General features: G+C 50.8%; 1 protein-coding gene across 1 annotated transcript; it reads right to left on the bottom strand.

Moving 5' to 3' along the window:
- Positions 1-10,931: 10,931 nt before the first annotated feature.
- Positions 10,932-63,842, bottom strand: LOC144826963 (E3 ubiquitin-protein ligase TRIM39-like). The gene is made up of 6 exons (XM_078685426.1): positions 63,355-63,842; positions 50,499-50,594; positions 40,330-40,560; positions 36,272-36,294; positions 22,432-22,550; positions 10,932-11,556 (listed from the first exon to the last, which is right to left on the bottom strand). Exons 1-6 carry the CDS (start codon positions 63,766-63,768, stop codon positions 11,039-11,041), a joined length of 1,401 nt encoding a protein of 466 aa, XP_078541552.1. The 5' UTR covers positions 63,769-63,842; the 3' UTR covers positions 10,932-11,038.
- Between the last annotated feature and the right edge of the window lie 7,596 nt (positions 63,843-71,438).

The raw sequence follows: 71,438 nt of genomic DNA, 5'->3' as shown, positions 1-71,438 counted from the left end.
CCTAATTTAGTACATTCATTAGTTGCGTCAGTGATGTGTGATCCAATAGAGGGAAGGAAGATAGTTGGTGGCCAGAGGGTGGGGGTACCTGGAGTTGAACTGTAGCGTTTTGGTTGATAATGTCCCTGACTTTTTGCAAGAAATAAGACTGGAAGGTATTACAGTCTAGGGAGGCATCTGTAGTTTTCGCTTCAGCTTTTTGACTAAGTTCCTTCAGTATTTGAAAGTCTCTTTCTGCTTATTTGGAGCTGTGGTGATTCTCGCCTCATAATACTCAGCCTTCCTGCCAATGATAGATTTTTTGTATAGGGTGAGTCGGGATTTATATATTACCAGCTGCTCTGGTTCATAGGCTTTCCGCCATTGCCTCTCGCATGGCGGAGGCTTTGCTTTTGTACCATCAGGGTCTCGTTAAACCAGGGCGCTACCTTACCTTTGTTTCTCGCTCAGATTCTTCTCTCAGTGGCTACTTTATCTATAGCTAGGCGTAGGGTGTTAGTCAGGGCAAGATAATAGCTACTCCCCCTCCCCGGGCAGTTCCTTGTCTGTTTTGCCAGAGAGCATCGAAGTTCCCTGGAAGTGCGGTGATAATATCTGGGATGGAGGTATCCCCTAACCAGTTTTCAGTGAGAGCTAAAATGTCCAACTCTTCATCCTGGAGGAGTGAGAACATTTCTAGGTGGTGTTTCTGTAAGGATCGGATGTTTAGGACTGCCACTTTCAGGCCGGGTGGGTTACTGAGCATGGTGCTGATATTGGGGGGTGGGTCCGGAGTTTTGGTGTGGATACCCCTCAACATGTTCTCAGCTCTCAAGTTGTCTACCACTCTTTCACTAAGGGCGTGACTGCCTGAAGCAAGAGTGTACAAGTCTGCCTCGGAATAGGTCCGGATTTGACATGGGGTTCTGGCACCAGGCCCCGATCGGCCGCAGACGGGCTTACCTTTGGTGCCCCCGCTGTGCTTTGAGGCAGGCATCCTCTTTTTATGGAAGAGGCATCCAGCTAGAGCGCTGACCTCCGCCGCGTCCTTGCTTGAAATGTGCTAAAGGTACTTCCTGTAAGCGTTCCCTCCACACAAACGGAAGATTCTGCGGTGGACCAGGGAACACGCAAGTCAGGCTATAACACAGTTAAGATGGTGCAATTGCAATTGTGGCAGTGATTAAAAAGGACTTCAGTCCAAGAGGTGAACAATGTCTTAAATCAAAGTATGTGATTTAAAAAGCACAACAGCTGAAATACAATAGCTCAGAAGCCCTTCACCAGGCGCTTCCGTAGTTTGCAGTGCTAACCACACTGGATGTCTGGAATTAAATGCCTCTAGCACGTCCGCTGCTCGTTGAGGCAGGCATCGTCTTTTTGTTGTGGACACATGAAGGAAGAAATTGATAGAATCTTTGTTGTTGTTAAGGAAGATCCTATTCCGTTCTACTGTGAAGTGGCCTCTGTCCTTTTGATAAGATCCTGGCATATCGCAGCAGATGTTACTGTGGTAAATGGAGCCCATCATATGGTCACTGAGAAATGCTGAAATTGTTTTATTGACATATCTCCTAGATGGTAAACATCCTTTACAACGAAACTTTTTCCCCGCAGTACCTTTACAACGCAGGAATTACAATGCAAGTTGTTACAACGACTTGAGCTGGAGGGCGCTGTAGGATAGGGAATAGTTTAATTTACTATCACAAACCTTCCCTACTATCCACGGGGACTGGAGTTGGAATAGTAAATTAAACTATTCCACTATCCAGCGCCCCCCAACGCAAGTCGTCTTAACGACTTGCGTTGTAAAACATGCGTTGTAAAGGCATGCATGGAAAAAGCATGCGTTGTAACGACATACATCCCTCCTAGATATCTCAAGCTTGCAACAAATTTTAGATGATCACTATCACTCCTACCTTTGACATACGTTGAAATATATATAAGTAGTGTGAGGAAAGAGAACCGCCAATGGTGCCAATGTCCTCTTTATTTGGATTTCAGGTCTAAGCCCTGTGATCGTGCCCAGATCCTTGCCACCGGGTGCACAATCATGAGGTCTGGGTGCTTGGATGCCACTTCATACCTCTATGGCCAGGCCAAGTGATGCCCACTTGAGGAAATACAAGATATTTTTCAATGTCCAATTCTTAGTATGCTCTACTGCACAAAATAAAAAGCTTTTTCTTACAATCCACACTCTCACCATGGTGCTGAAATGGAGGAACTGAATGGAGGAGGAGTCAGAATCAGAATGAGAAATTTCAAGAGCGAGCGCGGAGAGTGAAGAGAAATAGGAAAAAAACAGCAAAGCATGTGGTTGGCTGAAGCTTTACTTCTATACAGTAGGTTAGGTAGTCATTTGTAATCTTTATTCGGTTCTTAAAAAGACACCATAAAAGCACAAGTACAAAGTACACACAAATGTTTTTTATTTTTTTTTAAAACGTCAATTAATTTTTCATAGAGAAATATGAATGTTAAAATTATCTGACACTCTAAAAAGACCAGGGGATTATAAATATAAATGTTCAAGGGGACAAATGATGTTAGGGGCCAGTTTCTCTAGTATTCCTCAGTCTTATTGCCATTCGGATAAAGTTTGTGGTGCAAAAAAGGGTGTAAGCATCCTCCGCTTCCTGTAAGAACCTCAAGGCCAATCTTGCATGTTTAAACTTTAGGTCTTTCAAAATCCCCACCAGGAACTTGCGTCTTGGCATAGTATAAAAAGGGCACAGTAAAACAAAGTGAAGGGTATCCTGCGGAGACAATGTTAGGTAGTCAATAACTGCTATCTGAATTGTTTACTCTCACTGGTAGAAAAAAACTGCTTTTTGTTCTGTTGATTGTAATAGGTTAGTATATGTTCCCTGTACATAGTGCCTTCCAATGACACTGTTTAATGGACTTCCGGAGAAGCCTAAACTTTAGGAACTTTTCACCTGGAGCTTGGTTGTAAGGACTTTCCAACTGGTTGCCATGGAAATTGGGCTTGTAAAGAGGTCTATGGGGAAAGGGTGCAACACAGAGTGCAGACTTATATTGGAATTAAAACAAGCATACCAATGGCATTGATTTTTTAAGTGGATGGGAGAGAATAGATAACAATTACATATCTCTCCCTTTCCCTAAGTGTTGTACTGACTGTAACCGTGGTTGCCGGATTCGGTGCTCCATCGTCAAGTTACAAGGGGGTGATGAGTGCCGCGATGGCTCCACGTATCCTGAAATGTGAGCTTCACCTATTGAAGCTTGCAGGTGGGAAGTTCCTGGTAGTTCCGCGATATCAGCACAGTGTGACAGGGAGGTTAAAAGTTTTTTTTAAATGCTGCTTTATGATTGACTGAAATACATATAACCCATGAATATCCTTTCTCTCTTGAGATTATCTCTGGGTGGTGATTAGGTGAAAATTCTTTCCTTTCTGGTTTCCAGAAGTGTGTTAATTAGAGTCTGGTACAAATCACTTAATTCAATTATATTTAATCCACAGCTTCATTTTTCAGGTATTTGAAATGAGCATATATATTTAACACTTTTGTTATTGTGTGTATAGTTTTGTACTCTGTGAAATGCGTTGTATTGTATGTGGACTGAATTATTTTATGCAATGGATAATTACAGGAAAAAAACAATTGATCAGTGTAGTTATGCATTTTCTGTGAATTTATAACTAGTTTTACATTTAGGATATTATGTAACATTTTTAAAGGTATTGATTGCAATTCTGTTGACCTATACATGCGCTTATGGCCTAGGATGACGTCCACACCACAATGGGGAAGTACTGAGCCCAGGTAAGTGGTGTCTCCTAACTGCTATGGTTTACAATTGCGCAGTAGCAGCCGGCATGGCTCGTGGGTGGGAAGGGCTGTCACGGGGGTGGGAGGTTCATAATTAATATAAAATAAAAAATTCTGTCAGGAACAGGAAGCAGGCGGCGAGACTTAGTCCCGATAGCTAATCCCAATGCTGCATGCAGTGTTGTGGTTTTTCTGGAGCCCCGTGACACTGCGTTCAGCCTGGGACCGCCCCTGTTCTCCACGCTGGCTGCAATGCAGCCTGCATGGAGAAGGGCAAAGTGCGCATGACTTGTTTGGGTGCCCTGAGAGGGCGGACCAAACAGTCTTTGTGCACTCAGGAGTGGGCAAACCACTCCTCCCCTGCCCTGCTCAGAGAGCAGAGCGGCCCTGCCCACCCATCCCGCAAAGAAAACAAAAAATTACAATAACTAAAAGTTATTACCATTTTTTGTTTTGGCATCTCACACTTCGAGAGAGCTGTGGAGCGCCGCTCCTCCGCCCCGTTATTATGTTATAAGATGTACAGTAAATAAAATAAAGCCTGCTCTTCTTTCCTTAATGCCTACAAGTTGCCATGGACTCTTTCTCCTCCTGTTAGGTGTCTTGTGAAAGATGTTATTCTAAGCTCAAACACATCTTGTACTGGCTGCATAATGCTCTCTCTCAGGCATGCTTGGAAGCGTTAATGCTCATGGCAGTTGAAAAAGATGCATTGATGTGACTAAGCAAGCCAGACTAAAACAACAGAGAAACTCCTCCTCCAAATCATAGTTCAATACACATCTCAACAATGAGAGGCGCGCACTTAGATCGACTGAACGCATTTGGAGGCAAAACCCTTCCCCCTTTAATCTCTCTATCCTCGGATCTGCTCGGTCCAACTATAAAAAACACATCCTCTTTGCGAAGACTTCCTTCACCGCTCACAACTCGACCCGGCCAAAAACAGACTCTTCAGCATTGTTAAAAACCAAACATCCTCTGCACACCCAAGGTGATTGCCACCACTGAGAGATGCAAAGAAATTGCCAACTACTTCTTAGAATTATCCGTAATTGATCAATCCTTTGCCCTAACCCGCCTCCCTCTTAATCTATTTCATTCCCTGGACATTCTCCCCAACTCTCCTTCACTCTCCACGCTTCCTCATGACTCCTCATCGCTCCCTCCTATCGTCCCTATTCTTGAACCCGTCCCCATCATACTTGAGCAAAAAAATAATGCTTCCTGGCACGACTTCCAACCAGTAACTGAACTTGATGTCCTTATCGTCATTTCCAGACTTAAACCATCATCTCACACCAAAGACCCTCTCCCTTCCAACCTTGTCCAAGATCTAAAACATATCATTGCCCCCTATTGGACCTCTATCATCAACTCCTCCTTTAACTCGAGTCGTGTCCCTGCTTCCCTCCAAGGGGGACAGATCACTCCCATCCTCAAAAATCCTGCTGGTAACCATAATGACCTAAATAACCATCGTCCTATCTCTAACCTTCCTCTTCTCTCAAAAGCCCTTGAAAATGCACCCTGCTCCAACTAGATAGACACATTGATTAATTTAATCTTTTAGACTCTTTCCAATCAGGCTTCAGAAAGGGCTGTAGTACAGAAACGGCAATGCTAAACATAATTGATGACATCTATCACGCACTCGACAAAGGCAAATTCTCCCTTCTCATGCTCCTTGATCTCTCTGCTCCTTTCGACACTGTCAACCACTCTACTCAACACTCCAAAAGATCGTTTTGGCCTCAACGGTGCAGTCCTCAAATGGTTCACCTCTTACTTCCAACACAGAACCCAGCAAATTAAAATCCGTGACTGCCTTTCCAAATCTTTGCCCGTCTCCCTAACAAGCGGGAATCAATTACCACCTATAGGCCGATGACACCCAACCTTACTATAAGATTCAATCCCGCTCGGATGTTCTTCACCTCAATGATGCCTTGACTAAGATTTAATCCTGGTTTAAGACCGAAATCATTCTTTTCTCCCCTAAGAATAACTCGCTCCCCATTCTTTCATGGACCTCTGACCTTACTGCCCTCAACTGCTCTCTCACTATATCAAACTCAGTTAAATCCCTCTGTTTTAACATTGACCAGAACCTTACCCTTATCCCCCACATAAAAAAAATGTGTCCAAAAGTGCTCTCTTCACACTCCAACACCTCAAGAAAATAAAACTCTTCATTCCTGCAGACGACTTTAAATTAGTTGTTCAATCGCTGGTCTTGTCAAAAATTGACTATGGTAACGCCATCCTCTTTGGAACTCCTAAAGCCCACCTACCCCCAATCAAATCTGTTCTGAACCTAGCTGCTAGGCTCATTGCCGACCTCAAAAGGTTTGATCACATCTCCCCTACACTTAAAGCCCTCAATTGGCTTCCCGTTGAAGGTAGAGCATCCTACAAGACAGCTTGCATTACGCACAAAGCCCTGTATCAACACTCCCCGCCGTACCTCTCAGATAAAACTCCACAAAGCTGGCTGCTCTAGATCATTGAGGAGTTCCAACACCCTCGCTCTTGTCCCTCCTCTGTTAAACAAGAAAAACACACAATCCCGCTCCTTTTCCGGGAACGCACCTAACATCTGGAACTCCCTCCCTAAAGATCTTTGTTTCAACCCCTCTTACATCAGCTTCAAAAAAGACCTTGCACTTCTCCTGCTCAACAAATACTGGGGTCCTTAATCCCTTCCCTGAGCACTCATAACACCGACCTCCTACTGTGAGCCCCTTCTTCTCCATCCTTTCGCTCCCACGCTAGACTAATCGCCCTGGACTTGTTGTAGCCCATTGCAATACATGTAACTTGATCGTGTAGAACTGGAGTTGTTTTTAATGTCCGGATGGGTTTTGAGGACTACCTCATTGTAATTCTGTTACATTACTATTTATTATCCATGTATAGCGGTATGATATTACCTTTAACCTACCTCCTCCCTAGCCTCTCCCCATTCCTGTACCCGACATTCCTCTTTTCCATCCTTTCCCTCCCTCATTAGCCTAATTCTCTCAGAATTTGCTGTAGCCCATAGCAACTTTTATAATTTGATTGTGTAATATTTATGCTGCCTTCCTACTGTTTGTTTTGGTTTTGTGTATACTACCTCAATGTAATATTTTGCCTTATTTGTGATTAATACCTGTGTAAAGCGCTTTGATACCCTCGGGTCCAGCCAGCGCTATATAAAACCGTTTAAAATAAATAAGCAATGACACAATCACTGATCATTTTGCTGGCAAAAGCAAATTGCTGCAAGGGGTGTTCATACTTTAAAATGTGAACTCCAGCTGCCACATTTCTGAAGATAATGTTTTTTTCTATTTGACGCTTGAATGTAAGAGTCAGAACATGAAAAACATTTGACTTTTGCACATTGTTGTGAACATTTTGGGGCATATTTACAACTATGTTGCACAATGCACTGAAGTATCCAATGTTGTTTCCCTGTGTTGGCACTCTTTGAGTCTGCCTCGCATTGCATCATAGTGCAAGGTCGTGGGTGTTATGTCTAGCATAGGAATGTTAATCCATTATATAATCCTAATCTAAGACTAACTTTAAAACTTTTTCTACACTGGATTTCTATTGTACAATATGGCACACATGTGCATTCTTGGAAAAGCTAAAATAAATAAAAACATTCTCCTTTTATAATGCTGTCTCAAGGAGGCGTCAGTTTTTGGCACAGAGCCCGGTCTACCTTCGTCAGTAGATATGGCTTTGCGTCACAACTCGTAGGTGGCTGTTTAGGAACGGCCATGTCCCACCAATGAAACGTCCCCTCGACACAAAGCAATGCAAAGCATCTTGAAGTACTGTGTGCATTTCTTTTTGACAGGTTTCCAGCATAAACAAGATTTGCATTGGAAAATAAAAAGATCATCATGAATTTGTTTATGAAGGTGTACATCACTTTTTGTGACGTGCATGGGTACAGCGTCTTGATAAATTGACCTCAATGTTCTTTAAATGTAACACTTGTTTGAGGTTAAGAAAGTTTTAAATAATGATGTTTACAGTATTTCATATCAGGGAAAATGATGCAAGCGATATTAACTGTTTAAAATGTGAAAATGCCCACATTCATCATGTCCACTGTTTCCCTATTAAAAGACGCCTTATTTTAGCACTGATACAAAACTCAGACTATGGAAATCATTTGCTTTTTGCACATTATCTGTTTTCCTCTAAACCTTTGCACAGATGTTTGATGCTAAGTGAATTTTAAATCATTTGTTTACAGCATTTTTTATTAAGAATAAACTTGTTATATTTGAATTCATCTTTCGGGCTTGACATGTTTTTTTGTGTGCTCTGTAGAAATTATGTGGATATGACTGGGTATCCTGGGGTACTGTAACGTCATCTTTTCACTTGCTTTGAAAGTTAATACTTTGAATATATAATATAAAATATTTTGTAACATACACCATTTTTGCCACTTTTCACAAATGTTCTTGGGGGGGGGGGGGGGGAGCAGAACATCCCCATTCCCCTTGCAGTAATCAGAGTCACGTGCTGCTCCGAAAGGGGACTGCTCTGTCTTACTTTTAGGTTCTCTGATTCTCTACTCTCTGGTCTGTCTTACTTTTAGGTTCTCTGATTTTGTCTTAAGTTTGTCTTAAGACAAACTTAAGACAGACTTAAGACAGACTTAAGACAAAATCCTAACTTCTGTGAATACCAAAAATAGTAAGTTTAGGATTTTGTCTTAAGTTAGTTCTGTGAATCGGGCCCTCCGATTCTCTACTCTCTTTTCTGTCTTTTTTGTGTACTCTGGAAGAATGGATGTGATATGACTGGGTTTTCTGGTGTGCTGTAAGGTTATCACTTACTATGCTTTAAGCATTAATATATTTGACTATATAAACAAAAATGTGTAGTAAATTGCACCATTTCTTCAGGTTTTCACACAATTTCTCCCACTCAAGGCCCCCTTGTAGGTGTCAGGCTCACTTGCTGCTCATGCTCGCCAGAGTTGCTTTAAATTCCCAGTCTGGTCCTGGCTGCAGCTCATACACCAGCCTCACCTCTCTGCTCCTAGGTGGCTATAGCCAATACACCAGCCTCTGCTCTGCTCCTGTGAGGAGGGGCTGCAGCTCCTACACCAGCTTAAGCTCTGCTTATGGGGTGGGGCTCCATGTAGTTCCTGGGGAGGGGGGGGTTAGCTGTAGCTCATACATCAGCGTCAGCTCTGCTCCTGCGTGGCTGCAGCTTCTAATCCAGCTTTAGCTCTGCTACTGGGGGCTGCAGCACCTACAGCAGCCTCATCTCACCTTCTCAAGGGGGAGGGGCTGCAGCTCCTACACCAGCATCAGCTCTGCTCATGGGGGGATTCCTGCAGCTCGTGGGGGACAGTCACTGCAGCTCCTTCTCCTGGGGGGCTGCAGCTCCTACACCAGCCTCAGATCTGCTACTGGGGGGCCCTGAAGTTCCTACACCAGCTCTGCTGCTGAGGAGTAGGGTCTGCAGCTCCTACACCAGCCTCAGCTCTGCTCACGAGGGCCCTGCAGGTCCAGGGGGGTGGGGGGGCAGTCACTGCTGTCCTTGTCCTGGGGCTGTAGCATCTACACCAGCCTCAGCTCGGCTGCAGGGGAGCCCTGAAGCTCCTACACCAGCTTCAGCTCTGCTGCTCAGGGGGAGGGTCTGCAACTCATACACCAGCCTCAGCGTTGACCGGGGGGGGGGGAAGGGGTTTGCACCTCCTACACCAGCCTCAGCTCTGCTCCTGGGTGGAGGTGCTGCAGCTCCTACACCAACCTCAGCTCTGCTCCTGGGTGGAGGGGCTGCACCTCCTACACCAGCCTCAGCTCTGCTCCTGGGTGGAGGGGCTGCACCTCCTACACCAGCCTCAGCTCTGCTCCTGGGTGGAGAGGCTGCAGCTTCTACACCAACCTCAGCTCTGCTCCTGGGTGGAGGGGCTGCACCTCCTACACCAGCCTCAGCTCTGCTCCTGGGTGGAGGGGCTGCAGCTCCTACACCAGCCTCAGCTCTGCTCCTGGGTGGAGGGGCTGCAGCTCCTACACCAGCCTCAGCTCTGCTCCTGGGTGGAAGGGCTGCAGCTCCTACACCAGCCTCAGCTCTGCTCCTGGGTGGAGGGGCTGCAGCTTCTACACCAGCCTCAGCTCTGCTCCTGGGTGGAGGGGCTGCAGCTCCTACACCAGCCTCAGCTCTGCTCCTGGGTGGAGGGGCTGCACCTCCTACACCAGCCTCAGCTCTGCTCCTGGGTGGAGGGGCTGCACCTCCTACACCAGCCTCAGCTCTGCTCCTGGGTGGAGGGGCTGCACCTCCTACACCAGCCTCAGCTCTGCTCCTGGGTGGAGGGGCTGCAGCTCCTACACCAGCCTCAGCTCTGCTCCTGGGTGGAGGGGCTGCACCTCCTACACCAGCCTCAGCTCTGCTCCTGGGTGGAGGGGCTGCAGCTCCTACAACAGCCTCAGCTCTGCTCCTGGGTGGAGAGGCTGCAGCTCCTACACCAACCTCAGCTCTGCTCCTGGGTGGAGGGGCTGCACCTCCTACACCAGCCTCAGCTCTGCTCCTGGGTGGAGGGGCTGCAGCTCCTACACCAGCCTCAGCTCTGCTCCTGGGTGGAGGGGCTGCACCTCCTACACCAGCCTCAGCTCTGCTCCTGGGTGGAGGGGCTGCACCTCCTACACCAGCCTCAGCTCTGCTCCTGGGTGGAGGGGCTGCAGCTCCTACACCAGCCTCAGCTCTGCTCCTGGGTGGAGGGGCTGCAGCTCCTACACCAACCTCAGCTCTGCTCCTGGGTGGAGGGGCTGCAGCTCCTACACCAGCCTCAGCTCTGCTCCTGGGTGGAGGGGCTGCACCTCCTACAACAGCCTCAGCTCTGCTCCTGGGTGGAGGGGCTGCAGCTCCTACAACAGCCTCAGCTCTGCTCCTGGGTGGAGGGGCTGCAGCTCCTACAACAGCCTCAGCTCTGCTCCTGGGTGGAGAGGCTGCAGCTCCTACACCAGCCTCAGCTCTGCTCCTGGGTGGAGGGGCTGCAGCTCCTACACCAGCCTCAGCTCTGCTCCTGGGTGGAGGGGCTGCAGCTCCTACAACAGCCTCAGCTCTGCTCCTGGGTGGAGGGGCTGCAGCTCCTACAATAGCCTCAGCTCTGCTCCTGGGTGGAGAGGCTGCAGCTCCTACACCAGCCTCAGCTCTGCTCCTGGGTGGAGGGGCTGCAGCTCCTACACCAGCCTCAGCTCTGCTCCTGGGTGGAGGGGCTGCAGCTCCTACACCAGCCTCAGCTCCCCTCCCCAGTGGAGATAGAATAACGGGAAAAGCCTGTGTTTGAAGGAGGTCCGTGGGAAACTGTAGAGAAGCTCCATGGAGTCTGCATTGTACAAGGAGAGCCGTCCCCCTTCGTAGTCCAGATACACCCCCACCTTCAGGGGCTTCTCACGAGGGGACAGAGGGATCTCAGTGGAGGTGAGAGCCCAGTACTGATCTTTGCCCCCCTGAATAGCCCAGACTCCCCCATCAGGTGACCATGTGATCCGCCCCTTCCGGTCCACAGACTCTGCTGCGACCCCCAAAATCCATCCTCCCTTCTCCTCCCGTAGCAGCTGCACCTCCCAGTAATGCCTGCCAGAGGTGAACCCCTCGCTCCCCAGCACACAGGTGTAGGAGGAGGTGAATCTCTTAGGGGTGAACTTCAGGGGCTGTTCTGTGCTTGTTCGTGTCACACATTTCCCCTTCTCAGATAGGTGGAGCTTCGGATGTGCTGTGTCTGGATCCAGAGTAACCATCACTGAAGAGAAGAGAGTCGTAATTAGTAATTTAATGGACACAAATAAACCATATATGTCATTTTTATTTTATTTTCCGGTAATTGGCAAAACTATCTTAAAAGGGTGCACTGCGCAGTATACTGCACTATACAGCACCTATCTCAAAGTAACACACCATACTTTACACTTCATAGCGCCTATCTAAAAGGAGTACACTGTGCTGTACAAAATACTACCCTGTGCAATATTCATCTGGAAGGTAAGAAGCACAGTACTGCACTATATAGCACTGACAAGGAAGGGGATTATCATATTGTACAATAAACTGCAGTATACAGCACCTGCCTGGAAAAAGCAAAGTTTAGTGCACTCTACACAGCACCAAACAGCACCTACCTGGAAGGAGCGCAGTTTAGCGCACTGCATTATACAGTATACTATACTACATGTACACAGTACACTGCTAGATGATTAGTTGCAGTAGAGAGCACACTGCACTACACAGTACACTACACAAACTGCACTACACAGTACACTATACTACACTATCCACAGTGGTACACTACACAGTACACTGTACTAGAAGACTTGTTGCATGGGAGATCACCCTGCACCACACAATGCACGATATTACACTATCCACAGTGGTGCACTATACTAGATAGGGGAATTGCCGCTCCATCTCCATTCACAACCACATCTTTAGAAAACAGCTGAAGACTTTTCTGTTCCTGCACAACTTCAAGTTTTCCTAGTCTCTGTTAGACGGAGACCTGGAGGGTCGGCCGAGCACAGTGATCGCACAGACAGGTAACTTCCCCCCCACAAATGGACACCACACAAAGCTTATGGTAACACCTTTTATAGGCACTTCGGGTAGTAGAGAGGTACGATACAGGGCGATCAGGACACGATGATCCTCTCAATTCTAGTCTCTAGTAAGGGAAGGGGGTAGCGGGACAGTCTTGGTACCCACGGGTACGGGTGTGTAACGGTGATGGCTCACAATCCTCGAGCTCGGTGTTCGGAGGGGTCAGACCGCGGCAGCGCCGGCAGGTCCCGAAGAGGTCGTAGGTGGCACGGGCCGCGGCAGCGCCAGCAGGTCCCGACGAGGATGAAGGTTACAACGGGCCGCGGCAGCGCCAGCAGGTCCCACGAGAATGCAGGTTGCAACGGGCCGCGGCAGCGCCAGCAGGTCCCACGAGGATGAAGGTTACAACGGGCCGCGGCAGCGCCAGCAGGTCCCACGAGAATGCAGGTTGCAGAGGGCCGCGGCAGCGCCAGCAGGTCCCACGAGGATGAAGGTTGCAGAGGGCCGCGGCAGCGCCAGCAGGCAGGACAATAGTTCACAAGGCAGGGCTGTGGCAGCGCCAACAGTCCGTCAAGGATGAGTTCGTCGCGGTGTCTCTCGACTCCAGGATACAACTGCCTTCCTGTCCTGGGGCTGCCTCAGTTATAGATCTGGCGCCCTTTGATGTCCGGACCCTCGCTCTTGGAGGTCGGGAGGTCTGGGATGAGGGAGTCCAGACACCCAGCAGGGGGGTGGAGCCAGCGCCCGAGGAGGCTGGGGGTGCTCGGCACCTGGCGGGGGAGAGCCATCGACACTTCGTACTCCCATTGACCTGCCAAGTGGGCCGTTCACCTCCTGGGTGGAGGGTGGTGCCGGGATGTCGGGGCCTGGCCAGGCCCAGGGTTGGGGTCGGGCTGAGGCCGCGCGGCCGCGTGGTGCCGTGTCCAAGATGGCGGCTGGGCCGGGCAATGGTGCTGACGGTGGCCCGGGCCCTGTCCTGCGGGGAGGGAGCGAGCCCTTCATGTGGCCTGTCCAACATGCGTCCCCCCCAGCTGAAGGCGGGGAGAGTCACCCATCTTCTTGGGGACTTTCCTCGTCGAGGCGGAAAAAGCGGGACAGGCCATCCGCGTTGGCGTGGTCTTGGCCGGGTCGGTGTTCCACAGTGAAGTCCATCCCCTGCAGGGAGATGGACCAACGTAGTAGTTTCGGGTTTTCCCCCCGCATCTGCATGAGCCATTGCAGGGGTCGATGATCGGTCTGGACCCGGAAGTGGGCGCCGAAGAGATAAGGCCGGAGCTTTTTGAGGGCCCACACCACGGCGAAGGCCTCCCTCTCGATGGTGCTCCAGCGTCGTTCTCGGGCCAGGAGCCGTCTGCTGATGAAAGCCACTGGCTGGTCAAGTCCTTCGGGGTTCAGCTGGGAAAGGACTGCCCCAACGCCATGGTCGGAGGCATCTGTTTGGACGATAAATTCCCGACTGTAGTCGGGGGCCTGGAGCACCGGGGCGGAGCACATGGCGGCCTTCAGCTTCTCGAAGGCCGCTTGACAGTCTGGGGTCCAGTTGACCGTCTTTGGTTGGTTTTTGGAGGTGAGTTCCGTGAGGGGCCCTACGATGCTGCCATAGTCCCTCACGAACCGTCGGTAGTAGCCCGTGAGTCCCAAGAAGGCGCGGACCTCGGTCTGGGTGATGGGGGACTGCCACGACTGGATGGCCTTGATCTTGAGTTGCAGAGGGGCCACCAGACCGCTTCCCACCTGGTGCCCGAGATAGGTCACGGACCCCTGGCCAATTTGGCACTTGCTGGCCTTGATCGTGAGGCCAGCTCGTTGGAGGGCCTGTAGCACCTCTCGGAGGTGGTGGAGGTGGTCGGACCAGTGGTGGCTGTACACAGCGATATCGTCCAGGTAGGCGGCGCTGAATCCTTCGAGTCCTGCCAGGACCTGGTTTACTAGCCGCTGAAAGGTTGCTGGGGCATTCTTCATGCCGAATGGCATGACCTTGAAGTGATAGTGGCCATCCGGGGTAGAGAATGCAGATCGTTCTTGGGCCCGGGGTGTGAGACCGATCTGCCAGTAGCCCGCTGTCAGGTCGAAGATGCTGAGGTAGCGGGCAGCTCCCATGCGGTCGATTAGTTCATCGGCTCGGGGGATGGGGTGTGCGTCTGTTCTGGTGACCGCATTCAAGCCCCGGTAGTCGACGCAGAACCGGAGCTCCGGCGTGGCGCCGGGGGCGGCCGCTTTGGGGACCAGTACCACTGGGCTGGCCCAGGGGCTGTCTGAGGGCTCGATGATCCCGAGTGTGAGCATCTTGGCCACCTCCTCTTGGATGCAGGCCCGTACCCGATCTGGTACGCGGTAGGCCCGATGGCGGATAGGGGGACTGTCTCCCGTGTCCACGTCGTGTAAGCACCAGGGGGTGACCCCTGGGGTGAGGGAGAACAGGGTGGAGAACTGTAGCAGGAGGACTCGGCAGCCTTGGCGCTGTTCCAGGGTGAGGGCCTCCGAGAGTCGGACCCCGTCCACGGAGCCGTCCTTCTCCCGTGACCGTAGGAGGTCAGGGAGGGGTTCGGAGTCCTCCTCGGTTCCATTGTCGGTTGCCATCAGGAGGCTGAGTTCGGAGCGTACAAAGTGGGGTTTCAGTCTATTAGCGTGGAGGACCCGGAGAGGGTTTCGGGAAGATTCCATATCGATGAGATAGGTGACAGGGCTCTTGCGCTCGATTACTTTGAAGGGCCCCGTCCATTTGTCTTGCAGGGCGCATGGTTCGGTGGGAGACATTACCCACACTTGTTGACCGGGTTCAAATTCGATGGAGGATGCATTTCTATCGTACCACCTTTTCATGTCCTCCTGACTGGCCTCCATGTTTGCTTTTGCCATCTCTCTGAACCTTCTGGTCTGGTTGCGGAGGGTTAGGAGGTACTTGAAAACATCTGGAGGGTTCTTTAGAGGGGGCATTTCCCAGCCTTCTTTGACTAGGCTGAGCGGGCCTCGCACCGGGTGTCCATACAAGAGTTCGAAAGGGCTGAAGCCGAGGGACTTCTGGGGGACTTCTCGGTAGGCAAAGAGAAGGCACGGTAGTAGCACATCCCACTGGCGACGGAGGGGCTCTTCCAACCCCCCAATCATCCCTTTGAGCGTGCGGTTGAACCGCTCAACCAGTCCGTTCCCTTGAGGGTGATAGGGGGTCGTGAATCGGTAGGTGACCCCACACTGTTGCCAGAGGGACTTCATGTATTTTGAGATAAAGTTCGTACCCCTGTCGCTGATGACTTCTCGGGGGAAGCCCACTCGAGAGAAGATCCCCATCAAGGCTCGACCCACTACTGGGGCTGTTATCGTACGAAGGGGGACCGCCTCAGGATAGCGGGTAGCGTGATCCACCAGGACCAGGATGAAGCGATGTCCCTGTGCTGTTCGGGGGTCCAGGGGCCCCACAATGTCTATTCCCACCCTTTCGAACGGGGTGGTCACCACGGGGAATGGTTGTAGGGGTGCCTTGAGTTTGCGGCCGCTCTTCCCACTGGCCTGGCAGGTCGGGCAGGACCGGCAATGGTTGGATACGTCGTTCCTCATTTTGGGCCAAAAAAAGTGAGTCACCAGGCGGTGGTAGGTCTTGTCTTGGCCCAGGTGCCCGGCCAGGGGGACATCGTGGGCTAGGTTCAACAGGAAGTCTCTGAAGTGGAGGGGCACCACCAGCACTCGCCCGGCCCCCAGTTCTGCGATTTTCTGTTCGCTGTACAAGAGATCATTGTCCCAATAAACCCAGTGGGCCCCGGTGGTGTCTCCTTGGCTCTGGGCGAGCGCTTGCTGTCGCAATCCCTCGAGGGAGGGGCAGGTCTTTTGCTCCTGCCGGAATTGTTCCTGGGTGGGCCCCCCTTCTTGACGCCACTGAGCCAGGTCGGGAAGCTCGGGGGGCTGTGTGGACCCCTCTGGGGGGGGGGTCCGGGTGGTCGGTCTGGAGGAAGTCTTCTTCTGGAGTGATCGAGGGCAGAGGTGCTGCCCATTCTGGTTCTTCTGGTCTAGGGATGGTGCGGGTGGCCATGGACCGGGTGGTTACGCATGCCCAGTCCGGGAGACCCAACATCCCCAGATGCTCTCTTCTTTCCACAGCGGCCCACGGGGAGCTCTCGAGATCGTTCCCCAGGAGGCAGTCTACGGGGGCATCGTCACGGACAGTTACTTTCAGCATGCCGGACACTCCTCCCCATTCGAAGGGGACGCAGGCCATCCGACACAGGCTCTCCGAGTTGTCTGCCGATCGGACGGGGCAAAGTACGTTTGGTAGGATTTGTTCTGGGGTCACCAGGTGACAGCGGACGGCCGTCACACTGGCCCCGGTGTCACGCAGGGCCTCGGCCTTGCGCCCATTGATGCTCACCCATTGGCTGTACTTCCGAGTGTTGGCGGGCAGGGGAGTCCGCGGGACCATGTCTCTTCCTCCCAGGCATGCCAGGGTCATGGCGGCGGGTTCCCACTCGAACTGCTCCGACTCATAGGTCTCCGTGTCTTCGGAGATTTGTTCTTCTCCCAGGGCGGCGGCCGCCATCTGGCGGGGCCCGGGGACCTGGTTCTTCGGGCAGGTCGGGTCACTGGCATAGTGGCCGACTCGCTGGCATCGATGACACGTCACGTTAGCTCGGAACCCCGGGCGCATCGGGGGGTTTCCCCGGCCTGATGGGGCCGGGGTGGCGTTAGTGGGTGCGGCCGGGGCGGCGTCTCTGCCCCGGCCCGGGCCTCCTCCTCCTCCTCGGGGACGATGGTGACCTTGGTTGGTTCTGTTCTGCTCATTCGGCCCACTCCGGGCCACTCGGGTGCTCTCCCACCGGTCAGCCTCGGTGGCGAGCTGCCGGGGTTCAGTCAATTTACTGTCGAGGAGGTGCTGCCTAAGCTCGACAAAGCAGTTGTTGGAGAGGTGCTCCCATACAATGAGATTGAAGAGTTGTTCGTAAGTGGTTACGTTGTTACCCTTGATCCACCCCTCGAAGGCTCGGCTGAAATAGTTCACGTATTCCAACCATGTCGTACCTGGGATCCGGGTGCAGTTGCGGAACCTCTGGCGGTACATTTCGGGTGTAAGTCCATATCGACTGAGGAGGGCGGCCTTCATATGGTCGTAGGACGTCATTTGATGGTCCGGAAGCTGCAGCAGGGCATCACGACCCTCGTTGACGAATCTCCCCCATAGACCGGCTCCCCAGTCACTTCGAGCGACCCGGTGGGCGGTCATGGCAATCTCATAGGCTTTGAACCACTGCTGTATGTCGTCGTTCCGGTGATATTCCCGGACCACATCCTTGGGGATGTGGACCTTCTGCTCGGTAGGACCCGGGGAGTGCGGTTGCTCGGGCACCCCTAGGTTTTTGTTCAGTTTGCGTATTTCTATCTCCGCTAGTTTGCACTCGTGCTCGTATGCCAGTCTTTTTTCTTCGAGGTCTCTCTGTCTCTGTTTTTCCTCTCGCTCTTCTCTGAGCCGTAAGTGTTCTAAGTTTATTTTTTGTTCCGCCAGTTTCAATTCTCCGTCTAATCTGAGTCGTGCCAAGTCTAACTCGTGTAATCTGTTTTTTTCCCGCTCCTGGATCTCTTCATGGGAGGGGCCTGGTCTCCGTTCCTCTGTCCGGGTGGTGTTGACTTCCGGGGCTGCGGGGTCCCGGGGGGTTGCGGTATTTGTCTCTGTCCAGGCGTCTAGGGCGTTTTTGAAGTCTTCTTTTGTGCTTAGCCCGGTGGTAGCAATGCCTAAGTCCATGCAAAATTGTTTGAGCTCTCGGTGGTTGTATTCTTCCAGCTTTTCCATCTGGAACTTCTCCGCCGATCCGCTCTCTTTGGTCGTCATTGTGGTTTTAGTCGTAGGGTGAGTTACTGTCTGTACGGTACGCGTTGGTTCGGATCGCGCCGCTAGCCACCAATGTTAGACGGAGACCTGGAGGGTCGGCCGAGCACAGTGATCGCAGAGACAGGTAACTTCCCCCCCACAAATGGACACCACACAAAGCTTATGGTAACACCTTTTATAGGCACTTCGGGTAGTAGAGAGGTACGATACAGGGCGATCAGGACACGATGATCCTCTCAATTCTAGTCTCTAGTAAGGGAAGGGGGTAGCGGGACAGTCTTGGTACCCACGGGTACGGGTGTGTAACGGTGATGGCTCACAATCCTCGAGCTCGGTGTTCGGAGGGGTCAGACCGCGGCAGCGCCGGCAGGTCCCGAAGAGGTCGTAGGTGGCACGGGCCGCGGCAGCGCCAGCAGGTCCCGACGAGGATGAAGGTTACAACGGGCCGCGGCAGCGCCAGCAGGTCCCACGAGAATGCAGGTTGCAACGGGCCGCGGCAGCGCCAGCAGGTCCCACGAGGATGAAGGTTACAACGGGCCGCGGCAGCGCCAGCAGGTCCCACGAGAATGCAGGTTGCAGAGGGCCGCGGCAGCGCCAGCAGGTCCCACGAGGATGAAGGTTGCAGAGGGCCGCGGCAGCGCCAGCAGGCAGGACAATAGTTCACAAGGCAGGGCTGTGGCAGCGCCAACAGTCCGTCAAGGATGAGTTCGTCGCGGTGTCTCTCGACTCCAGGATACAACTGCCTTCCTGTCCTGGGGCTGCCTCAGTTATAGGTCTGGCGCCCTTTGATGTCCGGACCCTCGCTCTTGGAGGTCGGGAGGTCTGGGATGAGGGAGTCCAGACACCCAGCAGGGGGGTGGAGCCAGCGCCCGAGGAGGCTGGGGGTGCTCGGCACCTGGCGGGGGAGAGCCATCGACACTTCGTACTCCCATTGACCTGCCAAGTGGGCCGTTCACCTCCTGGGTGGAGGGTGGTGCCGGGATGTCGGGGCCTGGCCAGGCCCAGGGTTGGGGTCGGGCTGAGGCCGCGCGGCCGCGTGGTGCCGTGTCCAAGATGGCGGCTGGGCCGGGCAATGGTGCTGACGGTGGCCCGGGCCCTGTCCTGCGGGGAGGGAGCGAGCCCTTCATGTGGCCTGTCCAACAGTCTCCACTTCTGTTATGGAAAACTTGGCACTTCTTTCTGAATGTGTTAGGCCTGTTCTGAGTGACAGGAGCTTGCACAGTTGTATCTCCTAGAGAAGTCACCAAAAACCACTAGAGAACACAGTATTAACATGCATTTAATATCACAATCTACTAGAAAGCAAACACAGTACTAGACTGCCCTGGAAAGCACAATGTACCAGACTGTTGTACAGTGTGTGTTTTTCCCTGTGTGCACGGTATGCAAAGGATATCAGACATCACAGTGCACTAAACATGCACTGCACTAGAGATTGCACTTTTCTAAACTGCTAAACGTAGTAGACAGAGCAGAGGAGGACTGCTTGTGATTAGAGGTTCATGCTACGCAGCGCCTCCCATGAGGGCTGCACTGCAGCATATACAGGCTTCAAGATCAAACACAGGGTCAAAGGGTGCACAGTCTCTAACAGGACATCCTAGTAGTCTGGAGGCACCGACCGGGGCTTCTGATAGAAAGTTGACACTATGCAGCTTTTCACATTAAAATGAGTGCACTGCAGCATATACAGGCTCATACATCAATCGATCAATCGTTTGTGGAGAGGTGGGCGGCTGATCTGTCTGGGTTCAATCGAAGAGCCAGGTTTTAAGGTCCTTTATGTATTGGGTCAGCGACGGGGATCGCCTGAGGTGAGGGCAGGGTGTTCCATGTCTTGGTGGTGAGGTAGGAGAAGGATCTTCCTCCGGTTCTTGTCTTGTGGACTCCAAGGGATGGAGGCAAGGGCTAGCTGGGCGGAGAATAGGTGTCTGGCCGGAATGTGAAATGCGAGGCGTTGGCTCACATATGCTGGTCGAGCACCGTGAGGGCTTTGTAGGCGTGAGTGAGGAGCTTGAAGGCGATTCCTTTGTTGACTTGGAGCAAATAAGGCTGTGGCGACGGGTATTGAGGACTAGTCTGGTTGTGGCGGTTTGAACGTTTTGTAGTTTCCTGAGGAGTTTCTGGGTTGTGCCGGCATAGAGTGCATTGCTGTAGCCAAGCCTGCTGGTGATGAGTGCGTGGCTGACCGTCTTTCTTGCTTCAGTGGGGATCCATCTGAAAGCCTTTCGAAGCAAGCGTAGTGTGTGGAAGCATGAGGAGGATAGGTCGTTGATATGGCAGTTCATTGTGAGTGAGGAGTCCAGTATGATGCAGAGGTTGCATGTGTGGTCTGTGGGGGTGGGTGGGGTGGGTGGGGTTCCCGGTGTGACAGGCCACCAGGAGTCGTCCCAGGCAGCGTAGGTGGGTCCCAGGATGAGTACTTCAGTCTTGTCCGAGTTGAGTTTGAGGCAGCTTTCCTTCATCCAGGAGGTAACAGCCTTCATCCTGCTATGGAAGTTGATTCTGGTGGCCGAGGTTTGTTGGTGAGGGATAGGATCAGGTGGGTGTTGTCGGCGTAGGAGACAATGTTTGTGGTTTCTTACGATGGCGACGAGTGGAGCCATGTAGACGTTGAAGAGGGTGGTGCTCAGAGAGGAGCCCTGTGGCACTCCACAGCTGATCTGTGTAGGATTGGAGCGGAACGGGTGTAGTCTGACGTGTTGAGTTCGACTCTAGAGGAAGGAGTGGATCCAGCCCAGGGCCTTACAGTGGCCACCTGCGACGTGTAGTCTCATGATAAAGGTGCGGAGTGAGACTGTAGTGAAGGCAGCCGAGAGGTCCAGCAGGATCAGGGCTGCTGTTTAACCTCAATTGAGGAGGGCGCAGAAGTAGTGCGTGGCGGCGCAGAGTGCGGTCTCGGTGCTATGATTATTTTGGAAGCCAGATTGGGAGATGCCTAAGATGTGGTTCACTTTGATGAATTCGGAGAGTTGGGCATTGATGGCGTTCTCTGCGACCTTTGCTGGGAAAGGGATCAAGGAGATGGGTTGGATATTTTTTTAGGTCTGTCGGATCAGTGGACGTCTTTTTAGCAGGGGGTTGATCTCAGGGTGTTTCCAGTCATCAGGGAAGGTGGTGATCTCGATGGTTCGGTGGTGATGGAGGTGGCTTCTCAGTGAATTATGTGGTGCGAGCAGGGGTCCGATGGGGCTAGAGAGTGGATGCTCGTCATGGTTTTGAGTGTGTCGTCCGTGGTGAGTGGGGTCCAGTTGAGCAGGGTAGGTTTGGTTGCGGTGTGGTTGGGTAAGGTGGTGCTGGGCTCGGTGGCAGGGTCTTTGGTGTTGAATCTGTTGTAGATAAGTCTGCTCTATTGGTGGAAGTAAGTGTTGAGTTTGTCACAGAGTTCTTGGGAGGGGAGAAAGTCTGTGGTCTTGCTGCTAGGTCTGGCAAACCCTTTGACAATGGCGAAGAATTCTTTACTGTTGTGTGCATTGGCGTGAATTCTGTCTTGCAGTGCTGTATTCTTTGTGGATTTGGGGTGGAGGTGGTGTGTGGTAGTAGCAGTTTTAAAGGCTACGTGGGTTTCTAGGGTTTTGTTGTACCTTCATCTCTTCTCGAGTCGTCTGCAAATGCATCCGGACTAGCGGAGGTCGGGAGTGAACCAACAGGCTTTATTGGTGTGTGATTTGCTTGGGGCCTTCTTGAGGGGAGCCAGGGCATTTCTGAAGTTGGTGATCCATTGGTGGAGGTTGTGAACTGAGGTGTTGGCGTCTGCCGTGGTCAGCGGTGTGGTGGTGCTAAGAAATGGGCTGAGATGTTCCTCTGTGATCTTGTTCTAGCTGCAACAGGGGGAACAGTGGGTGCAATTTTGTTTCCTCGGAGGATATGGTGCAGCGGGCAGAGTGCCAACTCGCGAGCTGGGGATCCGGGTTTGAGTCTCAGCGTTGGCGCAACATCCTGTGATTCTGGGCAAATCACCTAATCTCTCCGTGCCAATGGACAGCGCCTGGATACCCTCAAGGGTGATAAGCTGCGCTATATAAATCTACAAACTTTAACTCTATGTTCATGAATGACCTGCGTCCTGAACGGACCCCTGTGAATTGTCCCTCATTTTCATTGGCTCCTGTTCTGGGCCGCATCGAGAGGTTTTGGACTTTGAGGGGTCTTTTCACAAATCAGTGTGGAGGTGAAATTGACACCTGTCACCCCCATTGTAGATAGTGCTAGCCGCAAAAGGTCGCTGTGTGGACTCAAAAATATATTTACATTCAGTTCAAGTCTATTTACCTTTATATTTCTTCATCTCCTCTTCAGGTTTCAGAGTTTTCAAACTTTCATTATCTGGTGCTTTTTCTTCTCTTTTCTTCGTTTCCTGCTCTGAACCCTGAAATTTCACCTTATTACACCTGGGAGGACACACAAATCATTTAAATGTTACAGAACAATCAGAGGCTGAGGGGTCTGAAATGGAACAGCACAATCATCCGGTTATTGGAAATAAAATACTGCAATCACAGGAGCTCCTGCAGGACAGCACTTGGTGTGTCTTACAGCACATACACACACACACACACATACACACAGCCCCCACACAGATTGCCACACGCACACAAACACCCCCTGCCCCCACCCCAACAACAAGAACAACAGCAGGGGTATCAAAAGTGTGACACAATACCACTTCCACTCTGAATGCCCCTCTCCTCAGAGCCTTGCAGGAATTCCTACATGATGACACAAGCTTCAGGATCTCAGAGGAAACAGTGAACAACTGAGCTACCAGCACACACGACCACTCTCTCTCCAGCTCCCTTTCTCTCTTAATGTATCTGTTCAGCTGTATCCCTCCGTCTTCCTCTCTCACATCCCCTTGTGTTTCTCTCTCTATCTTGCTCTATGATTGTCTCTCCCTACCTCCCTCTCATTCAGAAAGCTTGCAGGATCTCAAAGGTAACTGTGAAGATTCCCTGTTACTTCAAACGCAAACTTTTGACATCGCTAAATCTCTATACATTGGACTCACTTAGGTCCTGCATCTTGGAGTCTGGAGGATTCGGCACATTGATTCTCTTGATCCCTGTACCTTTGACTCACTGGATCACTGTACACTGGGCAGACGGAAGTCTGCGCCTCGGAATTTATCAAGCCCTGCACCTTGGAGGCTCTGAACTCCTGTACTTTAGAGGCTTTCGGGTCCTGCCCCTTATACTCTTTGAGGTCCTGTCCTTGAGTCTCGGCAGTCCAGCACCTAGGAGCCTCTGAGGTCCCGCACCTTGCAGTCTCTGAGGTCCCGCACCTTGCAGTCTCTGAGGTCCTGCACCTTGCAGTCTCTGAGGTCCCGCACCTTGCAGTCTCTGAGGTCCCGCACCTTGCAGTCTCTGAGGTCCTGCACCCTGAAGTCTCTGAGGTCCCGCACCTTGCAGTCTCTGAGGTCCGGCACCTTGGAGTCTCTGAGGTCCCGCACCTTGCAGTCTCTGAGGCCCTGCACCTTGGAGTCTCTGAGGTCCCGCACCTTGGAGTCTCTGAGGTCCCGCACCTTGCAGTCTCTGAGGCCCTGCACCTTGGAGTCTCTGAGGTCCTGCACCTTGGAGTCTCTGAGGTCCCGCACCTTGCAGTCTCTGAGGCCCTGCACCTTGGAGTCTCTGAGGTCCTGCACCTTGCAGTCTCTGAGGCCCTGCACCTTGGAGTCTCTGAGGTCCCGCACCTTGCAGTCTCTGAGGTCCCGCACCTTGCAGTCTCTGAGGTCCCGCTCCTTGCAGTCTCTGAGGTCCTGCACCTTGCAGTCTCTGAGGTCCCGCACCCTGAAGTCTCTGAGGTCCCGCACCTTGGTGTCTCTGAGGTCCCGCACCTTGCAGTCTCTGAGGCCCCGCACCTTGCAGTCTCTGAGGTCCCGCACCTTGCAGTCTCTGAGGTCCTGCACCTTGCAGTCTCTGAGGTCCTGCACCTTGGGGTCTCAGAGGTCCTGCACCTTCGAGTCTCTGAGGTCCCGCTCCTTGCAGTCTCTGAGGTCCTGCACCTTGCAGTCTCTGAGGTCCTGCACCTTGCAGTCTCTGAGGTCCTGCACCTTCGAGTCTCTGAGGTCCCGCTCCTTGCAGTCTCTGAGGTCCCGCACCTTGCAGTCTCTGAGGTCCTGCACCTCGGGGTCTCTCAGGTCCGGCACCTTGCAGTCTCTGAGGTCCTGCACCTTGGAGTCTCTGAGGTCCTGCACCTCGGAGTCTCTCAGGTCCGGCACCTTGCAGTCTCTGAGGTCCTGCACCTTGGAGTCTCTGAGGTCCTGCACCTCGGGGTCTCTGAGGTCCCGCACCTTGCAGTCTCTGAGGTCCCGCACCTTCGAGTCTCTGAGGTCCCGCACCTTGCAATCTCCGAGGTCCCGCACCTTGAAGTCTCGGAGGTCCTCCACCTTGCAGTCTCTGAGGTCCTGCACCTTGGAGTCTCTCAGGTCCTGCACCTTGCAGTCTCTGAGGTCCTCCACCTTGCAGTCTCTGAGGTCCTGCACCTTGCAGTCTCTCAGGTCCTGCACCTTGCAGTCTCTGAGGTCCTGCACCTTGCAGTCTCTGAGGTCCTGCACCTTGGAGTCTCTGAGGTCCTGCACCTTGGAGTCTCTGAGGTCCCGCACCTTGCAGTCTCTGAGGTCCCGCACCTTGGAGTCTCTGAGGTCCTGCACCTTGGAGTCTCTGAGGTCCCGCACCTTGCAGTCTCTGAGGTCCCGCACCTTGCAGTCTCTGAGGTCCCGCACCTTGCAGTCTCTGAGGTCCCGCACCTTGCAGTATCTGAGGTCCCGCACCTTGCAGTATCTGAGGTCCCGCACCTTGCAGTCTCTGAGGTCCCGCACCTTGCAGTCTCTGAGGTCCCGCACCTTGAAGTCTCTGAGGCCCTGCACCTTGGAGTCTCTGAGGTCTTGCACCTTGCAGTCTCTGAGGTCCCGCACCTTGCAGTCTCTGAGGTCCCGCACCTTGCAGTCTCTGAGGTCCTGCACCTTGCAGTCTCTGAGGTCCTGCACCTTGGAGTCTCTGAGGTCCCGCACCTTGGAGTTACTGAGGTCCTGCACCTTGCAGTCTCTGAGGTCCCGCACCTTGCAGTCTCTGAGGTCCCGCACCTTGCAGTCTCTGAGGTCCCGCACCTTGCAGTCTCTGAGGTCCCGCACCTTGCAGTCTCTGAGGTCCCGCACCTTGCAGTCTCTGAGGTCCCGCACCTTGCAGTCTCTGAGGTCCCGCACCTTGCAGTCTCTGAGGTCCCGCACCTTGCAGTCTCTGAGGTCCCGCACCTTGGAGTTACTGAGGTCCTGCACCTTGCAGTCTCTGAGGTCCCGCACCTTGGAGTCTCTGAGGTCCTGCACCTTGGAGTCTCTGAGGTCCCGCACCTTGGAGTCTCTGAGGTCCCGCACCTTGCAGTCTCTGAGGTCCCGCACCTTGCAGTCTCTGAGGTCCTGCACCTTGCAGTCTCTGAGGTCCCGCACCTTGGAGTCTCTGAGGTCCCGCACCTTGCAGTCTCTGAGGTCCCGCACCTTGCAGTCTCTGAGGTCCTGCACCTTGGAGTCTCTGAGGTCCTGCACCTTGGAGTCTCTGAGGTCCTGCACCTTGGAGTCTCTGAGGTCCTGCACCTTGCAGTCTCTCAGGTCCGGCACCTTGCAGTCTCTGAGGTCCTGCACCTTTGAGTCTCTGAGGTCCCGCACCGTGCAGTCTCTGAGGTCCTGCACCTTGCAGTCTCTGAGGTCCCGCACCTTGCAGTCTCTGAGGTCCCGCACCTTGGGGTCTCTGAGGTCCTGCACCTTGCGGTCTCTGAGGTCCTGCACCTTCGAGTCTCTGAGGTCCCGCTCCTTGCAGTCTCTGAGGTCCCGCACCTTGCAGTCTCTGAGGTCCTGCACCTTGCAGTCTCTCAGGTCCGGCACCTTGGAGTCTCTGAGGTCCCGCACCTTGGAGTCTCTGAGGTCCCGCACCTTGCAGTCTCTGAGGTCCCGCACCGTGGAGTCTCTGAGGTCCTGCACCTTGCAGTCTCTCAGGTCCGGCACCTTGGAGTCTCTGAGGTCCCGCACCTTGGAGTCTCTGAGGTCCCGCACCTTGCAGTCTCTGAGGTCCCGCACCGTGCAGTCTCTGAGGTCCTGCACCTCGGGGTCTCTCAGGTCCGGCACCTTGCAGTCTCTGAGGTCCTGCACCTTGGGGTCTCTGAGGTCCTGCACCTCGGGGTCTCTGAGGTCCTGCGCCTTGCAGTCTCTGAGGTCCCGCACCTTGGAGTTACTGAGGTCCTGCACCTTGCAGTCTCTGAGGTCCTGCACCTTGGAGTTACTGAGGTCCTGCACCTTGGAGTTACTGAGGTCCTGCACCTTGCAGTCTCTGAGGTCCTGCACCTTGGAGTTACTGAGGTCCTGCACCTCGGGGTCTCTGAGGTCCTGCGCCTTGCAGTCTCTGAGGTCCCGCACCTTGGAGTTACTGAGGTCCTGCACCTTGCAGTCTCTGAGGTCCTGCACCTTGCAGTCTCTGAGGTCCTGCACCTCGGGGTCTCTCAGGTCCGGCACCTTGCAGTCTCTGAGGTCCTGCACCTTGCAGTCTCTGAGGTCCTGCACCTTGCAGTCTCTGAGGTCCCGCACCTTGGAGTCTCTGAGGTCCTGCACCTTGCAGTCTCCGAGGTCCTGCACCTTGGGGTCTATGAGGTCCCGCACCTTGGAGTCTCTGAGGTCTCGCGCCTTGGAGTCTCTGAGGTCCTGCGCCTTGCAGTCTCTGAGGTCCTGCACCTTGCAGTCTCTCAGGTCCGGCACCTTGGAGTCTCTGAGGTCCCGCACCTTGGAGTCTCTGAGGTCCTGCACCTTGGAGTCTCTGAGGTCCCGCTCCTTGCAGTCTCTGAGGTCCTGCACCTTGCAGTCTCTGAGGTCCTGCACCTTCGAGTCTCTGAGGTCCCGCTCCTTGCAGTCTCTGAGGTCCCGCACCTTGGAGTCTCCGAGGTCCTGCACCTTGCAGTCTCTGAGGTCCCGCACCTTGCAGTATCTGAGGTCCCGCACCTTGGAGTCTCTGAGGTCCTGCACCTTGCAGTCTCTGAGGTCCTGCACCTTGGAGTCTCTGAGGTCCTGCGCCTTGCAGTCTCCGAGGTCCCGCACCTTCGAGTCTCTGAGGTCCTGCACCTTGCAGTCTCTGAGGTCCTGCACCTTGCAGTCTCTGAGGTCCTGCACCTTGCAGTCTCTGAGGTCCTCCACCTTGCAGTCTCTGAGGTCCTGCACCTTGCAGTCTCTGAGGTCCTGCACCTTGCAGTCTCTGAGGTCCAGCACCTTCGAGTCTCTGAGGTCCTGCACCTTGGGGTCTCGGAGGTCCTGCACCTTGGGGTCTCAGAGGTCCTGCACCTTGCTGTCTCTGAGGTCCTGCACCTTGCAGTATCTGAGATCCCGCTCCTTGCAGTCTCTGAGGTCCTGCACCTTGCAGTCTCTGAGGTCCTGCACCTTCGAGTCTCTGAGGTCCCGCACCTTGGAGTCTCTGAGGTCCCGCACCTTGGAGTCTCTGAGGTCCCGCACCTTGGAGTCTCTGAGGTCCTGCACCTTGGAGTCTCTGAGGTCCCGCTCCTTGCAGTCTCTGAGGTCCTGCACCTTGCAGTCTCTGAGGTCCTGCCCCTTGGAGTCTCTGAGGTCTTGCAGCTTGCAGGCTTTGAGGTCTTGCACATTGAAGTCTCTGAGGTCTTGGATCTTGGAGTCTCTAAGCTCCTGCACTTTTGACCCTCCTGCAAATTCTGTTTGTTATGTTATGTTAATAACCATTTGTAGAGCGCACGTAAACCCGTGGGTTTCATGGTGCTGTTGTAGAGAGACAAAACCAATCCCTAAGCGTATGCTTCCTTGAACAACCACGTCTTCAGGGACTTCCTGAAGACCAAGAGATTGTCACCGTTCCTAAGTGACAAGGGGAGGGAGTAGCAGCTAGATAGGAGAAGCAGCTTTGTCCTTGCCTTTTTCGTATAAACGATGGAATAGCTACCAAGCGAAGATGGGCAGAGCATAAGTTACGCTGGGGTTTGTAGTTTTTGATCATGTTTCTTACAAATTTAGGGCCATTGCTGTGCAATGCCTTGAATGCAATGCAACCCGTCTTAAATGCAACCCTTTGGGCCATCGGTAACCAGTGTAGTTTTGACATACCTGGTCTAGCTGACTGCTATTTGGGTTGTTTCCAAATGAGTCTTGCCGCCTGATTTTGGACCATCTACAGTCGTTTTATCAAGCCCAGTGGCAGGTCAAGATATAGGGCGTTCGAGAAATCCAGACGAGAGAGTACCAGGGCTATCACTACCTGTATGAGTGCAGCGTGAGTCAGCAGGTGTGCAATTTTCCTAATTTTCCAAAGTTGGAAAAAGCTAGAGGAGACGACAGCTCCCACCTGTCCTTTAAGCGACAGGTCGGCGCTGAGGATGACTCCTAAGCTTTTTACCGAAGGGGAATCAGTGGGAGAAGAGCCCATATCAGTCGGCCAGAAATGCGGGCCCCAACTGAGCTCACTCTTCCCAGGCAGTACTAGTTCTGTCTTGCCTGGATTTAGTTTAAGATGGTTCAGGTCCATCCAACTCCGTATATGGGACATAGTAGCCCGGAACTCTGCCGCTGAGTCTGGGGAATTCAGAGGTATTATCAGGTCATCAGCGTAGTTGAAAATGGTAATCTTGCGATTTTTTAGGGAGTATATCAGGGGTCTATGGAATAAATTAAATAGAAGTGGCAACAGTGATGCCTGAGGGACCCCACAGCGGGAAGAGAGTCTCGGGCGGTAAAGTCTTACTGATTGCGTCCGCTCGGTGATGAAGGAAGCTATCCAACTGAGAAAGGATCCCCTGAGGCCAGCCTGTTCGACACGGTTCAACAGTATGTTATGGTCGACCATGTCGAACGCGGCCGACAGGTCCAGGAGCACCAGGGCCTGGTGGTTGCCCTTGTCCGCATTGATTCTAAGAGTATCCTGAACTGCGAGGATCACCGCTTCTGTTGAGTGTGACGGGCGGAAGCCAGCTTGGTTAGGTTCTAGATAGTCAGAGTGTTCGATGAAATTCGAAAGACATCTAGACACATAAGCCTCTAGTATTTTGGCCATGAAGGGGAGAAGGGAGATGGGCCGGTAATTGGACGGGCCCGTGGGGCTCCCCAGGTTTAAGGAGTGGGACGACCGTTGCATTTTTAAAGGAGCAAGGGACCTTGCCCTGTGCAAGAGATTCATTAAGGAAGGGGAGAATGCTCTGGGGTAGGGCCGAGAAGGCCTCTTTCATAATATGTGGTGGGCAGCTATCGTTCGGCGACCCGGAGTTGACCCGAGACAGAAGCTCCGAGAATGTTTTCGGGTCAATAGGAGGGAGGGCATCAAGAGTAAGATGATTATTACATATGTTGTCCAATGGTTCCTGACTGAGAGGATTAGGGATGCTGTTCTTAATAGCAGAGATTTTGTCTATAAAAAACTTATTCAGTGAGTTACAGAGCTCCTCGGTAGGGGTCTGGGTGGGTGCCGTTCTCTCGCTGTTACATAGATCATTCACTATTTTAAAAATATCCTTTGATTTGTTTTGGGAGTTTAATATTTTCGTAGAGAAGTAAGCCGCTTTGCTATTTAGGATAGTTTTCTTATATTCCCTACAGGCTGTGGAGAATTCCTCCTTATCTTGCATGGTGTATTTTGTTCTCCATTTCCTTTCTTTCTGACGTAATTCAAGTTTTAATTTTTTTAGGTCAGAAGTGAACCATTTGTGGGCATCTATACAGCGTGTGTGAGAGAATTTCTCTTTTCTGTTTGTAGATGCCTTGTTTCAAGGCTAGGAACTTTGGATTGACTACTTCTACATGAGTGCTTCTAACACCTCACTAGATGGACCCACAGATTTTCTTTTATTTGTTGTTGCTGGGAACTGCTCCCAGGTGCCATTCTGAGAAGCATCATAGGGCTAGCCCTTCTGTTAGGACCCAGTCTGCTTTGATATAATCCTAAACCATATCCACCAGATTTTCACTCCAGGGCAACTCCAGAAATGCTGCTAACAAGCAGATGCCCCTTTCCAATTCCAGCCTGTGTCTCTTTCACTCACCTCTTCTCGCCTCCATCTGCATCTCTCTTTCCTCTCATTATCTTCCTGTTCAACATCCTTTGTCTCTTATTCTACCTCTCTTTCTCTTTTTACATCCTCTCTCTGCCTGAATATTTTGGTCGATCTCTCCCCTCCCTTCTCTGTTGCCAGAAGGGAGGGTTCACAAACACTTTGAAGGGTCTGACAATTGATTTGGCGCTGACCCCTGAGGATGCTGAGGACTGAAGGGAAGTCAACGAGGGATGAAGAAATGTTTCTTAGGACTAGGAGACGATCTGCGTAACAGTGAGGTTTATGAGAAGGGAAGAGACCTCTGAGGGCCACAGAGAACTTAGTAAAGAATGAGGAAATAAAAAGTAAGCACAAATTAAAAAAAATATTATGGGGAATATGAAAGGAACACAATCTGAGACCATGAGCAGATCAATGGAGAAACTATAAAGTATACTCTTTTAGAATGACCATTAGATTTATTTATTGCTGTATTTTGGACAAATACATGTCATTGTGACTCAGAGTGAGGTAGGAACGTCTTTCTGTGATGTAAGTTTTTGTACATGCAGGATATCTTAACTGCTACTTTCACGAGCAATATCTTCAAGTGCCATTACTTCATGTGCATCTTTTTTACACTGATACCAACATAATATATTCCCATTTTACATGGTCTCTTTTTTTCTTTTTTTTTTAGCAACTGCTGCACCCCATGCACTTCTCATTTGAATGAACATTTTTCTTTTGATGCCCTCACTGGGGCCTAACTGACGGCTTGCTGTACAGTGCATTACACATGTGTTAGGTGAGCATTTCACCATTAAAGTAGAGGTATGTTTTAAATGTAAATAACTGCTCTGAAGCTTTTCCCTTGGCAAAGCCTGAGCGTTAATCACAGGCAGGTGAAATGTGTCGGAGCAGCCTTACGAACATAAAGCATCTGTGAGGAAAGTACCATTACGTATAAACCTCTGAATGTGACATTTTATGTCTGAATAACAAATGTATTAAAATATTGTAACTCGGCAACTGCATAACTTTGCCAACCGCAAGTCTTTCTACTATACCCATCATTATCTCTGAATTTGTTTCTTTCATATAGTTGATAATGCCCCAGAATACCTTTGAAAATTGTGCTCACTTTAATTTTTTATTAGTAATTTAACTCTGTGTACTAGGGCCACTTGCTGTCAGATAGCCTCAAGCAATACCTTATGTGTGCTCCTTAAACTAAAGACAAAACTAGGGCTGTAACCCTCTGCGGCCCTACAAAGGCTCCTTACTAAAGGATGAGACCGGTTCAAGAGAGGGTGTGGTTTTCAGACAATTCCAATGATGTTTAAAATCACAAGAGGGGCATTTGAGGATTGGCAGGGGTGTTTTGAGGAGTCTGGGTTTGTGAAAAACTTGAGGTCGTTTCTGTGGATAAAAGTCAAGTCAAGTCAAGTCAGAATTTATATAGCGCACTACATACCTATAGGGTCTCAAGGCGCTTGAGGAAGGGGGGGGGGAGTTTACTTACCGAATATCCATGTTTTAAGTTGTTTTCTGAAGGCTAGGTAGTTTTGAGTAAGGCGGAGGTGGATGGGAAGGGAATTCCAGGTCTTTGCCGCTAAGCAGGAGAAGGATCTTCCTCCCATGGTGGCTTTGTGGATGCGCGGAACAGCGGCGAGGGCTTGGTTGGACGAACGCAGCTGACGGGTGGGGGTGTAAAAGGAAAGGCGCGTGTTGAGACAATCAGGTCCAAGTTCGTATAGGGCTTTGTGTGCGTGGGTGAGGAGACGGAACGTTATTCTCTTGTTGACGGGGAGCCAGTGAAGGTCTTTCAGGTGAGCGGAAATGTGGTCTGTGCGGGGGATGTCTAGTATGAGTCTGGCTGAAGCATTTTGGATGCGTTGGAGTTTTTTCTGTAGTTTCGCGGTGGAACCGGCGTAAAGGGTGTTTCCGTAGTCCAGACGGCTTGTAACCAGTGCGTGGGTGACCGTTTTTCTTGTTTCGGTGGGGATCCAGTGAAATGTTTTTTTGAGCATGCGTAGGATGTTGAAGCATGAAGATGAGACGGCGTTGACTTGTCTGGTCATCGAGAGTGAGGAGTCCAGGATGATGCCCAGGTTCCGTGCGTGGTCCGTCGGTATGGGGGCTTTTCCTAGGGCCGTTGGCCACCAAGAGTCGTCCCAGGCGGAAGGGGATGAGCCTAAGATGAGGACTTCCGTTTTGTCCGAGTTCAGTTTCAGACGGCTGTGCTTCATCCACTCGGCTACTTCTTTCATCCCTTCGTGTAGGTTGGTTTTGGCGGTGGTTGGGTCTTTGGTGAGTGAGAGGATCAGCTGAGTGTCATCAGCGTAGGAGATGATGTTGAGGTTGTGTTGACGTGCGATGGTTGCGAGGAGGCTCATGTAGACGTTGAAGAGGGTGGGGCTGAGTGATGATCCTTGCGGGACGCCGCAGATGACTTCGGTGGCCTCTGACTTAAAAGGGGGGAGGCGGACTCTCTGAGTTCTTCCAGCGAGGAACGAAATGATCCAGTCCAATGCTGTTCCTTGAATTCCGATGTTTCTGAGGCGTTGTATCAGGGTGCTATGGCAGACTGTGTCGAAGGCTGCGGAGAGGTCAAGGAGGATAAGGGCGACTGTGTCTCGGTTGTCCAGTAGTGTTCGGATGTCGTCTGTTGCTGCGATGAGGGCGGTCTCGGTGCTGTGTTTGGCTCGGAAGCCAGACTGTGAGGAGTCGAGTGATTTGTTAGTTTCGAGGAAGGTGGCGAGCTGATTGTTAATGGCTTTCTCAATGACTTTGGCAGGGAATGGGAGGAGCGAGATGGGGCGGTAGTTTTTGAGTTCGGTGGGGTCAGCTGTGGGTTTCTTCAGAAGGGCGCTGAGTTTGGCGTGTTTCCAGCTATCTGGGAATGTGGTGGAGTTAAGGGAGAAGTTGATGACATCTCGGAGATGGGGTGCGATAATGGAGTCTGCTTTGTTGAAGATGTGATGGGGACATGGGTCTGTAGGGGATCCTGAGTGGATGGAGTTCATCAGGCGAATGGTCTCTTCTGTGGTGATTGGGTTCCATTCGAGAAGGATATTCGGAGGAGGTAACGGTTCGGAGGTGAGTGGGGTGGATTGGTTTACAGGTGTGTTGTCAAAGCTGTTATGGATGTCGGCGATTTTGTCATGAAAGAATGAGGCAAGGGAGTCGCAGAGGACTTGAGAGGGGGTGATGTTGTTAGAGCTGGCGGTGGGGTTGGTGAATTCTTTGATGATGTTGAAAAGTTCCTTGCTTTTGTGGGCGTTGTTGTCTAGTCGGTCTTTGAGCGCTGATTTCTTGGCTGTCCGGATTAGTTGGTGGTGTTTGCGGGTGGCGTTTTTGAAGGCGGCTTGGGTGATAGTGTTTGGGTCTGTTTTCCAAGTTTTCTCAAGGGAACGACAGAGCTTCTTGGATTTCTTAAGGTTATCGTTGAACCAGGGGGCGTTCTTGCTACCTTGCTTGGTTTGATGTTTTTTCAAGGGTGCTAATTTGTCAGCCGTTTGGGTTAACCATTGTGTGAGGTTGATGGTGGCTTGGTTAGGGTTTGTTGAATAGGCAGGGGGTTTTTGAAGAAGCGATGTTGAGATCTGGTCGATGGTGATTTTGTTCCAATTTCTTCGCAGAGTTGGTTGAGGGTGGTTGTGGGTCGAGGTCTTATTGTAAATAAAGTGGATGCAGCTGTGGTCCGTCCAGTGGAGGGGGGTGGTATGAGTGAAGGAGATATGCTTGCTGGAAGTGAAGATAGGGTCGAGTGTGTGTCCTGCATAGTGTGTGGGGGTGTTAACAAGTTGTTTGAGTCCGAGATTGGCGAGATTGTCCAGAAGGGTGGTGGTGTTACTGTCGTTGCTCTTTTCCAGATGGAAATTGAGGTCTCCCAGTAGAATGTATTCTTCTGAAGGGAGGGCGTGTGGGGTGATAAAGTCAGTGATGTCTTCGCTGAATTTTGTACGGGGTCCTGGTGGCCTGTAGAGGAGGGTGCCCCTAAGTGTTGTCTTGGGGTCGGTGTGGATCTGGAAGTGAAGGTGTTCGGCGATAGCGAGGTTGTCATCTGAGCTGGTTGAGACACGGATGGTATTCTTGTAGACGATGGCGATGCCTCCTCCTGTTTGGATGGGGCGGTCCTTACGGATGATCTTGTAGCCGTCCGGGATGGCAATGGTGATGTCTGGAGCTGAAGAGGCATTCATCCAGGTTTCTGTTAGGAAGGCGATGTCCGGAGAAATGGTGTCGAGTAGATTCCAAAGGTCGATGGCGTGTTTGTGAACCGAGCGGGTGTTGAGAAGGATGCATTTTAGGTGGTTGGTTTTGGCTCTGTTTGGTGTTTGTGGATTTGTTATGGGACTTGACGCAGGTAAATTTGCAGGAGTGGCAGGTGAAGGGTCCATGGGTGTGTCCTGGTGCTGCTTGGGCGCAGTTAGTGAGTCGGCCGGGGTTGAGTGCAAAGAGGGAGGAGGCGTCGTATGTAATGCGGGGAGGGTGGGTGAAGCGGGGACCAGGGGGTCTGGCTCTGGGCGCGGTCCAGGCGCGGATGGGCGTAGACGGGCTTACCTTTGGCGTGGACGCTGCGCGTAGGTCCATCTGTCCATAAATGGAGTGTGGGGGGGCGGAGCGTGGGAGGGTCAGCAGCTGGGAGGCGGTAGCGGGGAGGAGGGGCGGGCCAGGGAACACCTAAACAAAATGGAGGGTCAAAGGGAGAGCAAGGCAGGGGCAGCAGATGCACCACGGCACCGGGGGCACAGACGAAGTCCCAGGAAGTAAATAAAGCCTCAGCAAGTGTCGCGCTGCAAAGTACAGCAGAGCGGGCTTGCAATTTCAGGTGAGGTAGTATGTTCAAAAATCGCGCTACGATGCAGCTCAGTTATAATGTAAATACACAATGAGCACAAATGCACAGCCAAATGCACACTACAGAAGCGCGATGCCAGTTAAATATAATGCGGGTAAAAATAAGCAATCCAGTTAACGATACCACCAGCAAGCCAAAGCACGAGCAGGAGCTGGGATCAGGGAGCGTGGGGGGAGCGACCGTGCTGGAGCAGGTCCAGGCGATCACAGCACGTCACAGGAGGTAGGGAGCCCTCTATTCGTGGGTGGGAGGGGCAGCAGCTGGGATGCGGTAGCGGGGAGGAGGGGCGGGCCAGGGAACACCTAAACAAAATGGAGGGTCAAAGGGAGAGCAAGGCAGGGGCAGCAGATGCACCACGGCACCGGGGGCACAGACGAAGTCCCAGGAAGTAAATAAAGCCTCAGCAAGTGTCGCGCTGCAAAGTACAGCAGAGCGTGCTTGCAATTTCAGGTGAGGTAGTATGTTCAAAAATCGCGCTACGATGCAGCTCAGTTAGAATGTAAATACACAATGAGCACAAATGCACCGCCAAATGCACACTACAGAAGCGCGATGCCAGTTAAATATAATGCGGGTAAAAATAAGCAATCCAGTTAACGATACCACCAGCAAGCCAAAGCACGAGCAGGAGCTGGGATCAGGGAGCGTGGGGGGAGCGACCGTGCTGGAGCAGGTCCAGGCGATAAAAGGTCTTTATGTGGACACAAGAGTTTCCCTGGGCTCAGGGGGTATTTTCAGAATACTAGGGGGCCGATTCACAGAACTAATCTGAGACAAAATCCTAAACTTACTACTTTTGGTATTCACAGAAGGCATTTAGTAGTCTTAAATTAGGATTTTATCTTAAGTTAGGATTTTGTCCTAAATTAGGATTTTGTCCTAAGTTAAACTTAAGTTTGTCTTAAGACAAAATCCTAACTTATGACTACTAATTGCCTTCTGTGAATTGGCCCCTCAAGCCTCGCGGTCATTCGTTGTCAACTCAACTAAACTTTCTTAGAATGTGAAGGAGTTTTTAAAGACAGTGGATGTTTTTAGAACAAGTCGAGGGGCCTCAACACTGTTTAAAAGTCAGGAGAGTAGCTATGAGGTGATCTACATATAAAAATTGTATGATATGATATTGCTCTGGCAGCAACGTGGCTTTGTGCGAGCTCAGTACTGACGTTTCCACACTGCAGCCAGGCCTGCTCCTTACACACTGAGAGGAGGGCAATAAACCAACCTTACCTGTTCAGGGTGCTTCTGGCATCCTGCAAAAGAGAAGAAAATGTAGGAGGACATCAGTTTCTGTAACAGATTTTAAATTCTTGCAGAAGTTTAGGAATTAGTTGTGCAATTCAGGTTAATGTAACCACACATTCAAGCGTCTCACCCCAGGAGACACTGGGGGCGGGTCTCACACCTCAACACACACAGTCTGTGATATTCTGAATAGGGTCATGTGACACAGCACAGTTTGTGATATCCCAAATGGGCCCATAAGACAGCAGAGCTTTTAAATTATGAATGAGGACAGATGACAGTACAGATTGATATATTCTGAATGTGTCATGTATTATAGGGACAGACGTATAACCATTGGCTTTTGCGACTCCCAAATTGCGAGTCGCAAAGCCAATGTACAACAGTGTGAGAGGCACTGTTAGCGAATCCCAATGTAGTTGCAAAATGCGAGGCTCATGAATATTAATGAGCCACTCGCAATTTGTGACCCCATTGGGAATGGCTGACCCTCCCAGGGACGGTGGCCTGCTGGGCTCAGCAGACCTCCATGTCTGGGACTGCTTTTCAATAAAGCAGTTTTGTTTTTTAAATGCAGCCCGTTTTCCTTAAAGGAAAACAGGCTGCATTTTTTTTTTTAAATGCAACGTTTTTGTTTCATTTTTTAAGGGCAGGTAGTGGCCACTGGGGCCACTGCCTGCCCCTAAAAATGGTTTCCACTGCATTCACAAATGGGAAGGGGTCCAAGCACGTATTTTTAACACCATCCGCGCTGAGCGTTTTCCCGCTGTGCGCTAAAGATTCGCAAATCCCGCGTATCATGACGAGCTCAGCTCGTCATGAGCGTACGACAGGCGTACCTAATGACGAGCTGAGCTCGTCATGAGCGTCGAAGGGGTTTAAGAGTAACCCTACCCCTACTCGCTACCCTATACCTTTTCCAATAAAGTGCTCCTGTACATTTCACAGGTTGTAGCACGCCCCGTTCCACAACACAACAGGGACGATCTCTATGATAAAGCAGGACATCCGGGGGTGCCCCTGGTGCGGGAGAGTTCTGTAAAGCAAAAGGATTCTCTTCTCCTTAGGTCAACGGGAGGGTTCTTAGATTGATTCAATCAAGTTGGGATCTATAGATTGTGTAAAGGTCTGTTGTGAGGGCTACAGCACCTCTTCACTCCCCTTAATGTGTTCACAGGTATTCTGAATGGCGTCAGGTGACGCAGCACAGGGCACCATTCTCCACGGGGTCATGTGACGCAGTGCAGCTTGTTTTGAATGGGTTCACATGACACAGTCTGTAATATTCTGAGTGGGATTACATGAAGAAGGACAAAAGGTTAAATGATGCAGCCCAGCCTGCAAATGAGGTCACGTGACGGGGCACAATCTGTGATATTCTAAATATTGTGACGTGGCACCGCACCATCTGTGACATTTTGAACGGGGCCACATAGCATGGCAGAGTCTGTGATATTGTGTGTGCCTTCACAGGACAGCACAGCCTGCAGTATTTGATATTCTGCAAAGGGGTGAAATTGTGCAGCAGAGAATGCAGTGTTCTGAGTAGGGTCGCCTGACATTGCAAAGTCAGATATTCTGAATCTGGTGACAGGATAGCAGAGTCTGATATTCTGAACAGGATCACATGACACAGACCACAAGCCTGTGTCCAGTACTAACAGAGCAGGTACAAAGGGTTGATGTAGACAGCAAAGAAGGGCTTTGTAAGGCGAAAACAAGTTACTCTATCAACAATACAATTGTACAGAGTATTACAGTCATGCACTTGACATTCAGTAGTAATCACAATTCGGTTTCAGTGCATTTAAAGTCGACGGCGTTTCGGACCCCTATTAAATCTCAGGGTCCATCATCAGGACAGATACAATGAAAAGCCTTAGGGTAATTAAGCCTCTAAATGCCTAAAAGGGGGGAAGAGGAAATATTCACATTAAGTACAAAAACAGCGTTTGCATGATAAAGAACATTGTAAGGAAACAGTGACTTTAGTGTGACCAGTGAACGGCGCAACACCAGTCACTGGTCACACTAAAGTCTACATCAACCCTTTGTACCTGCTCTGTTAGTACTGGACACAGGCTTGTGGTCCACACTGGTTGATTGTTGGAAGGTATTTCTATGTGATTTGAATACATGAATTCTGAGTAAAATCTCTGAAAGACCACTGTCCGGCTGGACATGCCTTTCTAAAAATATAGATTGACTCTGTCTATATTTTATCCTTGTGTTGAAATTTCTCAATGTTGGGGACCGATGTTGTTTTGATAAAAGTATGCTCCCCATGGTCCCTGCTGACTAATTTTGGGGTCCCTTGTTGTCGTTAAATTATCCGTAAAGAGGTCACATGATACAGAACAGACTGATATCCTGAATGGAGGCAAATGGCTCAGCCTATCATGTTCTTTATTAAGTGTCAAGCTGTCAGTGTACAAGTATATTGTTCTATACTGAAACTGTCTCTATACTGAAACTGTCTCTATGCAGAAACTGTCTCTGTGCAGAAACTGTCTCTGTGCAGAAACTGTCTCTGTGCAGAAACTGTCTCTGTGCAGAAACTGTCTCTGTGCAGAAACTGTCTCTGTGCAGAAACTGTCTCTGTGCAGAAACTGTCTCTGTGCAGAAACTGTCTCTGTGCAGAAACTGTCTCTATGCTGAAACTGTCTCTATGCAGAAACTGTCTCTATGCAGAAACTGTCTCTATGCAGAAACTGTCTCTATGCAGAAACTGTCTCTATGCAGAAACTGTCTATGCTGAAACTGTCTATGCTGAAACTGTCTATGCTGAAACTGTCTATGCTGAAACTGTCTATGCTGAAACTGTCTCTATGCAGAAACTGTCTCATACTGAAACTGTCTCTATGCTGAAACTGGCTCTATACTGAAACTGTCTCTGTGCAGAAACTGTCTCTGTGCAGAAACTGTCTCTATGCTGAAACTGTCTCTATACTGAAACTGTCTCTATGCTGAAACTGTCTCTATGCAGAAACTGTCTCTGTGCTGAAACTGTCTCTGTGCTGAAACTGTCTCTGTGCTGAAACTGTCTCTGTGCTGAAACTGTCTCTGTGCTGAAACTGTCTCTGTGCTGAAACTGTCTCTGTGCTGAAACTGTCTCTGTGCTGAAACTGTCTCTGTGCTGAAACTGTCTCTGTGCTGAAACTGTCTCTATACTGAAACTGTCTCTATACTGAAACTGTCTCTATACTGAAACTGTCTCTGTGCTGAAACTGTCTCTGTGCTGAAACTGTCTCTATGCTGAAACTGTCTCTGTGCCGAAACTGTCTCTATACTGAAACTGTCTCTATACTGAAACTGTCTCTATACTGAAACTGTCTCTATACTGAAACTGTCTCTGTGCTGAAACTGTCTCTATACTGAAACTGTCTCTATACTGAAACTGTCTCTATACTGAAACTGTCTCTGTGCAGAAACTGTCTCTATACTGAAACTGTCTCTATACTGAAACTGTCTCTATACTGAAACTGTCTCTATACTGAAACTGTCTCTATACTGAAACTGTCTCTATACTGAAACTGTCTCTGTGCTGAAACTGTCTCTGTGCTGAAACTGTCTCTATGCTGAAACTGTCTCTGTGCCGAAACTGTCTCTATACTGAAACTGTCTCTATACTGAAACTGTCTCTATACTGAAACTGTCTCTATACTGAAACTGTCTCTATACTGAAACTGTCTCTATACTGAAACTGTCTCTATACTGAAACTGTCTCTGTGCTGAAACTGTCTCTATACTGAAACTGTCTCTGTGCAGAAACTGTCTCTATGCAGAAACTGTCTCTATGCAGAAACTGTCTCTATGCAGAAACTGTCAGTTTCAGTATAAAGATTGCATTGGGCTGTCAGAACAGGCGGATTAGTTGTTAGTTGAACTTGTCTGTACGTTTTGTTGGGTTGTCAGAATACAGGAGGTCACTGTAAATTAAGCCCGTCTGTTGATCATGCCTGTTCCCCACTTACATTCAACACCTCACAGCATAGGAATGTAGTGCGTCTGTATTGTCTCGTATCCACCAAACAGGGTCTCACCTTCAGAAGGTCCAATGCTGGTTCCTTGCATTTCTTCTCTAGATCTGTTATCAGGGCATTCAGCGAGGTGATCTCATTGGACAGTTTGGAGATACTTGCATTTTCTGCTATGGCAATGTTCTTCTCCACCTCCTCCAGTCTCCTGTACAGTGTCTGCCCTTTATCTCTCAGGAGTTGACGCAGCTTTTCAATCTCAGACACAATGTTCTGCTTCTCAGCTCTCACCTTGTTCTGTCAGCATCAAAGAAACGATGGTTAGATTCTGGGAAACTTTCAGTGAGCGCTACCATCTTTAGGGTGCAAGCTGGGGATGGGGGCATTTGGCACAAGGCTATCATTCAGACACCAAACTAGGACTGGTGCCATATTAGGGGGCAAGGGAGGTGTGAAGCTAAAGGTAAGCAAGACAAAGGTGTTTTGTTCGGCTGCGCACTCGTCCTACCTTCCTTTCTACTGCCTTTGTTCTTCCCTCCCACTGATTACCCATTGGTAGGAAGGATGGATGATGAACCAATGAGAATCAGCGATCTGTCTGCTCGGAGAGCGGGATAAGGCCAGTGACTGGGAAGCTCAGTGACGTCAGTGTTAGACTGAGATGTGAATACAGATGTAGCGATGAACATCTGTTGGCATGTCCAATATGGGTCTAACACTTCCAACGGCCAAATAGCTTGAGAATGGAGAAGCAAACATTGAAACCAAAATAACACCAAATGCACCCTCTAGCCCTACATAAGCAGGCAGGTCCCTGTGAGCTCCCCCAGGCCTGGAGTAAATTGGATGCAGCCAGTCATGTTCCTATGTCCACTGTGCAACAACTGTCAAACCCATCCTCCCTGTCATGTTTATTCCTATCTAAATGTGCCCGAAAGGGAATCAGTCAGCAGGGGAGAAGGAAATCTGATTATAAGTACAAGCCTAACAGGTGACTGGAGTGCAGACACCTACCTGACGGCACACAACCTCACCCCACTGTGCTGTGCACCTCCTACCACCAAAGCCCCCCACTGAGCTGTGCGCCTCCTACCACCACAGCCCCCCACTGAGCTGTGCACCTCCTACCACCAAAGCCCCCCACTGAGCTGTGCACCTCACACCACCACAGCCCCCCACTGAGCTGTGCACCTCCTACCACCAAAGCCCCCCACTGAGCTGTGCACCTCACACCACCACAGCCCCCCACTGAGCTGTGCACCTCCTACCACCAAAGCCCCCCACTGAGCTGTGCACCTCCTACCACCACAGCCCCCACTGAACTGTGCATCTCACACCACCACAGCCCCCCACTGAGCTGTGCACCTCCTACCACCAAAGCCCCCCACTGAGCTGTGCACCTCCTACCACCACAGCCCCCACTGAGCTGTGCACCTCACACCACCACAGCCCCCCACTGAGCTGTGCACCTCCTACCACCAAAGCCCCCCACTGAGCTGTGCACCTCCTACCACCACAGCCCCCACTGAGCTGTGCACCTCACACCACCACAGCCCCCCACTGAGCTGTGCACCTCCTACCACCACAGCCCCCCACTGAGCTGTGCACCTCACACCACCACAACCCCCCACTGAGCTGTGCACCTCCTACCACCACAGCCCCCCACTGAGCTGTGCACCTCCTACCACCACAGCCCCCCACTGAGCTGTGCACCTCCTACCACCAAAGCCCCCCACTGAGCTGTGCACCTCCTACCACCACAGCCCCCACTGAGCTGTGCACCTCACACCACCACAGCCCCCCACTGAGCTGTGCACCTCCTACCACCAAAGCCCCCCACTGAGCTGTGCACCTCCTACCACCAAAGCACCCCACTGAGCTGTGTACCTCACACCACCAAAGCCCCCCACTGTGCTGTGCGCCTCCTACCACCACAGCCCCCCACTGAGCTGTGCACCTCCTACCACCAAAGCACCCCACTGAGCTGTGTACCTCACACCACCACAGCCCCCCACTGAGCTGTGCACCTCCTACCACCAAAGCCCCCCACTGAGCTGTGCACCTCCTACCACCAAAGCACCCCACTGAGCTGTGCACCTCCTACCACCAAAGCCCCCCACTGAGCTGTGCACCTCACACCACCACAGCCCCCCACTGTGCTGTGCGCCTCCTACCACCACAGCCCCCCACTGAGCTGTGCACCTCCTACCACCAAAGCCCCCCACTGAGCTGTGCACCTCCTACCACCACAGCCCCCCACTGAGCTGTGCGCCTCCTACCACCAAAGCACCCCACTGAGCTGTGCACCTCCTACCACCACTGCTCCCCACTGAGCTGTGCACCTCACACCACCACAGCCCCCCACTGAGCTGTGCACCTCCTACCACCAAAGCCCCCCACTGAGCTGTGTACCTCACACCACCACAGCCTCCCACTGAGCTGTGCACCTCCTACCACCAAAGCACCCCACTGAGCTGTGTACCTCACACCACCACAGCCTCCCACTGAGCTGTGCACCTCCTACCACCAAAGCCCCCCACTGAGCTGTGCACCTCCTACCACCAAAGCCCCCCACTGAGCTGTGCACCTCCTACCACCACAGCCCCCCACTGAGCTGTGCGCCTCCTACCACCACAGCCCCCCACTGAGCTGTGCGCCTCCTACCACCAAAGCACCCCACTGAGCTGTGTACCTCACACCACCAAAGCCCCCCACTGTGCTGTGCGCCTCCTACCACCACAGCCCCCCACTGAGCTGTGCGCCTCCTACCACCACAGCCCCCCACTGAGCTGTGCGCCTCCTACCACCAAAGCACCCCACTGAGCTGTGTACCTCACACCACCACAGCCCCCCACTGAGCTGTGCACCTCCTACCACCACAGCCCCCCACTGAGCTGTGCACCTCCTACCACCAAAGCACCCCACTGAGCTGTGCACCTCACACCACCACAGCCCCCCACTGAGCTGTGCACCTCCTACCACCACAGCCCCCCACTGAGCTGTGCACCTCACACCACCACAGCCCCCCACTGAGCTGTGCACCTCCTACCACCACAGCCCCCCACTGAGCTGTGCACCTCACACCACCACAGCCCCCCACTGAGCTGTGCACCTCCTACCACCAAAGCCCCCCACTGAGCTGTGCACCTCCTACCACCAAAGCACCCCCACTGAGCTGTGTACCTCACACCACCAAAGCCCCCCACTGTGCTGTGCGCCTCCTACCACCACAGCCCCCCACTGAGCTGTGCACCTCCTACCACCAAAGCCCCCCACTGAGCTGTGCACCTCCTACCACCAAAGCCCCCCACTGAGCTGTGCACCTCCTACCACCAAAGCACCCCACTGAGCTGTGTACCTCACATCACCACAGCCCCCCACTGAGCTGTGCACCTCCTACCACCACAGCCCCCCACTGAGCTGTGCACCTCTTACCACCACAGCCCCCACTGAGCTGTGCACCTCCTACCACCACAGCCCCCCACTGAGCTGTGCACCTAACACCACCACAGCCCCCCACTGAGCTGTGCACCTCACACCACCACAGCCCCCCACTGAGCTGTGCACCTCACACCACCACAACCCCCCACTGAGCTGTGCACCTCCTACCACCACAGCCCCCCACTGAGCTGTGCACCTCCTACCACCACAGCCCCCCACTGAGCTGTGCACCTCCTACCACCAAAGCCCCCCACTGAGCTGTGCACCTAACACCACCACAGCCCCCCACTGAGCTGTGCACCTCACAGCACCACAGCCCCCCACTGAGCTGTGCACCTCACACCACCACAGCCCCCCACTGAGCTGTGCACCTCCTACCACCACAGCCCCCCACTGAGCTGTGCACCTCCTACCACCACAGCCCCCCACTGTGCTGTGCACCTCCTACCACCACAGCTCCCCGCTTAGCTGTGCACCTCAGAGCAACACAGCCCCCCACTGAGCTGTGCACCTCACACCACCACAGCACCCCACTGAGCTGTGCACCTCCTACCACCACAGCACCCCACTGAGCTGTGCACCTCCTACCACCACAGCGCCCCGCTGAGCTGTGCACCTCCTACCACCACAGCTCCCCGCTGAGCTGTGCACCTCAGAGCAACACAGCCCCCCACTGAGCTGTGCACCTCACACCACCACAGCACCCCACTGAGCTGTGCACCTCCTACCACCACAGCGCCCCGCTGAGCTGTGCACCTCCTACCACCACAGCGCCCCTCTGAGCTGTGCACCTCCTACCACCACAGCGCCCCACTGAGCTGTGCATCTCTCACGAACAGCACAGCCCCCCACTGAGCTGTGCACCTCCTACCACCACAGCGCCCCGCTGAGCTGTGCACCTCCTACCACCACAGCGCCCCTCTGAGCTGTGCACCTCCTACCACCACAGCGCCCCACTGAGCTGTGCATCTCTCACGAACAGCACAGCCCCCACTGAGCTGAGCACCTCCTACCATCACAGCCTCCCACTGAGCGGTGCATCTTCCACCACCTCAGCTCCCTGCTGAGCTGTGCACCTCCTACCACCACAGCCCCCGCTGCGCTGTGCAACGCCCTCCAGCACTGCCTCCCCACTGAGCTGTGCAACTCCGAGCAACACAGCTCCCCACTGAGCCATGCACTGTGCACCTACCTCCCCCACTAGCTGTCCACCTCTGAGCAACACAGCCCCCCCACTGAGCTGTGCCCCTCCTACCACCACAGCTCCCCGCTGAGCTGTGCAACGCCCTCCAGCACTGCCCCCCCACTGAGCTGTGCAACTCCGAGCAACACAGCTCCCCACTGAGCCGTGCACTGTGCACCTACCTCCCCCACTAGCTGTCCACCTCTGAGCAACACAGCCCCCCCACTGAGCTGTACATCCCCAGAAACACAGCCCCCCACTGAGCTGTGCACATCTGAGCAATACAGCACCCCCACTGAGCTGTACATCCCCAGAAACACAGCCCCCCACTGATCTGTGCACATCGAGCCACACAGCCACCCCCACTGAGCTGTACATCCCCAGAAATACAGCCCCCCACTGATCTGTGCACCTCTGAGCAACACAGCCCCCCACTGAGCTGTGCACTGTGTACCCACCTCTGCAACATAGAGACGTGAACTACCCCAGCACAGCTCCCAGCTGAGCTGTGTAGTGCCCACCAGCACTGCCCCTCGCTGAGCTGTGTAATGCCCAAGCACATAGATATCCCCCAATGAGCTCTGCACTGTCCACCCACACAGTCCTTACAGCCCTCCAAGGAGCTGTGCACAGCCCGCCACACAGCCCACCCACTCCGCTGTGCACTGCAAGCAGCACCTCACTGGGCTGTCCACTGTCCACCCACACAGATCCCCATAATGCTCCTGAAATTACCTTACAAACCATCACTCCGTTCCAGGTTGCCAAAGGTTCTATGGCAAGGGAGAATAGAAACAGAAAAAGAGGTCATCCCTGTCTTGATAATAAAGGCTGCAGCACCGCTAAGGGAAATCCTTTTGCGCCCGTCCACGACTGGCCCGGCAGATACAATGCCGCCATCCTCCGCGCAATGTACATCGGACGCCCAAACGAACAATGATGCTGCACTGCACCAGATTCTGTGGTAGGACTGTTTTCCTGCGCCAGCTACACCTTCTCCTGCACCTGCACACCCACGATCACATTGCAGAGCTCCACACTGACCTCTCGTCACCCCATACCAGAAGCTGGCCACCGGCTCCACTGCTTACTCCTCAACACATGCTCGATATGCAAGCATTCCTCCGAGTTGTGGGAACTCATCGTCACTCTCACACTTGACATGTACTTCCTCACTGAGACCTGGCTTAACCAGTCATCTGTCCCCAACATTGCCACAGCTACTACCAACAGACACAAAAGCACTCACAAGGACCGTGTTTCACCAAGCCAGGAGGAGGATTAGCCATCATCTACTAAGAGACCGTCCAGTGCACCACCATCACTGACAATACCACCACTCCCATTGAACACCTCAACTTCGAGCTACACACGAATGGCAAGTCAACAATCAGAGGCTTGTGCACACCATCGCCGACTTCGTAGTGCCCCTCGTCCTGTACTCCAAGGACTACATTTTCATCTGCGACCTCAACAACATCGCCCACCTCCTCAACAGTATGAACAGCCTCGGATTCACCCAAACTGTCCACGACCCCATGCACACCTCATGACATACACTGGATCCCATCTTCACTTCTAGCGACTGCCTCAATCACAGCCACGTCACAGAACTCGTATGGACTAAGCACTCCATCGTCCACTTCAGCATCTACAGCCTCCACACCGCCCCCCCAAAGATGGCTAGCGCCCCCACAGAGGCAGGAGCTGAACAGGCACCATCAACACCTCCAGTCCAGCTGCAGCTACCAACCTGGACCAGGGAATTAAAAACGTCAACACCTTGATCACCAACTGCGCCGACAGCCTTGTTCCCATCAAGAGCAACAGACACAGAAGATCCTCCAAACAGGCCCGTTGGTACACCCAAGAACTCAGAACAGCAAAACGAGACAGCAAACAACTGAAGAGGAGATGGTGTGCAAGCAAGGACACCTCCGACAGAGAACAGCCATCAGGACCTCCCTCAACTTCTATCACCACCTACTGAGGGCAATGAAGAAGAATGCCCTAGCTGAAAGCATCAAAACCAGCGTAAACAACAGCAAAGAACTATTGAACATCGTCAAAGAGTTCTCCAACCTGGCTAGCAAAAACAACATCACCCCCTTACAAGAGCTCTCTGACAACCTAGTAGACTTCTTTCATGACAAGATTGCAACCTTATACAGAGGCTTGAGAATCCAACCCATACCTACAGACTTCTTCGACCCACACAACATGACCGCAACTATCACAAACCACCGACTGACCACCTGGAACCAGCACTCCACCCAGGACACCATCTCCATCAAGAAGTCTATCCACTCAGGATCTCCCACAGACCCATGCCCACACCACATCTTCAACCACGGAAGACACACGATTGGCCAGGAACTCACTGCCCTGCTCAACACCTCAATCACCACGGCCATGTTTCCCGATGTTTGGAAACACGCCGGAGTCAAACCACAACTTAAAAAGCCCTCGGCCAAACCCAGCGAAATCAAAAACTGCACCCCATCACCTTAGTCCTATTCCCAGCCAAGTTTCTATTAACAGGCTACTCACAAAACACCTTGAGCAGAACCAGCTACTCAACGCCTCCCAGGCCGGTTTCTGCAACAATCACAACATCAAAACTGCCCTGATCACAGCCACTGATGACATAGGAATCTTTCTTAACCAGTGAGCATCAGTGGCTCTGATATACCCTCTGACACCATATCCCACCATACTCTGATCGAAAGACTCCACATCGGCATAGAAGGGGAGGTGCTCAAATGGGTTGTCTCCTTCCTCACCGTACGGACACAGAGGGTCCGCCAAACCACCTTTTTTTTTTTTTTTTTACTTTTTATTGATATCAGTTTTTGAAATATACAGACATAGAAGAGTAAGTATATAAATGGATTATGTATCACTCCAATACATGAAAAATATACATATTTAGTAACTGCTAAGTATCCTAGCAAGGGCATCATAGAATCCAACAACACCAACCGTCACACCCACAAGTCAAGTAAATATCGCACACTGAGGTGGGAGGGTCTGCTTACCACCCTTCACATCCGGCGTACCCCAGGGCTCATCAATCAGCCCTACTTTCTTCAACGCCTATATTTCCTCACTGGCCAACATCGTCAGAGCACACGCACTCAACATCATATCCTACGCAAATAACACCCAACGAATCCTCTCCCTCACCAATGTCCCAACCTCCACCAGGACCATCTTCCGTAAATGCATGACTAGCGTCTCCGACTGGATGAAGAACAACTGCCTGAAGCTCAACACGGACAAGACGGAAATACTAATCTTCAGCAACAACAGTAACTCCTGAAACAACTTCTGGTGGCTCCCAAACCTAAGATCACACCCACCCCCACCAATCAAGCCTAAAACCTCGGAATCGTCCCGATAACAAACTCACCATGAAATCAGAGATCAACGTCGTCTCCTTTGCCTACCTCCTCATGCTGAAAATTCTAAGGGGATTCTTCAATTGGCTACCCCTGCACACGAGATGTACCATGACACAGGCCCTCATCACCAGCAGATTGGATGATGGAAACGCTCTCTACATAGGAATTGCTGCACACCTCCTACAAAAGACTTCAAACCATACAGTACGCTGCAGCTAGACTCATCCTCAACCTCCCCCAAAGAACCCATATCACAGTTCACCTCAGGCGCCCAATACAGAAGAGATGCCAATTCAAGCTGCTGACCCACGCATACAAAACCCTACACAAACAAGGACCCGCCTACATAAACCACTGCCTCAACTTCCACCAACCGTCATGAAGCTTACGCTCCGCTTTCCAATTACAAGCCCAAACGCCCGCATCCCCAGAAGCTGAATCAGAAAAAGCTCCCTCTCCAACATTCCGGTACAGACCTGGAACAGCCTTCACTTGCAGCTCCGGACAAGCACTGCACTTCTGGTATTCCAAAAAGCACTCAAGACCTGGTAGTTCAAATAAGCTTGTTGGATCCTGCAAGCGCCTAGATACCCTACCTGTTGATTAGCAGTGCTATATAAATCCTTGATTGATTGTTCCCCTCTTTATTTCAAATACAGAGGAAAAAATTTCACTGATTCTAACTCGGGACAACAGAGGATCATATAATAACTTTATGTACGAGAGAAAGTACAGCCTGAAGTTCAATATAATAAGAACCTGCTGCATGGAAGGCCAGTCCAGAGAATCAAAGGCCTTTGCACAATCAATGACCATTTGTGCACAGGGACCAGAAAAGTAATGCATTCCCACCAGTGAAGTCTGAAGTCTTTGGATGCAATGTCTAGTGCCTCTGTTTGGCATGAAGCCAGTTTGGTATCTGCATCAAGGAGCCAATTACCCCCAATGGCTTGGCAAGGACCTTGGCTTCTAATTCAATTAACAAGACTCGCCTAAACACCTGACAGAGGTCGGGAAGTTTCCCCAGTTTAAGTAGGACTGTCAGTGTGGCTGATTGGAGATCTTCAGGCACAGACATATTCACTATGACATCTTGCAACATACAGCAGGTGATATGACGTAAGCGATGCAAACTCCATTATGACCTCCATAGGGAATCAGTTGGACCTGTGGTCTTACCAGTTTGCATCCCAGCCAAGGCGCCGCAAACTCATCTTCAGTGAGTGAAGATTCAAGCTTGTTCCAAAGATCATTGGTTAGACCTTGAAAGGGAAGTCACCTATCAGGGGAGACAGATGCTCTTTCTTGGGAATGGGCCTGGGGTCATACCAGGAGCAAAAGTAGTCTGCAAATACCTTGGCTATTTCAAGGATGTCTGCTCGTAATATTCTGAAAGTGTCTTGCATACAGGGGGCTATTCTGGAGGTGGCCTCTCTACGTGTTGACCCCCATCTCACATACTAGCCATTTAGAGGCTATCCATATTATTCTAGCTGTGTCTAATGTCATTTGTCGAAGAGATTCTCTATATATCCTTAATTATCTTCACAATGAAGGCCTCTTGGCAGATTTTGAGTATGGTTGTTTTAAGATTGATAAGTTACGAGTCTTTTAATCAATTTTTTGGGACTAGACATGATTTGGCTTTCTTCCTAATTACCATTTTAAGGGCTTCCATAATGTGCTATAGTCATGCTTCATGAAATAATCACTGATGGTGGATCTCAGCTGAACCAAGCATTACTGGAGACATATCAAGAACAGGAAATAATAACTGACACACACAGATGCATGCACTCCCACAAATGATTGTTATCATGCACACACAAACACAACAGCTGACACATGCACACAAATAAATAGACACACCAAAGCATGGACACTCTTAGAGCCGGATGCCTTCGGTCCATGTATACTGACACAGACCATGTAACTGTGTAATTACTATGCACAGGTCAGGAGGGCAATTCTTGCTTTTGGTTCTTTCAGGATGGTCCCTGAAACATCTGGGCCCCAAGCCCTCCCCCACCCTCATCTCCCCAAACAGTGACTCTGCAGCCAGTATATTTAAGTAGTGGAGGCACAACCCAGGCTGGAGGGTGAACCACTGACTTCTCTGCACTTCTAACCTGGACAGGTGCATGCACAGACCTGCACATACCCAATGACAGATCTTTAACTGCACAGGACTCCCGGCTGCCACTCACCCTCAAGGTGTTATATTGTTTCTCTTCCTTGAGTTTAGACTCCATAAAGTGCCCCAACTCTTTCCTCAGAGGACACAGCCAGTCCTGGAGCTTCACCTGCAGAGAGCAAAGAACAGGCATCAAATGTAGATCTGTAAAGTGAAGTTGTTCGTACAATGATGATCACCAATTCATTATCCAGACATATGCAGATTGTAAGTACCTGCCACACATATTCTCATTTTAAATCCAGTCACACTTATCTGGAGCATACGTTTTAGCCACAGGTTTCCAAATTAGAAATATCCGTTACACTCACCTGAGATATAAGTATCAATCACACATATCCAAATTGTAAGTTCAGACACATATCCAGATAGCAACAGCCACACGTGTACAGATCGTAAGTATCAGCCACACGTACAGGTTTAGAGTTTCAGACACATATCCTGGTTGTATGTATCAGCCACATGTGCACAGATTGTAGGTATTAGCCATGCATGTACAGATTGTATGTTTCAGACACACATACCCAGATTGTAAGTATCAGCCACACATAACCAGATTGTAAGTATCAGCCACACATAACCAGATTGTAAGTATCAGCCACACATAACCAGATTGTATGTATCAGCCACACATAACCAGATTGTAAGTATCAGCCACACATAACCAGATTGTAAGTATCAGCCACACATAACTAGATTGTATGTATCAGCCACACATAACCAGATTGTAACCAGATTGTAAGTATCAGCCACACATAACCAGATTGTAAGTATCAGCCACACATAACCAGATTGTAAGTATCAGCCACACATACCCAGATTGTAAGTATCAGCCACACATAACCAGATTGTAAGTATCAGCCACACATAACCAGATTGTAAGTATCAGCCACACATAACCAGATTGTAAGTATCAGCCACACATAACCAGATTGTATCAGCCACACATAACCAGATTGTAAGTATCAGCCACACATAACCAGATTGTAAGTATCAGCCACACATAACCAGATTGTAAGTATCAGCCACACATACCCAGATTGTAAGTATCAGCCACACATAACCAGATTGTAAGTATCAGCCACACATGTATAGAGCATAAGGTTTAGACACACATACCCTCATTGAATCAGCCACACATACCCAGATTGTAAGTTCCAGACACACATATCCAGACTCTAGAAACCAGGACACGTGTTTCCAGGGCAAATCCCTAGTAGAATACCAGCATAGTCTAATCCAAATTGTAAGTACCAGGAAGCAGGTGTCCAGAGCGGTCCTGAATATGTCAAAAGCCTCCACCCCTAAACCCGTTGACCTTCTCCATACAGCCTTTATTATTTGCGTGGCGCCCTCAGAGGCTGCCGTTTTCATCTCGATTTCTTTTAAATGACAACAGGGCCTGGCTCTGCAGAGCGGTCCCTTCTGATACTGAACTTCATGCCGGAGAAAAGGCAGGAAGAGAGGAGGCATCAGTCTTGAAAAAGGTCTCTGATAGTTCAGCTGCAGCCCTTAAAGGGTCTATGAGAAGAAAAGAGCAGACACCAGCCTCATGCAGGGCCTGAGCCAGGGAAGAGGCAGACACAGCCAGAGAGAGCAGAGACCAGCCTCATGCAGGGCCTGAGCCAGGGAAGAGGCAGGAACAACCACAGAGAGCAGAGAGCAGAGACCAGCCTCATGCATAGCCTGAGCCAAGAGAGCAGAGACCAGCCTCATGCAGGGCCTGAGCCAGAGAGAGCAGAGACCAGCCTCATGCAGGGCCTGAGCCAAGAGAGCAGAGACCAGCCTCATGCAGGGCCTGAGCCAGAGAGAGCAGAGACCAGCCTCATGCAGGGCCTCAGCCAAGAGAGCAGAGACCAGCCTCATGCATAGCCTGAGCCAGAGAGAGCATAGACCAGCCTCATGCAGGGCCTGAGCCAAGAGAGCAGAGACCAGCCTCATGCAGGGCCTAAGCTATGGAAGAAGCAGGCACAGCCAGAGAGAGCAGAGGCCAGCCTCATGCAGGGCCTGAGCCAGGGAAGAGGCAGGAACAACCACAGAGAGCAGAGAGCAGAGACCAGCCTCATGCATAGCCTGAGCCAAGAGAGCAGAGACCAGCCTCGTGCAGGGCCTGAGCCAGGAAAGAAGCAGGAACAGCCAGAGAAAGCAGAGACCAGCCTCATGAAGAGTAGGCAACAGCCCCTTACAGGCAGGTAATACGTGAGCAGGCGACACCCCCGTACAGTGTCTGGCTCAGGGAACAAATACCAGCCTCATACAGGGTTGTGACAGGGCAGCACCAAAGATGAGAGTGAAGGCACAGTCTCCTTACACAAGCCTTATACAGGAGATACAACTGGGGCCAGGTAGTCAGACCCATGCAGGATCTGCACCTGAGAACAGACAGCCAAGATGAGCTCAAGCACTAACCTCCTACTGGACATGCAACTGGGAACAAGCAGAGAGAGGAAAAGGGCAGGCAGAGGCCTCATAAGAAGCATGTGCTTGGTAACAGTAAGTCATAGCAAGAAAGCAGGCACCAGCCTCTTACAGAGTGTGCGGTAGTGAAATGGCAGCGAAGGAGGAGGCACCAACTCATACAGCGTTTGCGGCGCAGAACAGCCACTATCCTGATGTGGGCAGTGTCTTCTACCTTGAGCAGGCAGCCAGAACCTGATTCACAAACGGTAGTACTATAGCAAAACTTCAAAAAATACTGCAAAGTGCTATTCTCCAACTGCACTTTTGTAGTAACTTATTCTGTGACTGTCAAACACTCACAGGCGCTTCTAAATAAATGTGATGTTGTGTGGCGTTTCAACAGGTAGAGGTCATAACTCACTCATACTATGAATTGTAGTAGCTATTGATTGGCTCGGATGTAGATGTGGTGGTGTCCTATCATCGGAGTTCCTGAAACACCGGGGGCAACAGTGTGGCTCCAAAGGGTCGTAAACACGATTCAACATTCTAGAATCCCGACAGGAGGAAAAGGAGACGAGTTCAGAGGTAAGGGACAGAGGTTGGTTAGAGGAGGGAGTGAGGGCAGGGGAAACATAAGAAAGGATAAGAAAAGAAGGGAGTGAAACAAGAGTAATGGAGTGCGAAGAAGGGAAGAGAAGAAGTATAACAGAAGTGATTATAGAAGAGTAGGAGAGTGATGAGTCTTATAGAGAAGGTGATGACGATGGACTGAGAGGTGGATGAAGGAGGATGAGAGTGGAGCCTCACGAAGTAGGATGGTGGAGCAGCAGAATGATGAGCACAAGGGTGATGAGTGGGCACCTATTGAAAGGGGCCAATCACAACAAGAATTGGCAAAGCCAATTGGTCTCACTTTTGCAGGAACTATTGTATTTGCCAATGTGTTTTAGCCATGTTGTAACCAAGCATGGCTGCTGTTCAGCATGGCTAAACGTTAGTGGTGAAGAGGAGACTGGGGTGGAGTGTCGCAGAGTGGAATAGCGAAGAGTGAAGTAGAGTATTGTACAGCGGAGTGGAATAGAATGGAGACGCATAGAGTGGTGTACAGTGGAGTGGCACACAGTAGAGTGTACTGCTATACAGTGCAGTAGAGAAGAGTGCAGTGGTGTAGAGTAGAGTAGAGAGGTATAGAGTGGAGTGGAGTGGGGCAGAGTGCAGTTGAGTGGCCTAATGTAGGTACAGTGGAGTGGAGTTATATAAAGTGGAGTGGCATAGCGTAGAGTGGACCGATGTTGAGTAGAGTAGCATTGAGAGGAGCGGCTTAAAGTGGAGCAGAGTGAAGTTGCGTAGAGTGAAGTGGCATAGAATGCTGTGTAGTAGAGTGAAATAGAGTGGAGTCGTGTACAGTGGTGAACAGTATAGTGGTGAGGCGTAGAGTGAACTGGCAAAGAGTGTATTGGCGTATAGTTCTGCAGTGTAGAGTGGCGCAGAGTGCAGTGGTGTGGAGTGCAGCGGTTTAGAATGCAGCAGCATAGAAAAAAGTTGTATAGAATGCAGCATCGTAGAATGCGTAGATTTAGTGTTCACAATTGTTGATGCAGCCAGTGCTTTGTATTTCTAGACATGTGTTTCAGGATATTTGTCCCTCTTTAGTAAAAGTTACAAGTTGAATTTGGGGGTGCTGGCAATGCTGCTTACAGTCTTCTCAGGTGTCCGTACCACTCACAGAGCACAGGTGCAACCCAGAGCTTGTCAGCCCAAAAACTCATCAAGTAGCCTCTCACAACAAGTATTGGCAAAGCCAATAGGTCTCGCCTATGCAAGAATTATTCGCTTTGCCGATGTGCTTTAACCCTATTGTACAACAGTGTGGCTGCTGTTCAGCGTGGTTAAACGTTAGTGGCATAGAGGAGAGTGGAGTGGAGTATTGTAATGTGGAGTGGCCTAGAGTGGAGAAGTGTCCTGGAGTGGCGTAGAGTGGAAGGGTTTGGAGTGGCATAGAGTAGAGTGGAGAGCTGTGGAGGGCCATAGAATGGAGAGGAGCATCATGCAGTGTCATATAGTGGAGTGGAATGGTGTAGAGTAGAGTGAAGTGGTGTAGAGTCAGTAGAGTGAAGTGGTGTGGAACGGTATAGAGTGGCATAGAATAGAGACTTGGGTGCCATAAAGTGGAGTTGAGTGGAGAGGTGTACAGTGGAGTATAGTGGAGTAATGGCAAGGAGTGGCGTCGAGAAAGTGGAGTACAGTGTTGTAGAGTGGAGGGGCGGAAAGTGGAGTAGAGTTTCGTATAGTGGAGTGGCAGAGAGTGGAGTGTTGTGGCGTAGAGTGGAGGGTCATAGAGTGCCTGTGTAGAGTGGAAGAGAGTGGCAGAGAGTAGAGTTTCACATAGTGGAGTGGCAGAGAAGGGAGTACAGTGTCATGCGTAAAGTGTTGTGGTGTAGAGTGGAGGATCATAGAGTGTCTAAGTAGAGTTGAAAAGAATGGCGCAGGGTAAGGTTGCGTAGAGTGGAGTGTTGTGTCGTAGAGAGGAATGTTGTAGAGTGAAGGGGCATAGAGTGTTGTGGAGTGTAGTTGTGTAGAGTGGAGTAACGTGGAGTGGAGTGGGATAGAGTGGAGTAAAGTGGCTTAGAGTGGCACAGAGTGGGGTGGCGTATAGTACAGTTGTGCAGAGTACAGTGCAGTGGGGTACACTGCAGTGACAGATTGCAGTTGTATAGAGAGCTTTGGAGTAGAGTGTAAAGATTTATAGTAGAGTGACGTAGAGTGCAGTGGCATTGAGTAGAGTGGCACAAAGTAGACTACAGTGGCATAGATTGCAGTGTTGTAGAGTAGATTGCTTCAGACTAGAGTGGAGTGGTGCAGGGTAGAGTGGCGTGGTGCATGGTAGATTGCAGAGGTGTAGAGTAGAGTGCAATAATGTAGAGCAGATTGGTGTACAGTAAAGTGATGCAGAGTGCTGTGGCGTAGTGTGCAGTAGTGCAGAGTAGATTAGAGTGGCGTACAGTTGATTGTCATAGAGTACAGGGGCGTAGAGATGAGTGTTACAGAGTAAAGTGCATTGGAGCAGAGTGTATTGGTATAGAGTGCAGTGGTGTAGCGTGGCCTAGAATGTAGTGGTGTAGAATGCAGTGGCGAAGAGTGCAGTGGTGCAGAGTGGTGTAGAGTGCACTGGCATAGAGTAGAGTGGTGCAGATTAGAGAGGTGTCTAGTGGAGGCATGTAGGGTGTAATGGAGTGGCCTAAAGTGGGGTACAGTGGAGTGGTGTAGAGTGGAGTGGCATAGAGTAGAGGGGAATGGTGTAGAGTATAGAGTGGCATTGAGTGGAGTGGTGTACACTAGGGTAGAGTGGCGTAGAGTGGAGCAGAATTGTCAGGCATGTTGTGGAGTAGAGCGGAGTAAAGTGGAGTGGGGTGGCTTAGAGTGAGGTAGAGTGAAGTGGCATACAGTAGAGTGGCACTGTGTGGAGAGGAGTAGAGTGTGGCAGAGTGGCACTATGTGGAGTGGAGTAGTGTAGAATGAGTGGCTTTGAGTGTTTTGTAATAGATTTAATAGAGTGGAGTTGCGCACAGTGGTGTACATTGCAGTGGCGTTGCGTAGAGTGGACAGGCACAGAGTGTATCTGGCGTGGAGTATAGTGGTGCAGTGTAGAGTGGCAAAGAGTGCACTGGTGTAGAGTACAGTGGTGTAGAGTGGACTGTCATGGAGTGTACTGACGCAGAGCATAGTGTTGCAGAGTAAAATGGCACAAAGTGAAGTGGCATAGAGTGTAGCGGCTTCGAATGCAGCAGCACAGATTGAAGCAGCATAAAAGGCAGCATCATATTATGCGTAGAGTAGAGTGGTGCAGAGTACTGTAGAGTGGCCTAGAGTGCAACAGTTTACAGTGCAGTGGCGCAGAATGGAGTGGGGCAGAGTACTGTAGAGTGGTCTAGAGTGCAGTGGCGCAGAATGGAGTGGTGCAGAGTACAATGCCCTAGAGTGGACTGGTATATAGTGCATTGACGTAGAGTATGGTGGTGCAGAGTAGAGTGGCACAAAGTGCAGTGGCATAGAGTGAAGCCGCACAGATTGCAAGCAGCAAAGAATGCAGCATCATATTATGCGTAGATTAGAGAGGTGCAGAATATTGTAGAGTGATCTATACTGCAACTGCCTAGAGGTCGGTGCTGCAGAGTAGAGTGGCACAGAGTGCACTGGTGTAGAGTACAGTGGTATGGAGTGCAGTGCTGTATAGTGCAGTGGTGTAGAGTAGAGTGGCATACAGTGAAGTGTCATAGACTGCAATGGTGTAGAGTTGAGTGGCACAGAGTAGAGTGTAGTTGTGTAGAGTAAAATGGTGCAGAGTATAGCACACTGAAGTGGTGTAGAGTGCAGTGCCGCAGAGAAAAGTGACAGAGAGAAGTGGCGCCAAGGTCGGTGGCATAGGCTGCAATCGGCGTTGAGTACTGTAGAGTGGCACAGAGTAGAGTGGTGCAGAGAAGAGTGGATCTGTACAGAGTGCAGTGGCGCAGAGTAGTAGGGTGTCGTAGAGTGCAGTGGTGTAGAGAAGTGTAGAATAGAGTGCAGTGGTGTGGAGTACAGAGGTTCAGAGTCCAATAGAGTGACGTAGAGTGTAATGGCATAGAGTGTTGTGGAGTGAGTGGCATAGAGTGCAGTAGAGGAGAGTGTTGCAGAGTAGAATGGCGTAGAGTGCAATGGTGTAAAGTAACTTGGCGTACAGTGCAGTGGCATTGATTTCTGCTGCATGGCAGCCAAACTTGGGGCATTGAGTCTTATCCAGACCATAAATCTCACCCTATTTTGACATCTGTTCCTGTGTATAGTAGAGAAACCAAATGATCTTAAACTGCTTCAGGTTTATACATATGGAGTGGGCAGAGCGATCAACAATGTCTAAAGCACTCTGAATCTTTGCTGCTGTTACCTCGGAAGTAAGCATCCTGCTCCATTTGGAAGCAAGAAGTGAACTGTCTTCAGTGCTATACAGACAAAACCTCTGAAATATTGCACTAACCGAGGCATTTCCGGTTGCCCTATGAATGTAAGATAGAGTATGCAATACTTCGAGATCTATTGGGTTCTTACATCCCTATAGGAAGTAGTCCTGCAGATGCAGCGATTTAGAAGAAAAAAAAATTGCTGAGGAAGATCATAAGCCCGGAGCCCGGCAAAAGAGAAGAATCCATTAAGATCATACAACTACTGTACGGTCTTCACCTCTAGTCTTGCCCAGGTCTTACCCATTGGATCATGAAATATTTCAGGGAATGCTGGATTATCCCACAGTGGCATATCTGCATGTAGCAAAGCTAAAGAGTACTTAGAGCAGATTTCCCGCGAAATAAGAGCAATATCCCTAATCATTTTAAATCATACCCGTTTGTAGTAATTAGGATCCATTAGTCTGTAAAAAAACAGACTAAAGTCAGACCCCAAGACAACTGGTATCCTGAAACGGAAGGCTCTGGTTCTGCCCCAGTCAACAAATTACACAAGCGACCAGCGAATATAATTTGAAATCAGGTAACTGAACCCCCATCTGCTTATTCAGGAGTTGCAAAAAACAAATGGCCACCTGACCCGCATGTAGTCCCATATAAAACTTCCGATGGCACCTTCTAGACGCTTAAAACAAGAGTCCGGGGCTTTCAGTGGAATTGCCAGCAATAAGTACAGAAACTTTGGCAGGATGTTCACTTTAGTAATATTGCAGTGGCCTACGACAATGATCGGGAGCCGATTCCAAAGATGCAGCTTGGGGATTAAGGAAAGCGGTAAAGGTTCAGGATTAAGTCTAAAAATATTGTCAACCCAGCTGCTCAACTTTACTCATAAGTATGTAGCTGTTGCCATTACTTCTGGAATTAGATTGTCTGATTTAAAGTTGAGCAGTACATGTGTTTTAGCTAGATTTACCTTATAGCCGGAGTAGGCTCAGAACCTATTAGCTTCAACTGTTATTTGGTCAATAGCAGCAAGTGGATTAGTCGAAAAGCCATCACTGGTTGAATTCCTTCATTCAATTTTAGAGACTTCAAGTAAGGCTCGATGTATAGGGAAAATAGGAATGGGGTTAGCAGGCAACCCTGACGGGTACTGCTATAGATCTTAAAAGATGGCTAATAATTCCCTTCTTATACTAGCTTGGCCGTGGATTCCTACATAAGGGCTGTACCAACTTACTGTATCTAGCTTCTATGTCGAAGGCCCCCATTGTTGCCAACAGGGTTTCACACAGCACCCAATCAAAAGGTTGACAAATTCAGGCATTATGATATCATTAAATGTTTTATAAAACTCATGCAGGATTGAATTTTCCCCTCCTGCCTTAACAGAAGGCAGAGCTTTGATAGCAGCCTCTACTTTACCCATATTAATATCTTTCTGTAGTGTCACTGCCCGACGCCGTGCTAGGCGAGGTAGTCCACAGCCCTGAACATATTCCAAAAGGCCAGACTGGGGCCGACTATAAACACCCTGATAGAAGGATGAAAATTGCTCTGCAATGGCCTGAGGATTAGTATGCAATACTCAATCGCTACCTTTTATACTACGGATCGTACACCTAACTTTTTAATTGGACTTCTGATGGGCTAAAACTTGACCCACACTTTCACCCTATTCATACTGTATTGCCTTGTTTTTATGATAGTTAGCGGCCACCTTCTCCCTGAGGCCCTTACCTAAAAGGCTCTGATTTTCAATTTGCTTGAGATGTAAGGCTTTCTCCCCTGGCTCTCTAGTTAGTATTGCTTGGGCATGCCGCAGTTCTAATTCCACAGTTAACAGGCGCAGCCAGTTTGCACTCTCCTGAATTCCTTTGTTTTTATTAAGAATAAACTGTAGCGTGTTACCCCTTTATACGCCTTCATAGTGTCCCACACAGCCTGCACAGGGGCCGTTTCAGTACTGACCATAATAAGTTCCCCTAGTAGCCCAGATATGTGAACCCAATAATCCGAATTAGAGAGAAGGTGGCGAGGGAATATAAACTCGTAAAGCTCCCTTCCACAGGCAGTGATTCTTAGCATCAATAGTTAAGGGTTATAATCAGAGGTGATCTTTCGCCAGAATTCAATTTCTGTGCCTCGGATTAGCTGACCCATAGCAAAGGTCATATCGATCCTGGAATAGCGTTTGTGTGGGAGGGAGTAAAAAATGTAGCCCGGCCTAGTACGATGCAAAGCACTCCAAACATCAGTCAGCCCATGTAGACGGGCAAGTTCCAAGATAGACACCCTCGATTTAGCCATCCATGTGTAGGCAGTACGTTTAGTGGAATCTATCCCTTAGTCTATTATGCAATTCATCAACACAAAAGGTAAGAGAGGCACAATTACAGCGAAAACAATCATTGGGTTTGATCCCACATAAAGAACAACGATGACAGGAACAACAGGTTTTTCTTTAAATGATGAAGTGAATCCTTTTCTATCCAACATTTATACAACACAACCAACGCGTTTCACCCTAGCGGGCTTCTTCAGGGCAAAGTATGATCCACAAAGCAACCAGACACCATAGGGTGTTCGCCTAAGTAAGAAGATGACGTGGGTAATGGAATCCCGCTCCAATATCTAGGTAAGAATGTTCAAAAAAATCGAAAAGTTCACAGAATTATGTAAGCGGTTCACGCTAAGTAAAATCGGGAACAGGAGCGCATTGAACGTCGCGCTAAACCACATGGCTCATAATAAAGCACCACTAAGCGGCCGACGAAGAAACTCCTTTCTCGTCCGTTTTCAAAGTATTGACGTTGCCTCCCTCGACCTATCCAATAATTCTAAAAGCAGCATGTCCAACATCCCCGGCTCGTCGGGAATTGGCCCATACACTGAACATATAACATAATTTTCACAGTTCAGTATACACTGAACAATCATCCACAAACCCCTTGGATCAGCTATAGTTTTAAGTACCTTAACCTCAAAATTCCTGGCTGACATTATAGTGAAACCCCATATAGAAACACACTGTGAGGTACTAATAAGAGTATTATAGCCAAGATGCCTCAGTGCTTGACGGTCCTCTTATGCCAGATGGGTCTCAGTTAGACAGAGCAATTGTGGGTTATACATCTTTATCTCCTCTCGCACTAGCTGTCGCTTACTAGAGTGATCAGGGCCGGAGACATTCCAACACATGCATTTCGGTCTGCCCATTACAATAGACCATTATTCAGCAGAGCCATCCCATAATCCCAACCTAGACAGTAGTGTAACACATATCAAACCCATTCTGATAGCACCCTGTGACCACTCGGACTCTTTTTACCCTCTTCCCTCCCAAAGCAAACATTTTATCAGCTAACATACAATACATAATTGCTAACAACATACACTGTGCAGCCCACCCGCCCCCACCACCAATCTATGTGAATCCCTTCCACCCCTTAGCTGTCAGCTGGAATGACAGCACTGTGAGGTCTCTGCCCCAGGACCGTCCGTCCACCTCCAATCCGTCAACGAAGATGAAAAAAGCACCCAAGTCAGCCAAAGACAAGAAAAAAGATAAATCACAGGGTGAGAACACTAAAAGAATAAACAACAAAGAGCTTAACCCCTTCGATGCGGATGACAAAGTCAGCTCGTCATGGGCGTTACCTGTGCTACGCGGATGACGAGCTGACTTTGTCATAAACAGCGCGATTTTCAAAAATCAGCGCACAGCGGGAAAACGCGGTAGCGGTTAAATACGTGAATTCTGATTTTGATTAAGCAACAGGACCCGAGCGCAGGCACCTAGTCAAGTCAGATTGAGGCTGGACCTCCCTGCCATTGACTTAGAGCCTGTGCTACATCTGACTCTGTGTAGCAGAACTGTGCCCAGCCTCCCTTAATAATCTTAAGCCTGGTTCCTTTAGGAAGACTTGTGCCCGACAGTTTTCAATGAGTCAATCATTTGGCGCGGCTTCCACCATTGATCTATGGTAAGTTTACAGAAATCTGAATGAACTAACACAGACATAGCATCTACCACAACAGGTGTAGTAGGACAGGCTTTGACAAAGATTGTCTGCCTTAGTAAGAAATTGCCCACAAATATTAAGATTGGGTGAGGGTGTATTGACCTAGCATCAACATTAGCATGATTACGGTTTATTAAGTGACAATGAACATGCTATATTTGTGAGTCCATGTCCAAACCTGCACGGTCCTCAAAATCTTTTCCAAACAGCTTAGCGATTAACTGCTGTGGATTGTCCCCTTCTCTCCCTTCAGTTATTTCAAAGACCCTCAAGTTATTTCTCCGCTGGCGATTCTACCAATCTTCAATTGAACAAGTATTACTTATCTCTCATAGCTCACAATAGACTTTAACAGTGAGCGTTAATACTTCCTCCGCTCCTGCATCACGTTGCTGAAGCTCAGCCATTTCTGTGATAAGAGCTGTTACCTTGCCAGTCACCTCTGCCAGGGAACGTTGCAGTGTCAAATGATCTGCCCTGACTTGAGAGCAGAGTTGCTGCACCTCAGACCGCTGAACCTGTAGAAGCTGCAAGATTGTACACAGAGATGACTTCTGTATTTCCCCTGGTATCGAAGTATTAGTTGATAATACTGGTGAGGAACATCCCAAAGGGCTGCTGCTGAGGAGTCAAAAACGTTCCCCTGAGCCGGCCAGGCTTCAAGACCGAGGGGGAGCGGGTGATAGAGTGCCGTTTAGTAGCTGTTTGTTTATACGCCCTCCTGAAAGGTTGACCTGTTGGGCACCCTGTGGTCAACTGGGAGATAAGAGCTTTTACCTTCCCTTTAGAGGTGACCCAGTTCTGCAGTGGACTGTCTTAGATGCTAGTGCTTTTAGCGCTGTTTTTCAAGTGAGGTGCCACCGAGATGCCTTACTGAGCAACCTTTTGTTAGTCAGAGCCTTTCTTTGCATTACCTCGGCTTTTCTGTGTTGGCTGCTTGCCTTGCCTCCCCTGTGGTGCCTCTATGATATGATACAGTATTCACAGCTGTGTTCAAACTCACTGTGCCCAAGGTGTTATTACCATTGCTGTCTCCATTGACGAGAGAAAATGCCGAGCCTTATCCACTGCTTGCTGAGATGGCACTTTAAAGAAAGACACTGCATCAGTAGCTGGCCCTCACACTGAGCCGCCTCCACCATGCCTCCCATCTCAGTCTCTGAGCCTCCCTCAGTGGTCGTCTCAATATTCACAGTGCGAACAATAAACTCACTGTCAGACCCAAGGCTCTGCACCAGCTCCTCCTTTGTGGCTTGCTTTTTATTATAAGTTTCCCTCTTGATTACTATATATGCCTCACAAATCTGTGATATAAGCATTGTGATCATGCCTGACTCGAAAATAAAAAAAGAATTTAAAAAAAAGTGCAATTGCATTCGTTTTTAGTAGAGTGATGTGGAATGCATTGGCACACACACAGCTTGTACTCCTTGGCAGCTTTCCCTAGGAGGCTCAAGGAGTGATTTAACTCGTGATCCCATAAGACCCTCACACATACCTTATACTCCTCTGCAGCCTCCTCGATGGGACTCACTGAGTGAGATTTATGGTCCCTGGACTCCCGGCAGACCACACAGATCACCGTCTGATCCTCTTCACAGAACAGCCTGAGTTTCTCCTCGTGTTTCTGGCACAGAGTCTCCCCCGGGGCCCTCCCTGGGGGCAGGTGAAGCTGTTTTACCATCTCCACCATGTTTCCCAGCTGCCTGTTGGCTCGCAGGCCCCTCCCGGGGGAGCTCTGCCTGCACTGCGGGCAGGGGAAGCTTCGGCCTCTTTCCTTCAGGCACCGGGTGATGCAGGCGCGGCAGAAGTTGTGTCCACAGTCCGTGGACACCGGGTCGGTGTAATATTCCAAACAGATGGAGCAAGTGGCCTCGTCCTTGAGGTTCGTGAACTGGGCTGCTGCCGCCATGATCCCAGGGCTGCAGGAAGCTGAAGGTCCGTTTGTCTGCGAGTGACAGTGTACGTGTGTCTCCTCCCGCGGGGTGTGATGAGAAATACAAGTTTCTTCAAAGTCATCTAGAGCGGGCTAACTTATTAGTCTATTGCGCATGCCCTGAGAGTAGACACCTTGATTTCTACTGCGCATGCCCAGGACACCATAATTTCTACTGCGCATGCCCAGAGAATAGTTCGTGCTTCTATTGCGTGTGCACAAAAAATGGGACTGGAAAACTATGTGCAACACTTGTGAGAGAATTTTTCTACTACGCATGCCTAGAATATACTTGTAGTGACTCTTGTGTTGCGCGTGCGTCAAAGCCTGTGTTAACAACTATTTACTGCACATGTTTAGAGCGTAAACGTTTGTGACTCTGCTACTGCGCGTGCCCCAAGCGAGTCCAGAGAACTATTCCATTGGGCATGCTTGGACGTACGCCTCCGTATAGGCTGCATAGGGAGGGATAATAGGAGTTTGGATGTTAAAGAAATGTCTCAGGGCCTTACTCCTGGAGCAGGGCAGTGTCCCAGGCCTGCCTCCTCATGTGGAGTAGTATCTCAGGCCTGCCTCCTCGTGTGGGGTAGTGTCTCAGGCCTGCCTCCTCATGTGGAGTAGTGTCTCAGGCCTGTCTCCTCGTGTGCGGTAGTGTCTCAGGCCTGCCTCATGTGGAGTAGTGTCTCAGGCCTGTCTCCTCGTGTGGGGTAGTGTCTCAGGCCTGCCTCCTCATGTGGAGTAGTATCTCAGGCCTGCCTCCTCGTGTGGGGTACTGTCTCAGGCCTGCCTCCTCGTGTGGAGTAGTATCTCAGGCCTGTCTCCTCGTGTGGGGTACTGTCTCAGGCCTGCCTCCTCATGTGGAGTAGTATCTCAGGCCTGCCTCCTCGTGTGGGGTAGTGTCTCAGGCCTGCCTCCTCGTGTGGGGTACTGTCTCAGGCCTGCCTCCTCATGTGGAGTAGTATCTCAGGCCTGCCTCCTCATGTGGAGTAGTATCTCAGGCCTGCCTCCTCGTGTGGGGTAGTGTCTCAGGCCTGCCTCCTCGTGTGGAGTAGTGTCTCAGGCCTGTCTCCTCGTGTGGAGTAGTATCTCAGGCCTGTCTCCTCGTGTGGGGTACTGTCTCAGGCCTGCCTCCTCATGTGGAGTAGTATCTCAGGCCTGCCTCCTCGTGTGGGGTAGTGTCTCAGGCCTGCCTCCTCATGTGGAGTAGTGTCTCAGGCCTGCCTCCCCATGTGGAGTAGTATCTCAGGCCTGCCTCCTCGTGTGGGGTAGTGTCTCAGGCCTGCCTCCTCATTTATTTATTTATTTATTTATTTATGCATTTTTATATAGCGCGGACTTTACCCGAAGGTGTCAGAGCGCTTCACAAAAGGAACAGAAATGGAACATAATGAGAAACATTACAAAAGCATACGTTACGTTACATAAAGTAAAAGTGACATTTGTGATCAAACAATATACATGAGGTATTAAAAATTGTGAGCAACCAAAAATACATGAGGTAGTAAAGGTAATAATGACAATTGTGAGCAAACTGAATACATGAGGTAGTAAAAATTGTGAGCAACCAAAAATACATGAGGTAGTAAAGGTAATAGTGACGGTTGTGAGCACACAGAATACATGAGGTAGTGAGAATTGTGAGCAGCCAAAAATACATGAGGTAGTAAAAAGTGCACAGGGAGAAAAAAGTGACAAGTGTGCAGTTACAAGAGAGAACAAAGTATCATTTGAGGTGTAATACTGCAAAAGGTGCTAGACACTCAGGCACACGAACAAGCGTTATGTAGGCAAGGTGGCACTTGTGCAAGTATTGTGGTAGCGCTCTAGTGTTCCTAGAGCGGAACAGGAAGCCACACAACAGGAAGCGGAAGGCAGCCATATTGTTCCCTGGCGCCGACCGCTAGAGAAGCTGGCCCCGGCGCTCCGTGAATAAATATACTTGTTTAAATCTAAAGCGGTGTCCGCACATCATTACAATGGTGACGAGTCGGGACGTTTAACACCCGAACGCACGCGACCCCTAGCGATTGCACGCATAACGCGTGAGATAACAAAAACGACCACGGAGCGCGGCAGAGGAGCCGGCAAGGCGGCAAGAAGCGCGGAAAGAGCGCCAAAAACGCACACAAGCCAGAAGGGGGCCCTACACAGACACCAGAGCCCAGAAAAGGCCACTGCACAAAGAAATAACACCCTGAGGGGGTAGTGTGCACAGCAAGGCAGCAGAAGACACCACGGGGATCCACTAGTGAAGTAGTGTGGCTCACTGGTTAGAGGCGGCAGACCCGAGAGCAGAGGACGGCCCGGGACCAGGGTTCGATTCCCGGCGCGGCAGGTATCTGGACCAGGGTCAGCGGACTCGATAATTCTCTCGCCTCGGTGCCCACTCTGATCAGCGATCACACTCGGCAACTCTGGGCATTAGCTTGCCTCATCTTCACTAACGGCCCCACCAGACCGCCGGGGATGCCTGGTCTCACCCTGGAGATACCCATTAAGGGACCATCTCTCAGGGAAGCCAGGAAGGGTTTCGCAGCGGTCGAAGCGCCTTGGGACCCTACGGGTAAGTAGTGCGCTATATAAATGCCTATACATACTAGATACCTAGCCCCGCAACATCACGGTAGGCCCTCGTTAGTGCCTTAGCACCAGAGAGAAGAGGCGCACGCTGGCGGAGACCGCAGGCCCATCGAGTACTAAGGCAGGAGGCAGCTCACGAGCAGCATCTCTCACCACAGAGGGTGGACTGGGAGAGGACAGCGAGGGAGAGCACAGAGAGGACGAGGGAGAAGAGCAAGACGCCCCAGGGAGTCCATCCAGGCAAACAGTCACTGTACCTAAGCCCAGGAGGAACGCCCCAGCCATGGCAAGCCAGAGCACATCCCTCACCCAACTAGTTCCATTCCTCACGAAAAGCGGAGAACCGGAAAGGAAATGGGAAGACTGGAAGAGGTACTTCCTTAACTATCTGGAGGCGCTAGAAGAAGAAGGCGACACCCCATTCACGAGTAAGAGGAAAAAGAAGATTTTGCTCCATAACTTAGGTCCAGAAGGGCTCAGGATCTACGACACCATTGTGAAAGGGGAAAGAGTTGCGACAGATACGGAGGTGTTTGATCATGCCATCGAAGACTTAGACGCACATTACAGGCCTGTGGTGTGTGTCGCCATTGACAGATTCAACTTCTTTCAGAGGAAGCAGAAGAGCGGAGAGTCTGTTGACGAGTACGTCGTAGCACTGAGGAAGTTGGCTGTCACGTGCAAATTTGGGGGACTACATGATGAACTCATCAGGGACCAAATCATTATGCATACCTCAAGTTCCCACATACAGGAGAAATTGTGGGTGAATGGCGACGCTCCACTCAAGGAGATCTGGGCGATGGTCAAGAAAGCTGAGCTATCAAGAAGGTGTGCTCAAGCAGCGAAGAGAGACGCCCAGGAATCACAAGCGGTGTGTAGAGTAATGGCGCCAAATAGAAACGACCGTTGGAAGCAAAATGAGACGCGGAAGACCCAGGGAGGAAATAGAGCTGATTTCTCCACTAAATCACAGGCGGACAGCAAGCCACACAAAACAGGAAAAAACCAATGTTACAGGTGTGGTAGCAACACCCATCTGGGAAACGACAAGGCGTGCCCCGCCTTCAAGGCCAGGTGTTCCTACTGCAACATCTTCGGACACTACGAGAAGGTGTGTCGCAGAAAACCGAAGAATGCCGTGGTGCGCTTGGTAGACCAAGATCAACGAAACGATTCCAGCGATCAGGACGACGAAGGGGAGGAGGAGGAATTCCTGTACATCGATGTCCAAGTTCTAGAGATGGACGGTTCCAACTCAGACAGGCCCCGACTCGACATGCACATAGGGGGCGTACCCTTGGAGATGATCGCGGACAGTGGAGCACCTATCTCAATTGTCCAGAGGCAGGTATGGGAAGACAACTTTGCGTCAAGGATCAAAGAAACACTCCAACCAATGGATGTGAGGCCGGTTACGTACACTGGACAAAAGATCCCCATGTTAGGATACTGCCCGCTCTTGTTTGAATTTAGAGGCCGTCACGCGCAGTGCAAGCTGTACGTAGCAGAGAGAGGCCCGTCCGTGCTGAGTTGGAAGGACCAAGGAGCTTTGGGGAACCAGCTCAACCCGGGAGGCATAGAGAAAATCCTACTCATGGATATGGAAGTCAGGGAAGATGTGCAGCTGTGGCGGAAGACATATCCCAATGTATTCAACGGGCAGATTGGCGAGCTGGGCAAGTACACACACCTCATCAAACTGAAAGAAGGAGCAGTACCAGTAGTACACAAAGTAAGGAACATTCCGTTCCGCAGCAGAGAGGCAGTACAAATAGAACTGGACAGGTTGGAAAAGGAGGGAGTCATCAGGGCGATAGAGAGTGCAGAGTGGCTGTCTCCCCTGGTGGTAGCCCAAAAGCCCAATGGCAAGGTACGTCTCTGCGTGGACTTAAGAGAGTTAAACAAAAACATTGTCATCGACAAATTCCCCTTACCGCGCATCAGTGAAATGCTGGCGAAAACGAAGGACGTCACATGGTTCTCCACGGTGGACCTCTCGTCGGCCTACCATCAAGTGAAGCTTCATCCGTCGTGCACCCACCTCACGTCGTTCATCACACCATTCGGGTGCTATGAGTTCGTGAGGATGCCGTTCGGCCTGGCTTCCGCCGCGGCCGTGTTCCAGAAAATCATGCACAAGCTCTTAAAGGACCTGAAGGATGTCCTCTTCTTCCAGGATGACATTCTGGTAATGGGGAAGTCGAGGCAAGATCACAATGTGAAACTTCACAAGGTGCTACAGAAACTGCAAGACAACGGATTGACTGCCGAGTGGACAAAATGCAATTTGGGAGTTCAGTCTGTCACATACCTCGGCCATGAGGTGAGTGGACAAGGTATAACTCCGAAGAAAACAAACATGAGAGCCATCATGGAAGCGCCCACTCCGGAGAAGAAGGAAGATGTTCGGTCATTTCTAGGAATGGCCGAGTATTACAGCAAATTCATTCCTCATTTCGCAACAAAGACACACTACATACGACAACTGCTCAAGGAAAAGAACAGGTTTCAGTGGGGAAAAGAAGAGCAAAAAGAGTTCGACGCACTCAAGCAAGAAATGGGAACAGCCATTCCCCTCAAAGGATTTGACCCCAAAGCAGAGTCTATTCTCACCACGGACGCCAGTGACCGAGGCCTAGGAGCGGTGCTGATGCAGAGAGAGGAGTCAGGAGAGATGTCGACTGTCAGCTTCGCCTCCCGCTCGTTATCGCCCAATGAGGAGAAGTTCAGTGTGGTGGAGAAAGAAATGCTGGCGGTGGTCTGGGCAGTGGAGAAATTTAGACAATACTTGTGGGGTGCCAAGTTCTTAGTGAAAACCGATCACAAGCCCTTAGTTCGTGTCCTGACATCAAGTGGACATGATCATGCTACGCCAAGGATCGCCAAGATGACCCTACGGCTATTGGACTTTGTCTATGAGGTCGAGCACATCCCGGGGCCACAGAACAAAGTGGCCGACTTCTTAAGTAGAGCAGCTGCCATGGAAGAGGCAGGGAATGAAGAAAGGCAAGAGTGGGATGGATACGTGGTAGCCACCATTCAGGACACAGAGGAGGTGATAAGCGCCCAGGACTGGGAAGAGGCCTACAAGGAAGACACAGACCTGGAGGCCGTAAAAGGATATGTAGTTCACGGTTGGCCAGAGAAAAGACACTTAAAAGAAGAACTGAAGAGATACTGGGAGGTCCGAGAAGAACTGTCTTTGGCTGAAAACCCGATATTCTTACTCCGAGGGGACAAGGTGGTACCGCCCAGGAACATTTTGGAACGGTTGATGTCCTTACTGCATGAAGGGCACCAGGGCATCACGAAAACGAAAGCTTTGGCCAGACAAGCATACTGGTGGCCAGCCATCGACGCGCAAGTAGAAAGACATGTGCGCTCTTGCGAGTCTTGTGCAAAGTCTGATAAAGCTCAGAGTATGCTGAGGCCACGGCTGGGAAGATTCCCGATTCCAGATGGCCCGTGGGAGATGTTGTCGGTGGACATAATGGGACCAGTCCTGAACAAGGAGGGTACTCAGAAGTACGTGGTGGTTGCCATTGATAGGTATTCCAAGTGGCCCGAGCTACAAGTCTTGGAGCGAGTGGACACTGAGGCAGTGATAAAGTTTTTGCGTACCACTTTTGTCAGCGAAGGGATCCCGAAGATCATCACCTGCGACAATGGACCCCAGTTCACTTCGGAGAAGTGGACTGCCTTCACCAACAGAAACGGAATTGAAGTGAAGCACACCCCGATTTACCACCCGGCGGGAAATGGCCAAGTGGAACGTTTTAATCGGGTGATAATGGGCACCATACAGGCAGCCATTGAGGATGGTATGGATTGGGAAAAGGAGCTTGAGAAGATGATTTGGGCATACCGAATCACACCGGGTAGCACAGGCTACAGCCCCTTCAAGATCTTAAGAGGCAGAGAGGCCTTCACCAAAGACAATGCAGCATGGAGGAAGTTGATTGTCCAGAGCAAGTGGTCACCGGCAGTGGTCAGGAAAAATTTAGAGAGAGCCCAGGAGGTCTACACGGCTCATTACAACAGAAGACGGAACACTCGAAGTACAGAACTGGACAAAGGTGATTGGGTGAGGGTGAAGCTAGCCATCATGAAGAGGAAAGGAGAGAGCAAGTTCTCACCTCCCCTCAAGGTGGTGGAACCCTATGCTAGATCAGCTCTCCTGAGCGATGGTAAGATTTGGTCCATGGACAGAATGGCAAAATGCAGCAAGATACTGAAGTGGGAAGAAGAGGCGGAAGAAGGAACAGAGAATGTCTTTGAGAATGTCTTTGAGGAAGGAGAAAGTGAAGGGGGAGAAAGGCAAGGAGAGAATGTGAACAGAACAGAAGGACAAACAGCAGGTGAAGAAAGAGTAAGGAGAGAGACAACGGAAGGAGGCGAAGAACGGAGTGAGAAGAAGGCAAAGGACGAGGAAGCAGAAGGTACGAGAGAGAGAAGGGAACACGAGACGACGAGAGGAGAGAGAAAAGGTGAGAGAGTGGAAACTCGAGCAGGACGGAGAATTAAGGTACCAGAGAGATTCAAGGACTATGAGATGGACTGGAAGTAAGACTTTTGTAAATTTGTTGTTGTGTTTAAAGGGGGGAGATGTGGTAGCGCTCTAGTGTTCCTAGAGCGGAACAGGAAGCCACACAACAGGAAGCGGAAGGCAGCCATATTGTTCCCTGGCGCCGACCGCTAGAGAAGCTGGACCCGGCGCTCCGTGAATAAATATACTTGTTTAAATCTAAAGCGGTGTCCGCACATCATTACAAGTATCAAAGATAAAAACATGTGAGAGGTAGCAAACCGTGTGTTACAAGGGCAAAGTGGTGTGTGCATGTTACACAAGGGCACCGAACACAGGTACATGGACAATACTCCAAAGAGGCAGACACTCCAACCCCAGGAATACCCTGGGAAGGCACTTCCATGGGCATGGAAAATATCAGTAGTGGGGAGTCTTCCTCCAAATACCAAGAGGACGTGAATCACTTTTGGAGGTGTCTCTGGAGGAGAAGAACTTTGAGGTCCCTTTTGAAAGCCTGGGAGGAGGCAGTGGTCCG

The sequence above is a fragment of the Lissotriton helveticus genome, chromosome 4_1 (genome assembly GCF_964261635.1).
Source record: "Lissotriton helveticus chromosome 4_1, aLisHel1.1, whole genome shotgun sequence".
NCBI lineage: Eukaryota > Metazoa > Chordata > Amphibia > Caudata > Salamandridae > Lissotriton > Lissotriton helveticus.
The sequence above is the reverse complement of the archived record's forward strand: the minus strand, read 5'-3'. Positions and strand labels throughout refer to the sequence as shown.

Coding starts and splice junctions, on each gene's coding strand:
- LOC144826963 (XM_078685426.1), bottom strand. CDS start 63,768: ATGGCGGCAGCAGCCCAGTTCACGAACCTCAAGGACGAGGCCACTTGC. Junction 22,551..36,271: donor GCCAGAAGCACCCTGAACAG/GTAAGGTTGGTT, acceptor GTGTCCTCCCAG/GTGTAATAAGGTGAAATTTC. Junction 11,557..22,431: donor GGAGATGAAGAAATATAAAG/GTAAATAGACTT, acceptor TCTTCTCTTCAG/TGATGGTTACTCTGGATCCA.